The sequence below is a fragment of the Neoarius graeffei genome, chromosome 1, assembly GCF_027579695.1.
Source record: "Neoarius graeffei isolate fNeoGra1 chromosome 1, fNeoGra1.pri, whole genome shotgun sequence".
Classification (NCBI taxonomy): Eukaryota; Metazoa; Chordata; class Actinopteri; order Siluriformes; family Ariidae; genus Neoarius; species Neoarius graeffei.
In genome coordinates, this window is record NC_083569.1 from 10139914 (window position 1) to 10212002 (window position 72089).

The 72089-nt window shown below is 39.4% G+C and overlaps 3 protein-coding genes across 3 annotated transcripts in view; 1 reads left to right on the forward strand and 2 right to left on the reverse strand.

Annotated features, from left to right (window-relative positions):
* The first annotated feature begins 19518 nt into the window (after positions 1-19518).
* Positions 19519-24894, forward strand: ebi3 (Epstein-Barr virus induced 3). Its single transcript, XM_060917760.1, has 6 exons — positions 19519-19603; positions 20555-20758; positions 22561-22678; positions 22786-22952; positions 23454-23611; positions 24730-24894. The coding sequence occupies exons 1-6, from the start codon at positions 19519-19521 to the stop codon at positions 24892-24894; spliced, it is 897 nt and encodes a 298-aa protein (XP_060773743.1).
* Positions 24895-28492: 3598 nt separating this feature from the next.
* On the reverse strand, positions 28493-38901 carry odf3l2a (outer dense fiber of sperm tails 3-like 2a). The gene is made up of 4 exons (XM_060921659.1): positions 38850-38901; positions 30703-30813; positions 29334-29447; positions 28493-28980 (listed from the first exon to the last, which is right to left on the reverse strand). The coding sequence occupies exons 1-4, from the start codon at positions 38899-38901 to the stop codon at positions 28493-28495; spliced, it is 765 nt and encodes a 254-aa protein (XP_060777642.1).
* A 17801-nt stretch (positions 38902-56702) lies between these two features.
* crlf1a (cytokine receptor-like factor 1a) overlaps positions 56703-72089 on the reverse strand; it is a 23221-nt gene continuing 7834 nt past the window's right edge. Inside the window, exons 5-8 of the mRNA XM_060929447.1 lie at positions 69554-69711; positions 63962-64130; positions 61654-61835; positions 56703-58571 (exon numbers count right to left, since the gene is read on the reverse strand). Of these exons, the coding sequence (XP_060785430.1) occupies positions 58548-58571; positions 61654-61835; positions 63962-64130; positions 69554-69711 (533 nt within the window). The 3' untranslated portion in view covers positions 56703-58547. The remainder of the gene's footprint in view (positions 58572-61653; positions 61836-63961; positions 64131-69553; positions 69712-72089) is intronic.

Genomic DNA, 72089 nt, shown 5'->3' on the forward strand with positions numbered 1-72089 from the left:
GGAAAATATAACTGTTTATATACTGTTTTCTGTGAGGAAACCTTCATTTAACATTTTTTGGAAGGAGTCTCCAGTGTCAGCGCTTTGTAACACTCAGAGGTAAAGCTGTCACTTTAGGTTTTCCACCACAGGAAAGTCTTCAGGACAGAAGATTTGACATTTTGCAATTTTAAGGTAACAAGCTGCATGCTTACGTCTTATGAACTTCAAGAGAAAGTGAGGTTGTCATCCCCCTTGGTGTTTGTCCTGTTTTGTCACATTACAAGCTGAAATTAAAATGGATTTTTGGGGGGTTAGCACCATCTGATTTACACAACATGCTTACCACTTTAAAAATCAAAATTGTCGTTTTATGGTGACACCACAATAATTAAGATGAAAAAAAAAACCAGAAAGCTGGAGTATGCATAGGAGTATACACCCACCCAAAGTCAATACTTTGTAAATCCACGTTTTGCTGCAATTACAGCTCTTGGGGTATGTCTCTATTAGCTTAGCACATCTAGCCACTGGGATTTGTGCCCATTCCTCAAGGCAAAACTGCTCCAACTCCTTCAAGTTAGATGGGTTGCGTTGGTGTACAGCAATCTTCAAGTTATGCCACAGATTCTCAATTGGATTGAGGTCTAGGCTTTGATTAGGCCATTCCAAGACATTTAAATGCTTTCCATTAAACCACTCCAGTGTAGCTTTCGCAGTGTGTTTAGGGTCATTGTCCTGCTGGAATGTGAACCTTCTTCCCAGTCTCAAACCTCTGGCTGACCCAAACAGGTTTTCCTCCAGAACCTGGTCTGAGAACACCAGGTTCTCCATCTTTCACCAGTGTACACCAGGCCATCCATCTTTCCTTCAGTCCTGACCAGCTTTCCTGTCCCTGCAGATGAAAAATATCCCCACAGCATAATGCTGCCACCACCATGTTTCACTGTAGGAATGGTGTTCTCAGAGTGTTGAGTCTCATTTGACCAGAGAACCTTCTTTCATGTGTTTGGGGAGTCTGCCACATGCTGTTGGGCAAACTCCAAACGTGTTTTCTTCAGCAATGACTTTTTTCTGGCCACTCTTCCATCAAGCCCTGCTCTGTGGAGTGTACGGCTTAAAGTGGTCCGACAGAGAGAAACTCACATCTCCGCTGTAGATCTTTGCAGCTCCTTCAGTGTCATCTTTGGTGTCTTTGTTGTATCTCTGATTAATGCCCTCCTTGCCCGGTCTGTGAGTTTTGGTGGGCGGCCTTCTCTTGTCAGGTTTGTATTGGTGCCATATTCTTTCCGTTTTGCTGTAATGGATTGAATGATGCTCAATGGGATATTCAAAGTTTGGGATATTTTCTGTAACCCAACCCTGATCTATACTTCTCCACAACTTTGTCTCTGACCTGTTTGGAGGCTCCTTGGTTTTCATGTTGCTTGTTTAGTAGTGTTGCAGAGTCAGGATCCTTCCAGAACAGGTTGATTTATATAGACATCACGTGACAGATCATGTGACACTTTGATTGCACACAGGTGGAGCTTAATCATCGAATTACAACCCCGATTCCAAAAAAGTTGGGACAAAGTACAAATTATAAATAAAAATGGAATGCAATAATTTACAAATCTCAAAAACTGATATTGTATTCACAATAGAACGTAGACAACATATCAAATGTCGAAAGTGAGACATTTTGAAATTTCATGCCAAATATTGGCTCATTTGAAATTTCATGACAGCAACACATCTCAAAAAAGTTGGGACAGGGGCAATAAGAGGCTGGAAAAGTTAAAGGTACAAAAAAGGAACAGCTGGAGGACCAAACTGCAACTCATTAGGTCAGTTGGCAATATTGGTCATTAACATGACTGGGTATAAAAAGAGCATCTTGGAGTGGCAGCGGCTCTCAGAAGTAAAGATGGGAAGAGGATCACCAATCCCCCTAATTCTGCGCCGACAAATAGAGGAGCAATATCAGAAAGGAGTTCGACAGTGTAAAATTGCAAAGAGTTTGAACATATCATCATCTACAGTGCATAATATCATCAAAAGATTCAGAGAATCTGGAAGAATCTCTGTGCGTAAGGGTCAAGGCCGGAAAACCATACTGGGTGCCCGTGATCTTTGGGCCCTTAGACGGCACTGCATCACATACAGGCATGCTTCTGTATTGGAAATCACACAATGGGCTCAGGAATATTTCTAGAGAAAATTATCTGTGAACACAATTCACCGTGCCATCCGCCGTTGCCAGCTAAAACTCTATAGTTCAAAGAAGAAGCCGTATCTAAACATGATCCAGAAGCACAGACGTCTTCTCTGGGCCAAGGCTCATTTAAAATGGACTGTGGCAAAGTGGAAAACTGTTCTGTGGTCAGACGAATCAAAATGTGAAGTTCTTTATGGAAATCAGGGACGCCGTGTCATTCGGACTAGAGAGGAGAAGGACGACCCGAGTTGTTATCAGCGCTCAGTTCAGAAGCCTGCATCTCTGATGGTATGGGGTTGCATTAGTGCGTGTGGCATGGGCAGCTTACACATCTGGAAAGACACCATCAATGCTGAAAGGTATATCCAGGTTCTAGAGCAACATATGCTCCCATCCAGACGACGTCTCTTTCAGGGAAGACCTTGCATTTTCCAACATGACAATGCCAAACCACATACTGCATCAATTACAGCATCATGGCTGCGTAGAAGAAGGGTCCAGGTACTGAACTGGCCAGCCTGCAGTCCAGATCTTTCACCCGTAGAAAACATTTGGCGCATCATAAAACGGAAGATACGACAAAAAAGACCTAAGACAGTTGAGCAACTAGAATCCTACATTAGACAAGAATGGGTTAACATTCCTATCCCTAAACTTGAGCAACTTGTCTCCTCAGTCCCCAGACGTTTACAGACTGTTGTAAAGAGAAAAGGGGATGTCTCACAGTGGGAAACATGGCCTTGTCCCAACTTTTTTGAGATGTGGTGTTGTCATGAAATTTAAAATCACCTAATTTTTCTCTTTAAATGATGCATTTTCTCAGTTTAAACATTTGATATGTCATCTATGTTCTATTCTGAATAAAATATGGAATTTTGAAACTTCCACATCATTGCATTCCATTTTTCTTTACAATTTGTACTTTGTCCCAACTTTTTTGGAATCGGGGTTGTATGTAACTTGTGAAGTGAATTGGTTGAACCACCTCTTATTTAGGGGTTTCATAGGAAAGGGGGTGAAAACCTACGCACATTCAAGATTTCTGGGTTTTCATTTTAATTATCGTTTCTGTCACAATAAAATAATTTGCACCTTTAAAGTTGGAGGCATGTTGTGTAAATTAAATGGTGCTATCCCTCCAAAAATCCAGCTTGCAATGCGACAAAACAGGACAAACACCAAGGGGGATGAATACTTTTGCAAGACACTGTAGCTATAAATGGATAAAAATAAAAAAAAGTATGATGTGTCAGTGTTTATAAAAAAAAAAATTCGTAATCATTGGCAAGTTGCTTTGGTACAAGAGGAACAAAACACTTCAAGACATTTTTTACCACAACCTTGATGTGGTAACAGTAACCCTGTTTTATGACATGACTGTTAATCATTATATTCATATCTTATTTGAGAAAATATTCATACCCCTGCTTTTATGTTTGTTAGGCACAGTGTATTCAATCTTGTCCAGCCTCTCCAAGCAAAACTGGACCACCTCTTCTAGACCAATCAGGCATGCAAACTCTTTGTTCCATGATGGAATGATGCTGAAGTCATTGGTTGGATGTTGCTGTCAAAAAAGAACAAGACACATCCAAACCTTGAGCTATAGATCCACGTCCAACAAGTTCTCCCCCGTATTCCACTTACGATAATCAGCCATCACATTAAAACCACTGACAGGTGAAGGAGTGAATAACATTGATTATCTCATTACAATGGCACCTGTCAAGGGGTGGGATATATTAGGCAGCAAGAAAGAGAACAGTCAGTTCTTGAAGCTGATGTGTTGGAAGCAGGAAAAATGGGCAAACGTAAGTGAGCAACTTGGACAAGGGCCAGATTGTGATGGCTAGATGACTGGGTCTGACTGAGCATCTCCAAAATGGCACAACTTGTAGGGTGTTCCCGGTATGCAGTGGTTAGTACCGACAAAAACAAGTGGTCCAAGGATCCAAAGGACAACCGGTGAACCGGCGACAGGGTCATGGGTGTCAAAGGCTCATTGATTCGCATGGGGCACGAAGGCTAGCCCAGATGGTCCAATCCAGAAGAACAGAAGAGCTACTATAGTACAAAGTTAAAGCTGGCTAAAACAGAAAGGGGGACGGCACGGTGGTGTAGTGGTTAGTGCTGTCGCCTCACAGCAAGAAGGTCCGGGTTCGAGCCCCGTGGCCGGTGAGGGCCTTTCTGTGTGGAGTTTGCATGTTCTCCCCGTGTCCACGTGGGTTTCCTCCGGGTGCTCCGGTTTCCCCCACAGTCCAAAGACATGCAGGTTAGGTTAACTGGTGACTCTAAATTGACCGTAGGTGCGAATGTGAGTGTGAATGGTTGTCTGTGTGTCAGCCCTGTGATGACCTGGCGACTTGTCCAGGGTGTACCCCGCCTTTCGCCCGTAGTCAGCTGGGATAGGCTCCAGCTTGCCTGCGACCCTGTAGAAGGATAAAGCGGCTAGAGATAATGAGATGAGATGAAAACAGAAAGGTGTCAGCATTACCTTTTTTTAAAGCAGTTTGCCCATTTTTCCTGCTTCCAACACATCAACTTCAAGAACTGACTGTTCTCTTATGTATCCCACCCTTTGACAGGTGCCACTGTAATGAGATATTCAATGTTTTTCACTTCACCTCTCAGTGGTTTTAAAGTTATAGCTGATTGGTGTAGCTACGTAATATAAACATGGCCACAGACGACACTCCTGCACTCTTTGGATAGATGATGAAACACCAAAATATGTAGGATGGTGCTATGCTCATATCTATCTATCTATTGCATATTTATAAATAGTCAAGTGTTCATGTAGGGGAGAGGGGGGTAAATTGAGCCAGTGGGTAAGTTGACCCACCCCCTGTATTAAGGCACTGGTACACCTTTAGAGTCATGTGATCAGAAATTCTACAATCACCATTCATTTGCTGTTCCATGTGAAGGAGAGATGTCCATGCTTGCGTGGTAAGTATGTTTTTTTCACAAAAATACATTTTTTGTTTGTCAAAGTAAATTTTTTACACATCAGATATAAAGGGTATTTTGCTAAAAGCAAATTTATCAAGCTCTAAAAACATATATCATACATGTTGATGGTTAGCTAGTGTATCAAATCATGGTGATAATTTAGCTAAAGATTAGCCTGATTAGCCAGAACAGGATGTTTTTTCCAAAATGGTGACTGTGGGGTAAAGTGAGCCAGTTGCCTTGGGTCAAATTGAGCCACTGGTTCAACTTACCCCACCTTGAGCCACTAGTTATTTTAATCCTAAAAAGTCTGAAAATGGCATTTGTACAATTTCTATGACTTTAAATGACCTTTATATTGTAAACATTATAGCCATCATGCCAAGAACATACAAAAGGAAGACAAACTGGGCCTCAACACCTCTTGAAGAGATGGAGCGAGCTGCTGCTGAGGTCAAGTCTGGAGGGTCCATAAGAGCATATAACAGAGACATCTTTCCTGATGCAGAGTTTGAGCCCTCAATGGTGTCAGACAGGCCAAACCCTACAGCAGATGATACACCCACTGCCTCAACCTCCATGTCTGCAGACCTGGCTCCATCAACCTCTACCCCAGCATGTGCATCACCAGATGATACAGATATGAGTCCAAGTCACCCTGCGCATGTGTCTCCAGACGAAATCCTGCCCTTACCCAGAAATCCACATCCCAGGGCAAAGACAAAGCGAAAGCGCGTAAAGACAAGAGTCCTCACCGACACACCTGAGAAGCAGGCAATCGAAAGGGCTTATGAAGAAAGAAAAAATAAACTGCAGGGCAGAAGCAAAAAGCTCAAGAAGAAACAAACAAAAAAGAAAATCATGGTGAGCAGCGGCTCTGAGGAAAGTGATGTTCCCATCCCATTTGATGACATGTCCGATTATGAGAGCTCTGAGGATGAGACAAGCGAACCAAGCACCAGAGATCTGTTAGTTGGCGACTTTGTTATTGTTAAGTTTGAAGCCAAAAGCAGAAGCTACAATTACATTGGCATGGTGGAAAAACTAGAGAATGATGGAGTGACTGCAAGGTTTCTGAGAAGAATCTGGGGAAGCACTGCCAATGAGAAACCCACTTTTGCTTTCAAGGAAAATGATGTGGCACTTTTTCCACAAAGTGATGTGCTGAAGAAGTTACCTCAACCTCAAAAGGCAGGAGGAACTGCACGGAGGCAACAGCACTTCATATTTCCTTGTAGCGTTGAAGGTTGGAATGTGGAATAATTAGTTGTTGAGTAAGAAAAACAAAGCCTTGTTCAATAAAGAATGTTAGGTCAAGTTAAAGAATTTAAAAAAGTTAAAGAAGTTAGAAAAGGTTTTGCATACACTGTTATTTTGTGTCTGCACTGTATTAAAATATTTAGAACAATACCCTTGCATTATCTATTTATTTATTATTTTAAGTAAAGCTCGAGTTTTACACAAGAAAAGCTGCATTGGTCACTTTACCCCCAGGTGGCTCAATTTACCCACTTAGATGGCTCAACTTACCCTTAAGGTGGGGGAAGTTGAGCCATCACACCACTTTTTTTTGATAAGTCATTTTTTCATTATCGTTTGTCATAGATACATACTTGTCATTTCTATTTACAGCACACATCCTGGACTATATGTGGGTGGTTTTGTTTTTGTGCTATAACATTTTTCCTTGCTGAGAAGACAGCATTAGTAAGAAATGGCTCAATTTACCCCACTCTCCCCTACTGATGCAGTAATACAATCCAAGAACCAATCACAGCAAAGGAAATATTTAATTACTGATATGGCAAAGCGTTCTGTTCATTTATGGAAGGAGTCTCCAGTTTAAGTAATGGTCAGTACATTTGCTGAGAAGGGAAAGTCTTCAAGACAGGTTTCTCAGTAACTTGACAGTGGGTTTTTTTGTCTTTCTTGTCTTACTGAGTGTAACTAGAGCGGCGGCTACAATTATCAACACCTTAATGATCTTTTGGCCATTGCAAAAGTAGAAGAGACTTCCAATACGTAAATTGTGCATGAATAGTTACTCAAACTTCTACTGGGAAAAAAAATGAGTTGATTCCCGATTACTTAGCGTATCAGATCATGTGACACCGTTCCACAATTATCGACACCTTTGTCAACGGTTATCGACACCGGTCCACAATTATCAACATCCAGATGATTATTTTTTTTTAAAGTCATCGGTATGTGGTATTAAGTTAACAAAACATAGTTTTTATTGAAAATTTGTTTTATATAAACTTGTATTTAGTCCAAAATATTTTATATAAATATACTGATGTCAGTGCTTAAGGAAATGAGGAAGTAATTCTAATATTTGCAAACAAATCAACTGATAACGTTGAACCTGTGTCAGAAAATCTTTGTTCCACTTTCTAAGTATTTTCATAGATCACATTTTGTTAATCATTCGTCATTGTTTGTATTAATTTTCAATTTTGTAGTTTATCAATAATTCAAACAATGCTCCAATTTGTTGCAATGACAAGTGACAAGTAGATAAAGAGAACCAAGTTAAACAAATGAGACAAAAATATTATACTTGGTCATTTATTTATTGAGGAAAATGATCCAATATTACATATCTGTGAGTGGCAAAAGTATGTGAACCTCTAGGATTAGCAGTTAATTTGAAGGTGACATTAGAGTCAGGTGTGAGTGGGCACCCTGTTTTATTTAAAGAACATGGATCTATCAAAGTCTGATCTTCACAACACATGTTTGTGGAAGTGTATCATGGCATTTGAAGGTGAAATCAGAGTCAGGTGTTTTCAATCAATAGGATGACAATCAGGTGTGAGTGGGCACCCTGTTTTATTTAAACATAAATATATATGTCTATGTGTCAGCCCTGTGATGACCTGGCGACTTGTCCAGGGTGTACCCCGCCTTTCGCCCGTAGTCAGCTGGGATAGGCTCCAGCTTGCCTGCGACCCTGTAGAACAGGATAAAGCGGCTAGAGATGATGAGATATTCAAAAACAAATATATACGACTGTACTCTTTCAATTTACAGGACCAAATTATGATGTTATGGTTTATATACACATACAGCAGCATCCAAAAGTCTGTGACTCCACTGAACTTCTGGTAATTAGTTTTTGTTTTTTGTTTATTTTAAAAAAAATTAAGTTGAAGAATGTTTCAACAAAGAAAAAAAATTCAACAAGGAAAAGAAATTTGAAAATACTCACGATCATGAAAATATGCATGAATATATCATGAGTATTCAACATTTCTCACTAGGTCTAGGTCACTATTTATATTTCAGCAATTTTCTTCTGTTGAAATTTCAGCAACTCTACCTTTGTGTGCAAAAAGATCCAATTTCTTCAAGATTTTTCCTTATCCCGACCATCAAATATCAAGTTTAGACGATACAGTGGTGCTTGAAAGTTTGTGAAACCTTTAGAATTTTTTATATTTCTGCATAAATATGGCTTAAAACATCATCAGATTTTCACACAAGTCCTAAAAGTAGATAAAGAGAACCCAGTTAAACAAATGAGACAAAAATATTATACTTGGTCATTTATTTATTGAGGAAAATGATCCAATATTACATATCTGTGAGTGGCAAAAGTATGTGAACCTCTAGGATTAGCAGTTAATTTGAAGGTGAAATTAGAGTCAGGTGTTTCAATCAATGGGATGACAATCAGGTGTGAGAGGGCACCCTGTTTTATTTAAAGAACAGGGATCTATCAAAGCCTGATCTTCACAACACATGTTTGTGGAAGTGTATCATGGCACGAACAAAGGAGATTTCTGAGGACCTCAGAAAAAGCGTTGTTGATGCTCATCAGACTGGAAAAGGTTACAAAACCATCTCTAAAGAGTTTGGACTCCACCAATCCACAGTCAGACAGATTGTGTACAAATGGAGGAAATTCAAGACCATTGTTACCCTCCTCAGGAGTGGCCGACCAACGAAGATCACTCCAAGAGCAAGGCGTGTAATAGTCGGCAAGGTCACAAAGGACCCCTGGGTAACTTCTAAGCAACTGAAGGCCTCACTCACATTGGCTGATGTTAATGTTCATGAGTCCACCATCAGGAGAACACTGAACAACAATGGTGTGCCTGGCAGGGTTGCAAGGAGAAAGCCACTGCTCTCCAAAAAGAACATTGCTGTTCATCTGCAGTTTGCTAAAGATCACGTGGACAAACCAGAAGGCTATTGGAAAAATGTTTTGTGGACGGATGAGACCAAAATAGAACTTTTTGGTTTAAATGAGAAGCGTTATGTTTCGAGAAAGGAAAACACTGCATTCCAGCATAAAAACCTTATCCCATCTGTGAAACATGGTGGTGGTAGTATCATGATTTGGGCCTGTTTTGCCGCATCTGGGCCAGGACGGCTTGCCATCATTGATGGAACAATGAATTCTGAATTATACCAGCGAATTCTAAAGGAAAATGTCAGGACATCTGTCCATGAACTAAATTTCAAGAGAAGGTGGGTCATGCAGCAAGACAACGACCCTAAGCACACAAGTCGTTCTACCAAAGAATGGTTAAAGAAGAATAAAGTTAATGTTTTGGAATGGCCAAGTCAAATCCTGACCTTAATCCAATCGAAATGTTGTGGAAGGACCTGAAGCGAGCAGTTCATGTGAGAAAACCCACCAACATCCCAGAGTTGAAGCTGTTCTGTACGGAGGAATGGGCTAAAATTCCTCCAAGCCGGTGTGCAGGACTGATCAACAGTTACCGCAAACGTTGAGTTGCAGTTATTGCTGCACAAGGGGGTCACACCAGATACTGAACGCAAAGGTTCACATACTTTTGCCACTCACAGATATGTAATATTGGATCATTTTCCTCAATAAATAAATGACCAAGTATAATATTTTTGTCTCATTTGTTTAACTGGGTTCTCTTCATCTACTTTTAGGACTTGTGTGAAAATCTGATGATGTTTGAGGTCATATTTATGCAGAAATATAGAAAATTCTAAAGGGTTCACAAACTTTCAAGCACCACTGTAAAAACATAAAATGTCTACTGATATTGTAATATATGGTCGATATTTACAACAAACTGAAAAAAAAAATTCTGAATGGCATAGAAAAATCTGAATATTTCAAGCATGTAATTTTTTATATGCTAGGAATTTAATTCTGGTCTAATTTTATTTATTGCAATCGGATTTCAAATACTCTATAAACATTCCATTCTGTAATAAAAAAAAAATGATTATAAATAACAGCACTTTTTTTTTTTTAAAGTACTTCATCTACTTCAACAATGTTACACAAAGATCGATCCATAACAGTTGTAAGTGTCACTTAATTCCACAGGGTGTCGATAATGGTGGACACCGGTGAATGTGATCACTATTATCGACACCTCACGTGACTAAGTTCTCAAACGCGCGTTTAGATACAAAATGGCGTCTGTCAAATGAAAGACTAAGAAACAAAGTAGGTTTCGACAAGGAGATCATGAAATATCGGTGAAAAATATATGTCCATGATATTTCCACCATGCTTACCTGCAATGATAACGTCTGGGTTTTCCAAAAAATTGCTGATCGTGCGAAAAAAAATTCCATCTCAGGTAACGAGTTGTCATCAGACGACAAGATCAAAGGGCAAGGCGGGTCTTCCGGTTGATTAATTAACCAATCATAATAACTGTTGGAACTGAAACTCAGCTTTGTAAAATTGTTTTTTATTGGAAAATCTGAAAAGGTGTCGATAATTATGGGCTGTCGATAATTGTAGCCGCCGCTCTATAAAGATATATTTTTTTAAAAAGTATGCTGTGATTGTTAATTAATCAATTCAAACTGCTTTAACTTCCACAAGTATGGAATCCATTTTGTGCCAAAATGTTCATACAATACTTTTGAAATATCAAACAAAAACGACAAATTAAAATACAAAAAAAGTCAATTTTTTTAGACTGGCAAACAAATTATTCGTGTAATCGTGCAAAATATCAGTCTATTACTCTTCAGAAACCTTTTATTTTTGTTCCGCGTCTTTCTCAGTTTTGTTTGACGTAATTTATTTTGGTTGTGATTCCAGCTTTCTCATTTGCGCCCCCTAACTATCTTAGGTCTTTCTTGTCGTATTTTCCGTTTTATGATGCGCCAAATGTTTTCTATGGGTGAAAGATGTGGACTGCAGGCTGGCCAGTTCAGTACCCGGACCCTTCTTCTACGCAGCTTTGATGCTGTAATTGATGCAGTATGTGGTTTGGCATTGTCATGTTGGAAAATGCAAGGTCTTCCCTGAAAGAGACGTCGTCTGGATGGGAGCATATGTTGCTCTAGAACCTGGATATACCTTTCAGCATTGATGGTGTCTTTCCAGATGTGTAAGCTGCCCATGCCTCACGCACTAATGCAACCCCATACCATCAGAGATACAGGCTTCTGAACTGAGCGCTGATAACAACTTGGGTCGTCCTTCTCCTCTTTAGTCCGAATGACACGGCATCCCTGATTTCCATAAAGAACTTCAAATTTTGATTCGTCTGACCACAGAACAGTTTTCCACTTTGCCACAGTCCATTTTAAATGAGCCTTGGCCCAGAGAAGACGTCTGCGCTTCTGGATCATGTTTAGATACGGCTTCTTCTTTGAACTATAGAGTTTTAGCTGGCAACGGCGGATGGCACGGTGAATTGTGTTCACAGATAATGTTCTCTGGAAATATTCCTGAGCCCATTTTGTGATTTCCAATACAGAAGCATGCCTGTATGTGATGCAGTGCCGTCTAAGGGCCCGAAGATCACGGGCACCAGGTATGGTTTTCCGGCCTTGACCCTTACGCACAGAGATTCTTCCAGATTATTTGTCGGCGCAGAATTAGGCTTAGCCGTTTCCTACTCGGATTCTGGCGGACTGTTTGACGAGTGACCGATCCATTGACGGTAAACAAGGATCGAGTGGACTTCAGTGGCGACTGTGATATTGAATTAATTCAACAAAGTGTAAGTACGGGACAAATGTGTTGTCTGTGTTATCATAGTCGCCACTGAAGTCCACTCGATCCTTGTTTACCGTCAATGGATCGGTCACTCGTCAAACAGTCCGCCAGAATCCGAGCAGGAAATGGCCGCAACAGCCTCCGGGGGAATCGCTGAGCGTAGCTGTCAGTCAAACACAAGTTAGCCAATGGGAATGCATATTTCCTGGACAGCCCACCCACACGTGAAGTTTGTGCCAAAACTGCAAGCAAAAAGTCAGGGAGCGCAAACAAGAAAGCTGGAATCACAACCAAAATAAATTACGTCAAACAAAACTGAGAAAGATGCGGAACAAAAATAAAAGGTTTCTGAAGAGTAATAGACTGATATTTTGCACGATTACACGAATAATTCGTTTGCCAGTCTAAAAAAATTGACTTTTTTTTTGTATTTTGATTTGTCGTTTTTGTTTGATATTTCAAAAGTATTGTATGAACATTTTGGCACAAAACTGATTCCATACAGAAGTGCCTTTTTTGGAAAAGAATCAACTTCAGCAGCCGGTTTCACTAAGTTAGACTATGACTTTAACTTAGACAGCGGGTATAGTCGGGCTTAGCATAGACGTCTAACAAATACTGTTGCACAAAGCAGTTAAGACTCTGACTATCTTAAGTCGTACTATGCTGCAAAGGACTGTGGGTATTTTAAGACTCTTTTCAAAACAAAAAAAATGGCGGACAGTGGTCGTTCAGTGCCGTTTAGCCACTCGGAAAATTTGGCTATATTAGAGGAATTTAATTCCTACAGAGACGTTTTATTAGGCAAATTCAGCGAAGAATGTAGCAATAAGAAAAAACATGAAGTGTGGGAAAAAATAACGTCATCTGTGAATAGCGTTAATCCATCTGCGAGAAGAGATGTTGCTGCCGTGCGTAAAAACACCCCCACTGGAGGAGGGGGTTTGAAGAAACTAAAAGTAACCACTGAAATGGTCATCAACATTTATGGCGACGAGTCGCCCTTATTCTGGGGAGTGAAAGGAGGAAAGGAGAGCGGAGTAACCGGCTTCGCCAGACCCAGCAGCAACTCCCTTAGCAACGTTGAAGCTGAGGCTCCTTCACCCTCGGAGTTGTCATCACCCAGTACCTGCGCGGATGTGACACTACACGAAGAGCCTACCAAAAGGAAAGACTGCAACTTAAATTGAAGAGACTCGCGCAGATGGAGGAGTGATGTAGTAATGTGTGTGTGTGTGAGTGTATGAGAGAGAGAGAGAGAGATAAGTGATGAGTGGTGATGTAATTATATGCATAAATGAATTGATATATTCATATTATTTATATATATTTATAAGTAATAAAATGAATAAGCTGGCATTACACTGTTTTTTCTTTATTGAATACTTTATAGTTAGCTTATAATAGCCTAAATTTGTGTATTACATACTTGCAATGTACTTCACTGCCTTAACATTTCAAGCTTTCTTGTAGTTATTGACATTGATGGCACTTATGGCTTGACTGTTTTTTTTTTTTTTATTAAATTTTATAGCCCTTAGACCCGGGGCGGCACGGTGGTGTAGTGGTTAGCGCTGTCGCCTCACAGCAAGAAGGTCCTGGGTTCGAGCCCCGGGGCCGGCGAGGGCCTTTCTGTGCGGAGTTTGCATGTTCTCCCCGTGTCCGCGTGGGTTTCCTCCGGGTGCTCCGGTTTCCCCCACAGTCCAAAGACATGCAGGTTAGGTTAACTGGTGACTCTAAATTGACCGTAGGTGTGAATGTGAGTGTGAATGGTTGTCTGTGTCTATGTGTCAGCCCTGTGATGACCTGGCGACTTGTCCAGGGTGTACCCCGCCTTTCGCCCATAGTCAGCTGGGATAGGCTCCAGCTTGCCTGCGACCCTGTAGAAGGATAAAGCGGCTACAGATAATGAGATGAGATGAGATGAGCCCTTAGACCCATATTAGACTGGGGGGAGGGTGTCTTACTTTTTAAGCCTAAAATTAGACTTAAAAAATTAGTCTTAACTTTTGTGAAACTGTCTTACTTGCATTAGACTGGTCTATAAAGAAACTTAAGACCAATCTTAACCCATAGACCAGTCTAAACTACTTTAGTGAAACCGGACCCAGGATGTGTCGTTGATCATTTTCCAATTCCAGCACACACTCCAAGTGTTTTCTTGCATACCTTTTTTTACCATACCTGAAGATCACCGTTCCAAATCACCATGTGGAAAACTACTTGCACCCTACTTAGTGCACTAGAACTCCAACAAGAAGTCATTTGGAAATGAGCCACATTGAAATAAAGTGAAATTTGTTTCTTATAATGTTCCTTACAGCAGGCTGAACCCTGCTGATTTTGTCAAGAGAAAGAAATTTGAGGCAAATTTGTGCAGAAACCTTGGCCCTAATGGGTTTTTTTAATTATTTTTTTTTTTATTTATTTATTTATTTTTTTTTTTTGCTAGCTGCAACTAGCTAGTCAGGTGCTATCAAGTCTAATATGCTAACAGCCTCATTTTGCTGAGTCATATTCCAGTCAGAAATATTCAACCAGACAGCTGTACTATTCAATTTTTCTTTTAAAAAAATAATTTCAAAACAAAAAAAAGTACCTTTACCAACTCTTTCTTTTCAATTTTGAGTCGAAAATAGTCTTTTATGCTCCTGTTAAACTGGTTTCCCACCATGGTGACTCCTCTTCCATTATGAAGTTAATTGTCTGGGTTGCCAGATTGTTAGAATTCACTTCACAGTGGGGCAAAACAACAAAAAGCTATGTACAACCCCGATTCCAAAAAAGTTGGGACAAAGTACAAATTGTAAATAAAAACAGAATGCAATAATTTACAAATCTCAAAAACTGATATTGTATTCACAATAGAACATAGACAACATATCAAATGTCGAAAGTGAGACATTTTGAAATTTCATGACAACTTGGGACAGGGGCAATAAGAGGCTGGAAAAGTTAAAGGTGCAAAAAAGGAACAGCTGGAGGACCAAATTGCAACTCATTAGGTCAATTGGCAATAGGTCATTAACATGACTGGGTATAAAAAGAGCATCTTGGAGTGGCAGCGGCTCTCAGAAGTAAAGATGGGAAGAGGATCACCAATCCCCCTAATTCTGCGCCGACAAATAGTGGAGCAATATCAGAAAGGAGTTTGACAGTGTAAAATTGCAAAGAGTTTGAACATATCATCATCTACAGTGCATAATATCATCAAAAGATTCAGAGAATCTGGAAGAATCTCTGTGCGTAAGGGTCAAGGCCGGAAAACCATACTGGGTGCCCGTGATCTTCGGGCCCTTAGACGGCACTGCATCACATACAGGCATGCTTCTGTATTGGAAATCACAAAATGGGCTCAGGAATATTTCCAGAGAACATTGTCTGTGAACACAATTCACCGTGCCATCCGTCGTTGCCAGCTAAAACTCAATAGTTCAAAGAAGAAGCCGTATCTAAACATGATCCAGAAGCGCAGACGTCTTCTCTGGGCCAAGGCTCATTTAAAATGGACTGTGGCAAAGTGGAAAACTGTTCTGTGGTCAGACGAATCAAAATTTGAAGTTCTTTATGGAAATCAGGGACGCCGTGTCATTCGGACTAAAGAGGAGAAGGACGACCCAAGTTGTTATCAGCGCTCAGTTCAGAAGCCTGCATCTCTGATGGTATGGGGTTGCATTAGTGTGTGTAACATGGGCAGCTTACACATCTGGAAAGACACCATCAATGCTGAAAGGTATATCCAGGTTCTAGAGCAACATATGCTCCCATCCAGACGACGTCTCTTTCAGGGAAGACCTTGCATTTTCCAACATGACAATGCCAAACCACATACTGCATCAATTACAGCATCATGGCTGCGTAGAAGAAGGGTCCGGGTACTGAACTGGCCAGCCTGCAGTCCAGATCTTTCACCCATAGAAAACATTTGGCGCATCATAAAATGGAAGATATGACAAAAAAGACCTAAAACAGTTGAGCAACTAGAATCCTACATTAGACAAGAATGTTAACATTCCTATCCCTAAACTTGAGCAACTTGTCTCCTCAGTCCCCAGACGTTTACAGACTGTTGTAAAGAGAAAAGGGGATGTCTCACAGTGGTAAACATGGCCTTGTCCCAACTTTTTTGAAATCTGTTGTTGTCATGAAATTTAAAATCACCTAATTTTTCTCTTTAAATGATACATTTTCTCAGCTTAAACATTTGATATGTCATCTATGTTCTATTCTGAATAAAATATGGAATTTTGAAACTTCCACATCATTGCATTCTGTTTTTATTTACAATTTGTACTTTGTCCCAACTTTTTTGGAATCGGGGTTGTACATGTAGAATCTTTTGGTGCAAAATGGTGCATAGTGTAAGGATGACTTAGTAAATATAAATATACAGTGTGCACAGAATGACGGTATGAGTGTGCAGATATTTCACAGTTGATGTTACTGATATTTGAGTCCGGTTTTAGCTGTTCATCACAGAAACCGCCTGAGGGAAAAAACTGTTCTTGTGTCTGGTTGTTTTTGCGTACAGCATTCTGTAGCGTCTCCCAGAGGGGAGAAGTTTAAACAATTTGTGACCAGGGTGTGATGGGTCTGCAGAGATGTTACCTGCCCGTTTCCTGACTCTGGACAGGTACAGGTCTTGGATGGAGGGCAGGCTGACACCAATAATTTTCTCTGCAGACCTTATTGTCCGTTGCAGTCTGTTCTTGTCCTGCTTGGTGACCGATCCAAACCAAACAGTGATGGAAGAAGAGCAGAGAACAGACTGAATGATGGCAGAGTAGAATTGTCAGCAGCTCCTTAGACAGGTTGAGCTTCCTGAGCTGGCGCAGAAAGTACAACCTCTGCTGGGCCTTTTTGATGATGGTGACTGTGTTGGTCTCCTACTTCAGGTCCCGGGAGATTGTGAAGCCCAGAAACCTGAAGGTTTCAACAGCAGTCACAGTGTTGTTGGTGATGGTGATGGGAGGCAGGGTGGGGGGGCTCCTCCTAAAGTCCACTGTCATCTCCACAGTTTTGAGCGTGTTCAGCTCCAGATTGTTCTGACCGCACCAACAGACCAGCCGTTCAACCTCCCGTCTGTATGCAGACTCGTCACCGTCTCGGATGAGGCCGATGACCGTTGTGTCATCTGCAAATTTCAAGAGTTTAACAGATGGGTCTCTTGAGGTGCAGTCGTTGGTGTAAAGGGAGAATAGCAGTGGGGAGAGCACACACCCCTGGGGGGCACCAGTGCTGATAATCTGGGTGCTGGATGTGATGCTCCCCAGCCTCACCTGCTGCTTCCTGTCAGTCAGGAAGTTTATAATCCACTAACAGGTGGAGGAGGGCACAGTGAGCTTGGTGTGGAGGATGTCTGGAACGATGGTGTTGAACGCCGAACTGAAGTCTACGAACAGGATCCTGGCGTACGTCCCTGCAGAGTCAAGGTGTTGCAGGATGTAGTGCAGTCCCATATTGATTGCATCATCCGCTGACCTGTTTGCCCGGTAGGCAAACTTCAGGGGGTCCAGCAGGGGGTCTGTGATGTCCTTCAGGTGTGACAACACCAGTCTCTTGAAGGACTTCATGACTACACATGTTCTTCTTCAGGTTCCTCTAGGTTATCATGGGTACAGACTCAGTCAAACTGGAAAAGGTGAAGACTGGAAAAAACCTGGTGATTTTTCACTGTCCGTGAACCATGATCCTGAGCCAATCTCCAGTGAGCCTGTATCTTTAGACTCCTGTTTTTGGCTGATAGGAGAGAAACTTCTGCTGTCGTCGCTCATCCACCTCAAGGCTGATGTTTTGTGCATGCTGAGATGCTTTTCTGCTCAACACAGCTGTAAAGAGTGTTTTTTTTGAGTTACGATATCCATGACCTGAAGCTTTTGACCTGTATCTGCATGATGTTTGCACTGTGCATGAATATACAGGTGTACAGATGTTACTTTTTTAACTGTATCACTGAATCCAGCTGGTTTTGCTTTAGTATATTTATATTTCCAAATACAGAAGAGTAATAGCTGACTTGGAGCTAATATTGGACTTTACAGGTCACCCAGAGTTCAAGCACATGATCTGTGCAAACACAAAGTGTATTCCGCCATCTTGTGGCCATTACAGGCATGACACAAAGTATCCACATGCACAAATAAAATACACTCAGTAGGCCTGATTTAAAAAATAAATAAATAAAAATAAATAAATTAATATATAAACAGCATAGATATGTATTTAACACGTGAGACGTTCAACAACATTTCTGATTTGGAATATGACCCATCAGACATGTAAAAGTATCCCAGGACTGATTTAAAATGCCCCCAAGAATCCTGTCTTTTTATTTCCAGTCCTCTGGGAATACAGTTCTGCCTATTCTTATTTCTGCTGTTGCCATAGGAATAGTTTTAATTTTGTCCCCATGTCTGTGGAAAAACCCTGGAGTAGCTACTGCTGTGTCAATTTGTGTCCAGTCCTAGCTCTGTGTTAGACAGGAAATCAGAAGAAAATTAATTGAGGAATAAAAAAAAACCACCTCAAGACATAATTTCCCCCCAAAAAGGGTGGAAATAATCAACTTTGGAGTGGAACCAGAGCTCTGCTTTGCATTAGTTGATTATTTTCCTAAAGCGGCAAGTCCTGAACTGTGGAATCTATTGCACATACAATGTTGGAGAAAAAATTCTGGATCAGCTTCATGGGAAACAGTCGATAAGTCCATCATTATTAAAGGACTTCTCCTTGAAATACTCTTTCCATAAAAGTTTGAATACGTGTGTGTGTGTGTGTGTGTGTGTGTGTGTGTGTGTGTGTGTGTGTGTGAGGGGGGTCTATACCGTCATTTGTGAGCAATGCCATTATTTACGAAGCAATTCAAACTTGAGCGCTCATAGTATCATTGACATCTGTTATCACACCAAACTGCACCTTTAAAGAATTATCTCTGCTCCACAATCTGACATTTTTTGGGTTTTTTTTTCCTTCTTCTTCTTTGCATTGCAATGTGGTTGTTTTTATGTTATGTCATTTGGTCGTTATGCACCGAGGTTTGGACATGCAGACGCATCACAAGTTCTTGACATCGAAAGCGAAAATTTGCAATTCCAATGAGGAACATGTGCGAAGAAGGATTATCTTTCAAAGGATCCCATCATGGAGCTGAAGGAGAAGGGAAATTTAGTTTGAATCTAATTTTCACCAGCAATAATCTATTTCAGCTTTGATTTCTGCAAAATTGCTTTCACTCTTTGAGTGCCTGTCTGAGTGTGTGTCATGAATTAATGATTAACAAGAAAAAGAAACAACAAAAACACACACACACACACACACACACACACACACACACACACACACACACATGATCTGTATGAACTGTATGAACTCTTCTGCTGACCCTGAAAGTTGACTTTGAAATCGTTTATCTTCACCTGAATTAACAATGCGCCCGAAATATTCTTTATATGCCCTCTCCCTTTTTGCTTTCTTTCATCAAATCTCGAGTCAAAACACGTCTCAACCAAAAGGTAAGGAGAAAAGGAGAAGATCACCAGTTATTTCTTGTTATTTCGTTTTGTAGGGTTTCAAGGTGTTCTTTACCACCCCAATTCCATAAAATTTGGGACACTGTGTAAAAAGTAAATTAAAAAAAAAAAAACAGAATATGATGATTTGTAAATCATGGAAACCTAAAAATTTTATTGAAAATAGTACAAAGACAACATGTCAAATGTTGAAACTGAGAAATGTTATTGTGTTTTTTTTAAATTAATTTATTAATTAATTAATTTATTTATTTTAAATATATGCTCATTCTGGATTTGATGTCAGTAACATGTTTCAGAAAAGTTGGGACAGGGGCATGTTTACCACTGTGTTGCATCACCTCTACTTTTATCAACACTCTGTAAACGTTTGGGAACTGAGAAGACCAGTTACTGTAGTTTTGAAAGAGAAATGTTGTCCCATTCTTGCCTGATATACAATTTCAGTTGCTCAACAGTTCAGGGTTTCCTTTGTCATGTTTTGCGCTTCATAATGCGCCGAATGTTTTAAACTGGAGACAGGTCTGGACTGCAGGTAGGCCAGTTTAGCACCTGAACTCTTTTACTACAGAGCCACACAGTTTTAATATGTGCAGAAAGCAGTTTGGCATTGTCTTGCTGAAAGAAGGAAGGCCTTCCCTGAAAAAGATTTGAAGCTTTTGAAATGATCAGGCTTGGTCTCTCTCTCTTCTTTTTTTTTAATGAATCAATGTAAATGTTTTATACCAAAATATTCCCAAAATTATAACATTTGATGTACATTAAAGGTACTCATAAATGCCCCAAAGTACAACATTTCATTCATTATAATCATTGGCCAATTGCTATGGTATAAGAGGAATAAAACCCTTCAGGATGTGAGGGGGGAAAAATCAATATCTTTATCAGATTGAACCTTATTTATCCAGCGTCTTGATTTATTTTCACTGTCAGATCTTTACGTGGCTCTGGGATCATCTGTGGAGTTGCCCTGTGTGGACGGAAGGACTGATGGATCAGAATGGAGGTTAAACGGATCGTTCCTGGTCTCAAGCCCTGTTTTTCGCTTGCACAACTCCAGCATTGACGATCAGGGCTTCTACACATGCCACGACTCAAATGGAGAAATCGTTGAATCAGTACGGTTGCAGCTAGGCTGTGAGTAGAGTAACTTTGGAATTGGGTGGGGGTTGTTATGAAACCTAGAACTGGAGACTCCTTCCGTGAATGCTAAATAAACTCCCTACGCCATACACGGTGCTGTAAATTAGCCGTTACGATAGAAACGATAACGTAGAGCAAGCACCATTTCAATTGCAGCTGGAACATCTGTCAGAGCTGCCGTTGTAGAAAACGAATCAACACCTTCTGACCAATCAGATTTGAGAATTCAATAGCACTGTGGTACAATTTGTGGCTTTGGACATACAGGTATATTCCGTTCTGTCGTCCCAGCCATGTCAGCTTCGGCGCATGCTGTATATTTCTATTTATATTCACATACATAGCAGAAAAATTGGTTCGTTCCCAACAAAAATATGCATGAAAATAGTGCCCTTGGGCATGTACTGTACCTACAAAGCAGATTTTTTTTTTTTTACAAGGTAGACTCATTACACATTATTATTCATTACTCATGACTAAGCTAGACTAGAGCTTACTTGTTTAGTGCAAAATAGAGACTGGGATCACATGGTGCCCAGGAAAATGTTGAATTGTCACAGGACAATGAAACATCAAGTTGATTAACATGAGTGTGTATTACACATTGCATAAGGGACATTCCACCGAATGGGTGCCATTTGCTTGTTGTACCACTCCCAAATTAAACTTAATTTGTTATATCTTTTCAACACTGATTATAATAACACACATATTTAACTATTCAAAATGTGTATTGGTCAACCTCAGGCTACGTTATTTATTTTTTTTTTACAAGGTCTGGAAGTCAAAGATGGCTGCATACTCTTTATATGAGTAACAGGACTAAAAGTAACAGGACTGAGTTTTTAGCCTAGGATTAGACATGGAATTAAGCCACATGGCGTCATCGCTAATAGCATGACCAAACTTAGCACATTCTAGTGATTTACCAAAAATCTGCATTTTTAAAATAAATATCATCTAAGAAATAATTTAAGTAACAGGACAGTATGTTGACATTGACCTTATCAGTCAAAGTTTAAAAAAATCATCAAATATACAGAAAAGTAAATGAGAGAACTAACTTTTGGTCTTCCCATGGCCTTCAGAAGACACAACTGATGTAACTTCCTGTTGAGCATGTGATTTATGGAATGTTCCAAATTTGTCAGATGGGGTAATATGTTGGGGTAACAGGACTGAGTGAAAACCCAGGGACACGACTAAAATGTGTATTTTAACTAAGATATTGTGGATTTCTAATGAAAAAAATATATTTAAACCATGGATAGGATATGGAGTCACACAACAGTGCAAAAGAAATACTGTTTCTGAAGGATTTTAATCATAATATTTCATAGTTAAGTATAAAGTTAGAGTGCGGGGACAGGTAACACATGCTATTTTTCAGTGTTTTAGGTAGTTTTTATTAAGCCTTACAATTATATATCTTAAATTTGAAATCAGATCAATGTGCAGGACATTCTGCGTAATAAGGAAATGTATTTTAAAGTACATTTTTATGTGCATTTATACAGAGAATTTTCTCGGGATGGAAATGGCACCGATTCGGTGGAATGGCTCATAATGTGTTTTCCATGTCTTTAATTTTTAGTAAGTGTTCAATTCTGGTCAGGGGTACTGCGCATGAGCAAATGACTTATTTTTTGCAAAGTACTGCAAACAAGAATAAGAGGTGCAGGGTTACTACTGATTGAATCTTTTCAATACTTTCATTCATAATTAGAGCAAATCCTGTTTGAATTTGGTGCTTGAATGATTGGGGTTTATTAAATAGCCCTCTATGGTGTCTGCAGATCCTCCATCCATACCAGACGTCCAATGCTGGTCGCCAAGTTATCCCCTAAAAGCCTTGTGCTCATGGACTCTGCCGCAAGACCCGATACTGCCAACCTATTACATCTCAACCTACAGGTAGGGTACTTTCCATACTGTGTACTTCAGAAAGTGTTGGTCGATTCACCTATCTTTAAAGTTCTCACCAGTATTCACACTGTGGACTTGCTTGTGAATTTGGTCAGGTATCTTGAAGATATCTATTCCTGCCAGAGACAGAGCAAGTGGGACAGGCAATGTGTTCTCGAAGGACGGGATATCTTCTTGAAAGTGTCGTACCTGGTTAACATCACAGCTGTCAACGCTCTCGGGAGCGCAAGCCATGTCCTGCCTGTCATTTTTGAGGACATTAGTAAGATTCGTCTTAGTCTTAATCTGGTCCTCATCTCACAACACCCTGCATTTTTAATAAGTGGATTATTTTTTAAATATTTTTTTTTTCTGAAAAAGTTTACAATGATAAGAAAAAATGACCTGTTTTTATTATCAGGTGTGCAAATGGAGGACGAGTATATTCTGATATACACTTCAACCATTGACCATTTTATTAGGAACACTTGTACACCTGTTCAGTCGTGCCTTGTTGATAAGAGTGGCCAGATTGGTTCAAGCTGGAAAACAAGAAAGCTATGGTAACTTATATAGTCACTCTTTACAACCGTGGTGAGCAGAAAAGCATTTCAGAACACACAATATGTTGAACCTTCAGGCAGATGAGCTTGAACAGTAGGACATACAGGGTCTCTGAACCTTCACAAACATTATCTGGTGTACAGGTGGAAGCTGCTTAGAAATTTGCTGCTTTAGGTATGTTTTTACGTGGCCGATTGTCACTCTTGTGCTTGGTCCGCAGTCAAACCTGACCCCCCTGTCAACGTGAAGGTGACGGCTTTACCAGGCAAGAAGCTCCATGTGCAGTGGGCTCCTCCACCAACATGGCCAGACCCTGTGATCTTCCCCCTGAAATACAAAGTGCAGTTCCAGTGGGGATATGATAATATAGCAAGCGTTGTGAGTCCCAGTTCTCGAGCATTTTCACACACAAAAATAAAGCCTTGTGGGGTTGTATTAGGGCTTTTACTATCTTTTAGGACTGCTAGCATTCATGATAATGATCTCCTTTCTTCCTCATTTCTATTACCGGTACACTTCATCCAAAATGTTAACAATGTTAATAACATTTAGTATAATAGCTATCGGGGCGACACGGTGGTGTAGTGGTTAGCGCTGTCGCCTCACAGCAAGAAGGTCCGGGTTCAGGCCTCGTGACCGGCGAGGGCCTTTCTGTGCGGAGTTTGCATGTTCTCCCCGTGTCCGTGTGGGTTTCCTCCGGGTGCTCCGGTTTCCCCCACAGTCCAAAGACATGCAGGTTAGGTTAACTGGTGACTCTAAATTGACCGTAGGTGTGAATGTGAGTGTGAATGGTTGTCTGTGTCTACCGTATGTGTCAGCCCTGTGATGACCTGGTGACTTGTCCAGGGTGTACCCCGCCTTTCGCCCGTAGTCAGCTGGGATAGGCTCCAGCTTGCCTGCGACCCTGTAGAACAGGATAAAGCGGCTAGAGATAATGAGATGAGATGAGATAATAGCTATCGTGCTCATGAGTCCATATCCATAATACTACAGTATTTTGACTCCTTTCAGATAATACTAATATTCCTGTCAGCGTTTTGAGTCGATGATATGTTTAGAGCATTTTTTTTTCATGCTAATTGACTGATGCTGATGATTTATGCGCAAAATGACCAGACATCAGCCAACAAGGTAAACAAATGACAGTTTTGATTTCAGACTGTCTTTATTTATTAGCACTGTTAGCATTTTTTTTTTTTTGGATGAGGCGTAGGGTTTTTTTTTTCTCTATTTTTAGTATTAAGCATTTTTAGCTTAATGCTAAAAATGCTACTGAAGGCTAGTTACCATTACAGATACACTCTCAGAAATAAACTGTAATTTTCCCAATGATGGTGTCACTCCAGGAACAAGGAAAAGTACAATTTGGTGTCTTTATTGCTGAAATTGTGTGCATTTGTAAATATGGACTAGCATTACTATAAACTAGCATTGCTCACATATTTGGAAGAGGTATACTTTCATAAACATGATAACACTGATGTGTTTTGTTCCAGATGGGTCCCGTTGAGTCGGAAAGCTTGGTTCGGAGTGGAGTCCTGCCCGGACGGATGTATCATATCCGTGTATCTGTTATGGACTTCCTAGGTTATGGTCAGAGCAGCGACTGGAGCGATGCTGTGAACATCACTTTGCCCAGGAGCCTACCCAAACCCACTTAGAGACAGAACACATCAACTAAAGGTGTTTTTACACCAGAAGTTTGAATTAACTGGTCACGCCCAGTCTGTGGATGCAAACCTGAAAAACAATTTAAAACTCGACAGCACCAAGATGTTTTTTCAGATTGGCAAATTTAAAAATAAATAAAGTTAAATTGGGAAAAAAAGGTTTTGCAAAACTTGTTCATTAGCTAGTCGAGTTATAAAATAAAACTGCAAGCTATACATTCAGCTTGAAAATTATAAGCACCCTTCAAAAGAAATGGTTGTATGCATGACCCATTGTATGCAATTCAATTTTCACTCAAGAAACTGTGAGAAAAAAAGAACATGATTTTTTTCAAATTAATATTAATTAAAACTAAAAAGGTTTATCTGGATATTATTTTAATTATTTATTTACATCCAGCAACTTTGTCGCCTTCTTTTGTTTGTTCATTGGTCTGATCCCAACATAACTCAAAAAGTACTGAACGGATTTGGATGAAATTTGGTGGAAAGGTGGATCTTGCGCCAAGGAAGAACTGATTAGATTTCGATGCAAATCCGGATATGTATTTGGAGCTAGCATCCAGATATGTATGTGGATACAGATTTTTTTTTTAACTTTTCCCAATGTCACTCAAAAAGTACTGAACGGATTTGCATAAACTTTGGTGGAAAGGTGGACTTTGGGCCAAGGAACAGTTGATTTAGATGCAAATCCAGATATGTATGTGGATCCAGCATCCAGATATATATGTGGATACTGTTTTTTGTTTTTTTTTTACTTTTCCCAACATCTCTCATCTCATTATCTCTAGCCGCTTTATCCTGTCCTACAGGGTCGCAGGCAAGCTGGAGCCCATCCCAGCTGACTACGGGCGAAAGGTGGGGTACACCCTGGACAAGTCACCAGGTCATCACAGGGCTGACACATAGACACAGACAACCATTCACACTCACATTCACACCTATGGTCAATTTAGAGTCACCAGTTAACCTAACCTGCATGTCTTTGGACTGTGGGGGAAACCGGAGCACCCGGAGGAAACCCACGCGAACACGGGGAGAACATGCAAACTCCGCACAGAAAGGCCCTCGCCGGCCACGGGGCTCGAACCCGGACCTTCTTGCTGTGAGGCGACAGCGCTAACCACTACACCACCGTACCACCCCTTTTCCCCAACATAACTCAAAAAATACTGAATGGAGTTGGATGATCTTTGGTGGAAAGGTGGATCTTGGGTGATGGAACAATTCATTAGATTTTGATGCAAATCCGGATATGTATGTGGATCCAGCATCCACATATATATGTGGATACAATTTTTTTCCCCCAACATAACTCAAAAAATACTGAACAGTTTTGGATGATATTTGGTGGAAAGGTGGATCTTGGGCCATGGAATAATTGATTAGAATTTGATGCAAATCCGGATATGTATGTGGAGCCAGAATCCAGATATGTATGTGGATACAGGTTTTTTTTTTTTTTTTTTTTTTTACTTTTCCCAACATAACTCAAAAAATACTGAATGGATTTGGATTATCTTTGGTGAAAAGGTGGATCTCAGGCCACAGAACAATTGATTAGATTTTGATGCAAATCTGGATATGTATGTGGATCCAGCATCCAGATATGTACACTACCGTTCAAAAGTTTGGGGTCACTTTGAAATTTCCTTATTTTTGAAAGAAAAGCACTGTTCTTTTCAGTGAAGATCACTTTAAACTAATCAGAAATACACTCTATACATTGCTAATGTGGTAAATGACTATTCTAGCTGCAAATGTCTGGTTTTTGGTGCAATATCTCCATAGGTGTATAGAGGCCCATTTCCAGCAACTATCACTCCAGTGTTCTAATGGTACAATGTGTTTGCTCATTGCCTCAGAAGGCTAATGGATGATTAGAAAACCCTTGTACAGTCATGTTAGCACAGCTGAAAACAGTTTAGCTCTTTAGAGAAGCTATAAAACTGACCTTCCTTTGAGCAGATTGAGTTTCTGGAGCATCACATTTGTGGGGTCGATTAAATGCTCAGAATGGCCAGAAAAATGTCTTGACTATATTTTCTATTCATTTGACAACTTATGGTGGTAAATAAAAGTGTGACTTTTCATGGAAAACACAAAATTGTCTGGGTGACCCCAAACTTTTGAACGGTAGTGTATGTGGATGCTTTTTTTTTTTTTACTTTTCCCAATGTAACTCAAAAAGTAGTGAACTGATTTGGATGAAATGTGGTGGACAGACTTAGTATTATCCTAAGTTCAAGTGATTTTGATGTTCATAATATGTGGCTTGGTGGAGGTATGAACTCTACCAAGTTCCCTTCTAGTTACTTATACATTTCCTACTACTACTACTGCTACTACTACTATTACTGCTGCTACGACTACTACTGCTGCTAGTACTACTACTACTACTAATAATAATAATAATTTTTCTTTTAACATGTATGTGGCAAAATTATTGAAACACCGCAGTAACATCATTCTTGGAAAAAGAGCACTCAATGACCTGAAACATGCTACTTTTACCCACATTACAGCAAGAGGCTCAGTGCTGTTATTTTCCCCAGGAAAAGCCTTCTTATATGCTTTATAATATAGACACAAGTATTTTACTGGGAAATATGGCACTTGTATTTTTCATACAAACTACATCCAGGACACTGAGTAACATATTTTCCAAAATCCTGTAGCTATACATGAATTGTTTTGATTAACATGCGTAGTTTTTTGTTTGTGAATGTGTCTGTATATAATAAAATCACGTCAGCTTGAAGACAGGAAGTTTATCTTCTCGTCTTGTAAAATGAAATACATCGCGGATCTGAGTGACATATTTCCCAATATTTCACTCCGATAATTTCACTGCCAATGTTTCCCCACTGACCAGACATGCATTGTCAAAATGGCGAACCGGTTCAAAATTAAAATTCTTTTGATTAACTTGCATTGTTTATTTTTGTGTGTGTGTGGATGTGTCCATATAATAAAAAAAAGAATATTACACGGTGGTGCAAAGGTATGAAGTTTATCTTCTCATGTTGAAAAATATTTTGAAGATAAACTTCATATCTTCACGCAACCATGTAATATCCTCTATATACAGTGCCAATAATTCTGAAGTTGACAAAATCAGTAATAAGAATAAACTGTTTTCATCTCATCTCATTATCTCTAGCTGCTTTATCCTGTTCTACAGGGTCGCAGGCAAGCTGGAGCCTATCCCAGCTGACTACGGGCAAAAGGCAGGGTACACCCTGGACAAGTCGCCAGGTCATCACAGGGCTGACACATAGACACAGACAACCATTCACACCTACGGTCAATTTAGAGTCACCGGTTAACCTAACCTGCATGTCTTTGGACTGTGGGGGAAACCAGAGCACCCGGAGAACATGCAAACTCCACACAGAAAGGCCCTCGCCGGCCCCGGGGCTCGAACCCAGGACCTTCTTGCTGTGAGGCGACAGCGCTAACCACTACACCACCGTGCCGCCACTGTTGTACGTGAAAACACAAATAATGATGAAAATGTGCATCCTCATATCATGTTCCTCATCATAGATTCCAATAAGTTAGGGTTTGTTTGTTTTTGTTTTTTTCAGTTAGTTAAATCGATGACTAGAGGTGTGACAAACTCTGAATGCCGCACCCCCATGGTGAAAGACGGTGGCCTGGGTAGGTGCACTGTCACTTTCTCTGGGCAGTGCGTGCCCGGTCCAGGCTTGCATGTGGCATCGCTGGGGATGTTGTGGCGACTCTGGATGGAGAAAGATGGCTGCCTGTTCATGTAGACGCTTGGGTCTGTTCTAGTGTAGTGAGCTGGCCCGGGAGTTGTTGCCAGGTCCTCAGAGGGCGCACCAATTTTCATACGGCGGGACATGGAGTAGCTGGCGCTGGAGGGCTTGTTGGGAATCCGCGAACCTAATAGATTGGGTAGGGTGTAGCGGTTGGGGGCGGGCACAGTGTCTACACTCCTGTAGCGTGTACGGAACCCCATGGTGAAGGATGGTGGGCAGCGATGCCAGTTTAGTGGAGGTGCCTTCTCTGGACTGTAGGCTCCTGGACCAGGAGTTTGGAATGTACCACCTGGGGAGAGAAAGGTAAGTGGCCTTGATGCTCAAGACAATTTCCCTGACGAGCACAATAAAATGAATAATGAATAAAATCAGCCATGATTTCATTTCTGAAGAAAATAAGTGTTTTGAAATATGACTACTTTTCAAAAATCTGAAAAAACAGTGTGTTTTTTTTTACTTTCTCATGTCATCATCATCACATCTGTTATTTACACCAACAATTTGCAACCAATTACAAAAAAAGAACAAGACATTGTACTTTTTATACAGTTAAAGTTACGATAAGTCTTACCCTTGACTTCCTGTCAGAAAGCAAATGAATAATGAGTTTAATTTCTCATCAAACCAGAGCATCATTCTCACCTCCGACCTTCTTTCTACCCAGCATCGAGTACGACGGAGTGCCATCTCTTCCGAAGCGCGTGATCTTGCTGTCCACGTAGTACCGAGGCCCAGGACTCGAGTCCTCAAACAGCACTACCCATAATGCATTGAGAGAATGTGTAATTAAAGAAAGAATGTTGATAATGAGTGGTTAGCGGTGTTATAGTTAAAATTACTTGAAGCTAATTGTTTTTAAACATACAGCACTTCCTTTTTCTTGGTGTTCCTTCAAAAGCCACACCCACAAACCTAGAGGCTAGAATGCCTGAATGCTAGTGCAAGAGGCGGTGCTTTCTGTAGACCCTCCTCCATGTTGTGATTGGTTGAATGCTGGTGGTTTACATCATTTGTTGTTGGGTTTGTTTGTTTGTTTGTTGTTCGGACCAGAATGCCACCATTTTAGCTCAGAGCAAATTCTTTTTTTGAAAAAGCCAGAATGTGAGAAGTTTAACCAAAAACTAAAAAAGTAATGACTTAAAAATCTCCAACTACACCTTTAATTCAAAATAAAATTCAAGCTTTTTTTTTTAAACTGATAAACGGTAAAATTCTAATATTTAAATTAAAAATAAACAAAACAGAGCTGTTGCTTCTATTATATTCTAAATTTAAAAAAAAAAACTTCTAGGAGTGTGAAATACTAAAGATCAGACGCAAATAAAAAGCTGTTAAAGTCCCAGTCCCTAGAACTAAAATAAATCAAAGTAAATCCATAAAAAATAACGTCTTTTTAAAATTAAAAAATTACTATTAAACATATTAATATATTAAAACTAAACTGACTCTCAGATGAAAGCTGAAAATATTCACATCAATATTAAATTGCACTAATTATAAAAAAAAAAAAGCAACACTAACACTGGCAGTTAGTATCATTCAGAAAAGTCAGTGTTAACAAGTCCGAGCTAGCTTTATTTCATAATTCCGGGCAATGCAACAGGAATATGTTGAAAGTATTTTACAACTGAATATTTTTATGTCTAAAAGTCCTAAAAAAGAACGACAGAGTTACACAGTTTCACGGTTGTAAAATTTTCTTTCCTGTTTCGGCGCCTCGTTGCAAGCTGATATTACAATCGCCGTCATTGTGTGATTATTGTATTACACCATACAACATAAGCATATCAGTATGATGTGCACTGTTTAATTTGCAACCCCCCTCTATTATAAGCAAGGTTGTAACGACAGTTTAGATATCGGATGCCACAACGGTGTAGTAATCCATCTCCATAGTTTACGCAGGGGAAGTCCAAGCATGCCCGGCGGTTATGATGAGCAGGACGCTCTGAGCTCAGCCTCATATAAATAGCAGTGTGATGGCAATGATGTGAGGTCTGATTCCACTTACTTTTGCTGCTCATGCGGCGGTGGAAGGAGTACGCCGGACTGCTGGGCTTGGTGTAGTCATGGTTTATGTAGCCAGTGGTAGGCGGGAGAGCATAGTGCCCCGGTCCGGGCCCTGAGTCATAATATAATAATAAGAATAATAATATACACTCACCAGCCACTTTATTAGGAACACCCATCCATCCATCCATCCATCCATCCATCCATCCATCCACCTGCTGTTTTATGCAGTTCTCTAATCAGCCAATCCCTTGACAATGACTACAATCACGCAAAATCAAGACCTTCAGTTAATGTTCAAACATCAGAATAGGAAAAAATGTCATCTCAAAGTGTGACTTTCTTTCTTTCACTGTGGCATGGGTGTTGGTTTGAGCCAGATGAGTATTTTTGGTTTGAGTATTTCAGAAACTGATGATCTCCTGGGGTTTTCACACACAACAGTCTCTAGAGTTTGTCTGTGAAGGTTCGCAGTCATCCAAGTCATAGTAAACCATAGGTGTTACGGTAGAAAAGGCAACCGGACTTGCTTGAAATTCTTGAAGACGTTTCACCTCTCATCCGAAAGGCTTCTTCAGTTCTGTCTGACTAGCGGTGAGTTCCAGGTATTTATCCTCGAGTGGACCAAAAGCAACCCTAAGGAGAGTCGTTGAGTCATCCTGTAGGTTGTTAGGGCCACTGGAAGCCGGTGTGAATGGTGTAAGTAGCCAAGAGGGTCGTTAGGGTGATCTGTGGGTCGTTGGCTCTCTCTGCCATAACGTGAGTCATTGAAGTCAGCTGAGTCTTGGGCCAAGTTTACATTAGACCGTATCTGTCTCGTTTTCTTCACGGATGCACTGTCCGTTTACATTAAAACACCGGGAAATGGGAATCCGCCAGCGTCCACGTATTCAATCCAGATCGTGTCTGATCCGGTGCTGTGTAAACATTGAGAATACGCGGATACGTGGATACGCTGTGCTGAGCTCTAGCTGGCGTCGTCATTGGACAACGTCACTGTGACATCCACCTTCCTGATTCGCTGGCGTTGGTCATGTGACGCGACTGCTGAAAAACATCGCGGACTTCCGCCTTGTATCACCTTTCATTAAAGAGTATAAAAGTATGAAAATACTGCAAATACTGATGCAAATACTGCCCATTGTGTAGTTATGATTGTCTTTAGGCTTGCCATCCTTCCACTTGCAAGTGGTAAGTGATATGCGCTGGGATCACACACACACAGCGGCTCAGTCCCGAATCACAGCTCGTGCGCGCCACTCGCGCGCTCTGTGAGCTGCGCAGGGCCGGAGTGCGCACCCTCCAGAGGGCACTTGCTGTTCAGGGCGGAGTGATTTGGAGTGCAGGATGCCTGCGGAGCCGAGCGTATCTGTGTATTGGCGTTGCTGTGTGCACGCGAATCGTGTATTGGTGTTGCTGTGTGCACACTAATCATTTTAAAAACGTTAATCTGATGATCCGCTGATACGGTCTAATGTAAACCCCACCTTGGTGTGGATGTGTACTCAGTTTTCTGGAAAGTGTGCCAAGGACTGCATTATACAGTAGGTGGCTGATAAGTGGTGTCTCAGACCACCTCCTCTGTTCAGTGATGGTCATTCCAGGTTGATGAAGATGGCTCCTTTTACTCCTCTTTCAAACCACCGGTCCTCTCTGGCTAAAAACCAGTGACCAACACCTACAGGATGACTCAACGACCCATGTGACCTCAACGAGTCTCCTTAGATACTCTAGCTTTTGATCCACTAGAGGATAAATACCTGGAACTCCCCACTAGTCAGACAGAACTGAAGAAGCCTTTCGGATTAGATGTGAAACGTCTACAAGAAAGGGCGGCATGGTGGTGTAGTGGTTAGCGCTGTCGCCTCACAGCAAGAAGGTCCGGGTTCGAGCCCCGTGGCCGGCGAGGGCCTTTCTGTGCGGAGTTTGCAGGTTGTCCGCGTGGGTTTCCTCCGGGTGCTCTGGTTTCCCCCACAGTCCAAAGACATGCAGGTTAGGTTAACTGGTGACTCTAAATTGACCGTAGGTGTGAATGTGAGTGTGAATGGTTGTCTGTGTCTATGTGTCAGCCCTGTAATGACCTGGCGACTTGTCCAGGGTGTACCCCGCCTTTCGCCCTTAGTCAGCTGGGATAGGCTCCAGCTTGCCTGCGACCCTGTAGAACAGGATAAAGCGGCTAGAGATGAGAATGAGATCACACACATCACATTATCTCTAGCCGCTTTATCCTTCTACAGGGTCGCAGGCAAGCTGGAGCCTATCCCAGCTGACTATGGGCGAAAGGCGGGGTACACCCTGGACAAGTCGCCAGGTCATCACAGGGCTGACACATAGACACAGACAACCATTCACACCTACGGTCAATTTAGAGTCACCAGTTAACCTAACCTGCATGTCTTTGGACTGTGGGGGAAACCGGAGCACCCGGAGGAAACCCACGCGGACACGGGGAGAACATGCAAACTCCGCACAGAAAGGCCCTCGCCGGCCCCGGGGCTCGAACCCAGGACCTTCTTGCTGTGAGGCGACAGCGCTAACCACTACACCACCGTGCCGCCATGAGAATGAGATGTCTTCAAGAATTTCAAGCAAGTCCAGTTGCCTTTTTTAACACCTACGGTCTCTAGAGTTTACACAGAAGGGCTGAAAAACAAAAAACATCGAGCGAGCAAGTGAGTGATAGTTCTGTGTGTGGAAACAAATGCCTTGTTGATAAGAGAGGTCAGAGGAAAATGGCTAGATTGGTTCGAGCTTTTTTTGCCAGGAAGGATATAGTAGCTCATAATCACTCTTTACAACCGTGGTGAGCAGAAAAGCATCTCAGCATGCAACAGAAGACAGAAGAACACATTGGGTTCCACTCCTGCAGCCAAGAACAGGGATCTTAGAATCAAGAATATGGTCCTATTAAAGTGGCTGGTGAGTGTACATTCTCATACAATCTGATAAAGGAAAAGTCCACGCCTCATACAGTATATTAACCTTCTGAAAATGAACATGTGATCTTTAATGGAGTTCAGGATCCATCTTTTCTTATTTTAAAATATCTTTCACTGCCGGTCTAATTTCATTTCAGTTATTTGTTGTTGTTGTTGTTTTTCTTTCACATTACATACCCCGGCACTTTAGTCCTTGACACTATCCAGCTCTCTGATATCCTCTTCATCTTTATCCTCGACTCAAACTTTTATGCTAACTGCGCTCGCAACAGCACTGTCCCGAATGTGACATTAACGCAGCACACAACCTCTAATTTCCCACAGGAGTAATGAAAACTAGCACCATGAATTACTAAAGACTGAAGAAGAAGAAATAGTGTAGTCTGAGGTGAATTTGAATGATGCTAATCTGCTAACTGAATGCTTTCCTGCCTTGTTAGCTCCATTAACTTAGCAACTTTAGGCATTTTCAGGTAACAGGGACGTATCTATTACTTTAATTTGTGGCAGTGCCTTGTAAAATAATACCCCATGAATTCAACAACACACTGTATCCTCACCGGACTCGCAAAAACCATCAGAAGTGATTGTTTCTATCCTTCTAATTCAAGGAAACATGAATAAAAGAAAATGTATTTTTAGCCTAAAATTCAGCCACATGTGCAGAACACATTGCTCGAGTCCTGAAGCACAGCTGTAAAAAGCCTTGTTGAAATTCTCGGAGAGCGAGCAGGCCGTGAAATTTCATACTGCTCGAAAGAAACAAAGGCAGCCTAAGGGACAGGCAGGTGTCCCAGTGGACTCGTTTTAACGCAGCTTCGGTTTCCTTTTCTTAGATTCTCAAATTGCGAACATCGTAGCACTTTTTTTTTTGTTGTTAAACAAATCTACACACAATCTGCCAGTATTATTTTTTTCTGGAGGATAAGGGACACGCTCTTTAACGATCTTTAGTATAAATACGGAGGCGATTATAGAAAATCGCGCACTGATTGGTCGAGAACTTCGGACTATTTCTCGATAATCACCTCAAGTGACTCGGCAAAACGGCGGCCAATCATTTTGTCACGGAGGAAGAATTAGAAATTATGAAGGAAAATTCTGCTCCTAAAACACTAAAGACACTCAAGTTTGGTCTAAAACTATTCAAAGGTAAGGTGGAATTGTGATTTATTTTATCGATTTCAAAACAAACTAGACTGCACAGAGAAAATGCAAAGTGTGCTTGCTGAGCTGTGGCAGAACAGCTATCATACTAGCATGCTAAAAGATAGCATGCCAACATGCTAATGCCAACAACTAGCATGCTAACAGTTAGCATACTGACATGCTAACAGCATACTAACATGCTAATGATTAACATGCTATTTGTTAAAATTCTAACACTTTAAAGCTAATATGCTGACAACTATCATGCTAACAGCTAACAGGCTAACATGCTAATGGTTAGTATGTTAAGTTTTAGCATGCTAACATGCTGAGGGTGACATGCTAACAGCTAACATGCTAACAGTTAGCATGCTAACATGCTCAGGCGAACTCGCTAACAGCAAACATGCGAACTCTGCATGCTACCATGCTAATCCTAACATGTAAACAGCTCTCATGATAACATGCTAATGGTGAACATGCTAACAACTCGCGTGCTAACAGCAGGCATGATATCGTAATGGATAACACGCTAACAGCTAGCATGGTAACACGTGAATGCTTTAATGCTAATTGCTATCGTGTGTGCGTGTAAGTATTCCTAATAAAGTGACCATTGAGTTGAAGTTGATTTGCTGTCAAAGTCTCAAATGAGCAGATCCTTGCCAAATGCATCATCACCTATCGGGGAAGGGAGGAATGACTCAGTCAAGCTTCCATTGATTAGCGGCAAAATGGAGAAAAAATGGACGGATGAAAGGCAAGACAAAGACGAGCGCGGGTCAGAACCGATATCATGTGTGTGATGGTGATTTGGCCTGAGGTGCCGTATGAAGTTTGGTGGATGTGTGGTGAAGTGTTACTGAGCAAAACTCCATTCATTTGAATGGGGCCAAAAATCAATGGAAGCCTATGGAGGAAAAAGGGGATGTGTGAAAACCAAGGAAAAGACGAGTGCAGGTCTCAGATGAGGGGATGGATCTGTGCGGGGACTTGGCCTGAGGCATCAAGTGAAGTTTCTTGAAGTTTGGTCACTTGGTTAAAAAAATTGATGGAGAGTGAAAGTTTTTCTCCTGAAACACCATTCATTTTCAATGGGGCCAAAAATCAATGCAAGCCTATGAAGGAAAAAGGGATGAGCAAAAAGAAAGGAAAAATATGAGTGTGGGTCAGAACCGATTGCATGTATGTGTCGGGGGGAGTTGGCCTGAAGTATCACATGAGGTTTGGTGCATCTGCGATGGAGTGTGTCCGAGTAGGACGATTCAATTCATGAGCCCTATTCATTCTCTATGGGAAAAAAACAAAAGAAAAATGACAAGAACGAGAACAGGCATGTTGATCCAAAAGCTGTATAGAAGCACACTACACCACTTCAGGCCAGATGTCTCAGAGTTGGAACGGTGTCTCTATCTTGAACGCCCTAGGAGGAGTAGTGGATCCAAAAAACGTGTCGGAATAAGGCAGAATAAGTAAACTTAAGAACAACAATAGTGTTCACTAATTATTTTATGTGACTCGGCGTACTTAAGTGGTACAAGTCTGTGCCGTGCCTTTAGTATTTATACTAAAACAATTATCCACATCAGGCTCAGTGAATATCGGTGAATAATAACCTCAACTTCATCTCGGTTATTATTCACCTCGCCTTTGGCAAATAGTTGTTAAATATCTAGAAAGTGCTGCAATGTACTATATGTTGTTGTTTTGTTGTGTTGTATTGACATATTTGTAACATTTTTATTCGCATGATTAGCATAATCATAGCTGCAGCAAACATCTGAACTGAATTACTGTACTTCTAAAAATGTACAGCTAAGAACTTTGGGAACTTCTTACACCAAAGCACTTTTGAGTTCTCGAGTTCTGATTGGTCAGAAGATTTTGATTAAATTTTGTACATTATTGTTTCTATAGTCACGCAGAGACCTGTCTGGTGTACGGACTTGTATGGCCGTGCCACATCAATTTAATTGTGACATATATAATTGTTGGCATAGTGAGGGTTTCTGTCAGGAAATGTTTATTACCTCGCCCGGGATGGAGTCCACCAGGGGCCACCATATTGTTTTCGGTGGGGTTTCTTTGTTTGTTTCTTTTTTGTTTGCAACATTACGGGAAAACGGCTAGACCAATCTTCATGAAACTTTCAGGATAGATGGACATTGGTCTCAAATAGAACCGCCAATATTTTGAGGGTCACCAAAAAGGTCAAAATCTTTTTTTTTTGCGATATCTTCCTTCATATTCATCATATTTACTTCAAACTAATTCCAAAATGTTCATCTTTCAATTCTGCTTCCATTGATATGCTACATGCTGCGGTATCTCCTCATAATTTTCTTAGCGGTTGGGGGTCAAATGTCAGGGGGGTCAAGGTCATTGCTAAAATTTGCATATTTTCCATTATAATTCAAACGGTTAGAGACAGAGAGATGTTTATCATTATCAACATATAGGAAGTCATATACGGCCTTTCATTTGGCACTATGACCTTTGATGTTTGTTTGTTTGTTTGTTTGTTTGTTTGTTTGTTTGTTTGTTTGTCTGTGTGTCTGTCTGTCTGTTAACAATCTAGCATCTTGACGGTTGCACCGATTGACTTCAAATTTTCAGGGTAGGTGGGCAATGGTCCATAGATTACCTGAATAAATTTTAGGGGTAATCGGGTGAAAGTCAAGGTCACTGGAAAGGTCAACCTTTCAGTCAAAATAACATATTTTCCATTATAACTCAAAAACGGTTGCCGATAGACAAATGCTTACTATTATGAGCATATAGGAACTCCCATATGGCCTTTCATTTGGCACCATGACCTTTGACCTTGAGTCACCTTGAAAGGTCAAATTCAAGGTCACGGATTTTCAGAGGGCTGTATCTTGAAAACGGTTGATGGTAGACAGATATTTACCAATATCAACTTATAGGAAGTGCCATATGGGCTTTCATTTGGCACCATGACCTTTGACCTTGAATGACTTTGAAATGTCAAACTCAAGGTCATGGATTTCCATAGGACTATAACCTGACAGCTGATGATTGAGAAATATTACCATTATCAACATACAGGTATAAAATAAGTGCTGCCGGGCGAGGTTTGTTTTGCCTGGCAACACTTGTTATAGCTTGTTGTAACAATCAAAGGCCAAGCTGTAAAGTTTCCCAGCATGGAAATAGACGGTTTTTGAAGATTGGCGAATGAACGGCTGTTAACAGCTGTTTCGCAGAACATTATGTGCAATTATAAATGGATGAGAAGTTCATTCTTTAATCCATTAAAACATGGTCAGCGCTGGCAAATTGCTGTAGTGTACAAAAAATAAAACCCTTCAGGACGTTAATTTATTGGTGTGTTAACAGTAACTTAACTAACCTTGTCACTGATTATTATAACCCTATATACAGGATTTTTTTTAGATAGCAAAGATGATCAGAAAGCAATATGGCTTTGAGCTTTACTGACTGATGCGCAACACATGCAGTAACAATGATAAAACAAGCATTGTCTAGCCCAAAGTGGGAAGAAGAAGAAGAAAAAGATAATATCGCAAGTATTTATTTTTAGGCATTTTTCAGAGCTCCAACTGCTCGACATTTAATACCTTAATAGCAATGAAGTTAGATGGTGTTTATTTGAAAGCGGATATTGAGGCTCACCACAGCTTGAAGTGTCCAGACCACCAAACTTGGGTGGTTTCTTCATAAACGGCGGAGGTCCGGACAGCAGGGTGCTCGTAACACGACCCTTCTTTATTATTGTCATTTATATCCAATGTGGGCTCAGGATTAAACCCTGATGCACCCTGAAGTCCATGACCTCGAGCCTTTGATTATCGTTCCTCCAACTGAACTCAGGTTTCACTCTAAATCTAACAGAAAACTTTGCCTCGATAAAAATCCCTTATACATGAACATGGCTTATGCAACAAGGGGTGTAGTATATATATTAAGTTTATTTTCACAAAGACGACCGAAACTAATAGTCTGGACCAATTTATTGTCTGGAAAGCAGCAATAAAAAACAGAGATGGAAATTTTCCAGGAGATTCCAAGAACTCACCCTTCTCCCGGCCAGCAATGAGAGGACGCTGTCTCGTCGCTTCTTCTGCCATGGAATGTTCGGTCTCACCTCACAAGGACTGTCCTCGTGTCCAGAGTGGTCAGGTCCTGCAAAGGTTGAGGATTCAGTCACGCACATACGGTACACACACATACAGGAGGACCAACTGCGACCTGAATTATAGATGATCGTTACAAGGATTAGAAACCTTATCCTCTCCGTATCCGAGCGATACACAAATATAATGTTAAAAATGGAGGAAATTTTCACAAGTATGAAGTGAAATTTGCAGAATGCATCAACAACAAGGTATGAAAAGAAAGTTAGCTCACATTCAAGAAATTCTAATTGTTTTTTTTCAAGATCAAATTCCTAAAGAGTATTCAAGTATCTTTAAAAAAAAAATTTTTTTTGTCAATTATTAATCTCGATATTTATAGATCCAATTCATCTACCCATTCTTATGATATTAAAGTTTAACAAAGGTTATCGATAAAAATACTGAGTATTATTATATTAAAATAATCTTACCTCTTACATTATTAACCAATTTTTTTTTAAGTATCCTTCTGGTATTTTCTTGGGGTCTTCCCTCCAGCGGCTGCGTGGACACACACTTTGTCACTGTGGATTCGGATCGCAGCTCGTGAGTATCTCTCGGCTCGCGTTTCACTTAGAGAAGTACTTTGTTCCTGGCTCTGGGTTACTTGATTGGATTAAAAACATGCATTTCATTTAGCAACAGTGGTGTATTGAAGGGGGAAAAAACAAATGCCTCCGACAAAATAAAATACAAACTAGAAAAATTGAGAAAAGAGATGATTATTGAAATGATCAATCATATTCAGTGAAGTCGCATTCACTTTTAATACGTTGAGTCATTTTTTCCCCCTACAATCACAACTCACTATTAGCAATGTTATTATGCCCATGAATAACACAGTAACTTAAATATACTGACAATTTTGATTTTTAAAAAAAGAAAGAAATGAATAAGAATTTTAAAATAAACAAGCAACCGAAAGATTAAATTTAAGCACATTTAATGTCCCTGATTTTTAAAAATAGTTTGATAAATACACTACCGTTCAAAAGTTTGGGGCCACTTTGAAATGTCCTTATTTTTGAAAGAAAAGCACTGTTCTTTTCAATGAAGATCACTTTAAACTAATCAGAAATACACTCTATACATTGCTAATGTGGTAAATGACTATTCTAGCTAAATTCTACTAAGGCTACATCCACACGACAACGGCAATGAGATTTTATTAAAAAAAATATCGCGTCCACATGGGCAACAGATCAGTAAAATATCAGGTACATATGGCAACGCAACGCTTGCTGAAAACGATGCAATACACATGCCACACCTCTACGTGCGCTGTAAGACGGTCCCATCAGAAACACCAGAACAATAGAAGAAGTAGGACGGATGCGCATAAACCCCTTCTTCTACCCGGCGTGAAGCACTCTCAGGAACAAGCACACAACAACAAGAAGAAGATGGCTGTGACTACGCGAGGAAATCGTGCCTTCTGTGTGTACAAATTAGTTTTATTAGTGTGCATAGTTTTATATAACTTAATTTTCTTATTGTGTGTGAACATTTTGAAAAGCAGTCTTATCCAATAAAAAAAGAAATTCAAGAAATGGTTCAGTTACTTGTTTATTTAAAAGAAAAGCTGTATACAAAAGTGAGTGCAATGCAGTGGTTCATACAAAACAGCGAGAGTGCTGCTTGTTCTAGTCATGTGGTTGTGATGTCATCGTAAACAAATCCGTTCTACTCATCCAGACGACTTCGCAACGGCGCCGTTGCCAGATTTTTCCACTCTGGAACCCGTTCTCAAAAAATATCGTTTTGGGGCATCCAAAACACCGGTGCCATATGGACGCCAGGCCGAAATGATAAACAATTTTATCAGATTCACCTGAATCCGTTGCCATGTAGACAGCCTCTAAATGTCTGGTTTTTGGTGCAATATCTACGTAGGTGTATAGAGGCCCATTTCCAGCAACTATCACTCCAGTGTTCTAATGGTACAATGTGTTTGCTCATTGCCTCAGAAGGCTAATGGATGATTAGAAAACCCTTGTACAATCATGTTAGCACAGCTGAAAACAGTTGAGCTCTTTAGAGAAGCTATAAAACTGACCTTCCTTTGAGCAGATTGAGTTTCTGGAGCATCACATTTGTGGGGTCGATTAAATGCTCAAAATGGCCAGAAAAATGTCTTGACTATATTTTCTATTCATTTGACAACTTATGGTGGTAAATAAAAGTGTGACTTTTCATGGAAAACACAAAATTGTCTGGGTGACCCCAAACTTTTGAATGGTAGTGTAAGTCTGTAGTAATGAATAGACTATTTATCTCATCTCATCTCATTATCTCTAGCCGCTTTATCCTTCTACAGGGTCGCAGGCAAGCTGGAGCCTATCCCAGCTGACTACGGGCGAAAGGCGGGGTACACCCTGGACAAGTCGCCAGGTCATCACAGGGCTGACACATAGACACAGACAACCATTCACACTCACATTCACACGTACGCTCAATTTAGAGTCACCAGTTAACCTAACCTGCATGTCTTTGGACTGTGGGGGAAACTGGAGCACCCGGAGGAAACCCACGCGGACACGGGGAGAACATGCAAACTCCGCACAGAAAGGCCCTCGCCGACCACGGGGCTCGAACCCGGACCTTCTTGCTGTGAGGCGACAGCGCTAACCACTACACCACCGTGCCGCCCCTAGACTATTTATTTATTTATTTATTTGCTCTTGATTCTAAGACTCCTGTTCTTGGCTGCAGGAGTGGAACCCAATGTGTTCTTCTGCTGTTGCATATTGAGATGCTTTTCTGCTCACCACGGTTGTAAAGAGTGATTACATGAGTTACTATATCCTTCCTGGCAAAAAAAAAGCTCGAACCATTTTCCTCTGACCTCTCATCAACAAAGCGTTTGTTTCCACCCACAGAACTGTCGCTGACTCAACTCAGTGTTTTTTGTTTTCTGCACCATTCTGTCTGTGTAAACTCTAGAGACTGTTGAAGCAGAATGAATATGAATAACGAACAATAAATAAACAAAATGAACTGGACAAGATTCACAGTTTGAGCTTCACATGAATTTGACACATTTTTTAACATGATCACAGAATCAAGTCTGATCAAAAATGTCAATATGTGTTGTTTTGACTGTTGGTATATTTAACAGTTAATAAAATGTTGAACACTTTCTATAAGGCCCATAAACATAAATCATTATAATTGCATTTCTCATTCTAATGATTCCTTGTAAATATTTCATAAACTCTAATAATGTCTCATAGATCTCTTTTGCTTTTGTAACATTATATTAAATTTTATTAACAACTGTAAACGTTGAAAACATCGCATATTCATCAAGTGAATATGTGAACACGTGAATATATTATTTCTCATTATCAGTATTCCTCATTAAAGCTTTCAAGTTACATGCTGGATTTAAAAGTCTTTAAAATCACTCATGAACATTTCAGTTTCTTTAGAATGATTTGTAGGTTATGGTACAGCTTGTGCAAGATATAGACATGGACATGAACAGCCACATGGCACTACATATGATTATAATCTATCAAGAAATTATTTGTGCCATTTATATCACTGAAGTGGCATGCCTTCGATGCTTGGTGCCCTAATGATTTATGAATATAGGCTTCATAGAAAGCGTTATTCAATATTGCATGGTATGTAATTTCAGAGACGAGGCACTGGGGTGGTAGAGCAGGGTGTGTATAGTGATAGTGGAAGAACAAGATGGACCCCAGCAGCGCATTAAACATTAAAAGCCACTCCAAAGTGAGACTCGTTCCATTGAAATGATGGGATGCTTTACACAAAATGGAACCAGTGATGATGTACAAGATAAAAGCACTCCCACATAGTGGATGAGCGATGGCACCGTGCTGGTCCATGTGAATTATTGCTTACATCTGGCCAGCATACTGCCATGGAATGATAGAGGAACTCATGGCGATGGTGGGACCCTGATGAAACCACATCTCAAGCATGACACAGACGAAAGCTTAATGGTTTCATCGCAATATGTTTGAAGTCACTATAACGACTGCGCTTAATTTGCATAAACTTAACCAGATTTGGTCCAAAAACTGGCTGTTTTCTGCACTGGAATTGAACTATATTTTTGATTAAAAAGTTAGTTAAAATATTTGGCTAAAACAGAAAGATGTCAGCTTTAAATTTGTGCGACAGGAGCTCTTCTGTAGGATTGGACCATATGGGCTAGCCTTTGTGCCCCATGCGAATCAATGACTCTTCAACACCCATGACCCTGTCGCCAGTTCACCGGTTGTCCTTTGGATCCTTGGACCACTTTTGGTAGGTATGAACCACTGTATACCAGGAACACCACACAAGATGTGCCATTGTGGAGATGCTCAGTCAGACTCAGTCATCTAGCCATCACAATTTGGCCCTTGTAAAAAAAAAAAAAGTCGCTCACTTACGCTTACCCATTTTTCCTGCTTCCAACACATCAACTTCTTCAAGAACTAATTGTTCTCTTTCTTGCTGCTTAATATATCCCACCCCTTAACAGGTGCCACTGTAATGAAGTCATCAATTACTTTGAACTAAAATATCCAAAAATGTTTTATTCTTAGTTTCATAGTTGTGCAACGAGGTTCAAATTTCATTGTACGTCTATGACTGAGAGTGATGTCACAATGAATTAAATCCCATTATATTCCAAACCCCACCAAAACTCGAACCATGTTCGAGTTACATGAGCTGATTCGTGTCCTACAAAAATGTTATTTTTGATATACTGAACATTAAATTCATAATTAGTTTGTGAAACCAGCTCACTAGTTCAGGTTTGTAAAATAGTAAGTAAATTTAAAAAAATTGTTTCTTAAATTATCTAGCTAGTTTAGTTTTGTAATTTACTTTGTTACATTATTTTGTTAAATTAGCTCGCTACACTGGAAAATTGTTTTAGCAATTTATTTATTTAATTTATTTTGCAAGTAAAAATATATTGAATAATATAAGCAACTTCAACTACAATTTCACTTACTCAAGTTTTTTTTTTGCCAAAAAAGGATTTTTAAAAATATTTTCTCAAATAAAGCTTAAAATTGTATTATTCTATTGCCAGATCAGTTTTGATTATTTTAAATATTTATTTCTAAAAAGAAGTAACATTATCTACCAAGAGAATTCAGCTTGAAATTAGTAAATGTCTAGAAATATGTTTAAAAATATTTTCTTTGTTATGTAATAGCCTTAGAAATATTAGATACATTTTCCTTTGACATATCTTTACTTTACTTTACTTTTTTACTTTCAGTGTCATTATGGTTTTAAATGTATGTTAAATTAAGAGTTAAGTTGTGTAATTTACTGTTAAATTAGCTAGCTACTACATTTTTCTAATTTGTCTTGTTGAATTAGCTACGTAAGTTGTGTAATTTACTTTGTTAAATTAGCAAGCTACTACATTTTCCTAATTTGTCTTGTTAAATTAGCTGCTTGAGTTGTGTTATTTACTTTGTTAAATTAGCTAGCACGTACATTTTCCTAATTTGTCTTGTTGAATTAACTACTTAAGTTGTGTAATTTATTTTGTTAAATTAGCTAGCTAGTACATTTTCCTAATTTGTTTTGTTGAATTCGCTACTTAAGTTGTGTAATTTATTTTGGTAAGTTAGCTAGCGAGTAATTCTTCTTAATTTGGCTTGTTAAATTAGCTACTTAAATTGTGTAATTTACTTTGTTAAATTAGCTAGTTAGTACATTTTCCTAATTTGGTTTGTTGAATTAGCTACTTAAGTTGTGTAATTTACTTTGTTAAATTAACTAGCTAGTTCATTTTCCGAATTTGGTTTGTTGAATTAGCTACTTAAGTTGTATAATTTACTTTGTTAAATTAACTAGCTAGTACATTTTCCTAATTTGGCTTGTCAAAATTAAAGTTTTTTTTGTTATTGTTGTTGTTGCTAATGTGCCAGTCTTGGTCATCAACTTCACAAACAAATCAGCACAAATGAATGTGAGTTGTTTTACTTATTATATTATATTTGGGGCTCACACCAAAGTGGCGCCATTACTTTTCTAAATGTTATCAATAATTTACACTCTAAGTAATGTTACTATACCGAACTAAACAATGCGTGTGTGTAATGCTCTGAAATCGAATGGCATCCCATCCAGGGTGTATTCCCGCCTAGTATTCACAGGACAGGCTCTGCATCCAACAGAAGTCTGACCAGGATAAAGCGTTTACTGAAGATCTGAACAAATTTAATCCAAAGGGGACAGAAAACGGAGCTTTAGGTTTTGGTTTTTGGGGGCTTTTTGGTGAAAAGGCTTCCCCTTACAATCCAGCCTCAAATCAAAGCGTACATTACACCAGTGTGTGTGTGTGTGTGTGTGTGTGTGTGTAAACCAGACTCTTTCCATTTGTGTTTGTGTGCTAGAGGAATGAGTTAGACAACTTCAGATTGTTTCACAACCTTAAAGAAAGTCTCAGCTCTTCTGACCATCGATGCAGAAGGACCATCATGCTGTCTGTTACCGATACCTGCATTTCGCTGTTGGTGCTCTTTCCATCATTCGTCTTGGACATCTCGGCGAATTTGTGTTTGTCGCTTTCTCTTTTCTTCCACCATCTATCTCTCATTTGTTTCTCAACTCCATCTTGCAGGACTTTAGCGAACATCTCGATGCTTGGACTGGATTCACCTGTAAGTGAATTATGAACTATAAATGTGAATTAGATTTAATGCTTTGTACTTTCATACATATATATTTAGCATATTAATAAATGCTCTGTTTCTCCAAGTCGAACTAACCAATTAACTGAATAATGTACTTGCGCTATGACTGCAGTAGAACGTACAAAATCTATAAGATCTGATGCACAACCCTTAGTAATTCTGAGATCATTTATCATTTTATTATGAGTAATGATGCACTAAACCTGCTTTTTAGTCCCAGTAATAGCTATATCAGGTGTTTCTTTTTTTTTTTTGAAAAGTACTTTTTTCCCCAATTTACAATGAAAAAAATGTATTTAATTTGAAATTACATACCTACTAAATGCACAGCGATGTTCAGGATGAATTATCTAACTATAACATGTAGTGAAAATTAAAACTTAAAAAAAATTTTATACAAAAAAGATATGAAAATCCAAAAACTATTGTGTCGATAGTTGGTTATGTGAAATATTGTGAGATTTATGACGATAGTGATATTATAAACACACCAAAGGACCATCATTTCTGTGTATCTTGTTGAATCTAATTATTGCAATTCTGTGCAATAATGAGATTTTTTACTATAATATAATAATAAATTTTACTCTTCATATCTTGAATTTCATTTGTAAATATAGTAGTGCGCAAAAGTCTTCGGCGCATGTCAAAAAAAACACTGTGGACCAAAAAATGGCTTAAAAAATAATGAAATTAAATCTTTCAACATTAAAAATATACTAAACATACGACAATTATTGACACCTTAACAATCTTTTGGCCGTTGCAAAAGTAGAAAAGACTTTCAATACGTAAATTGTGCATGAATAATTACTCAAACTTCCACTGGGAAAAAACTGATTTGATTCCCGATCACTTAGCGTATCAGATCACGTGACGCCGTTCCACAATTATCAACACCTTTGTCCACAGTTTTTGACACCGTTCCACAATTATCGACATCCAGATGATTATTTATTTAAAAAAAAAAAATCGGTATGTGGTATTAAGTTAACAAAACGTAGTTTTTATTTAAAATTTGTTTTACATAGACTTATATTGAGTACAAAATATCTTTTATATAAATATATCGATGTCGGTGCTTACGTAAATGAGGAAGTAATTCGAATGTTTGGAAACAAATGAACTGATAATGTTTAACCTGTTTCAGAAAATCTTTCTGTTCCACTTTCTACCCGCTTTCTAAGTATTTTCGTAGATCACATTTTGTTCGTCCTTCATTGGCATTTGTATTAATTTCTAGTTTTGTAGTTTACCCATAAATGTCAACAGGCAATTGACATTGTAACCGCATGAAACTCCAGGTCAAAGGTCGCATGTCATTCCTCGAACCAAAATATAAAATGTCTACTGATATTGTAATATGTGGTAGATATTTACAACAAACTGCAAAAAAAAAAATTCTGAATGAAATCAAAAAATCTGAATATTTCAAGCATGTAATTTTTTTATATGCTAGGAATTTAATTCTGGTCTAATTCTATTTATTGCAATCGGATTCCAAATACTCTATAAACATTCCATTCTGTTATGAATCAGAAAAAAATATATAAATCACAGCACTTTTATTGTTTTAAAGTACTTCATCTACTTCAACAATGTTACACAAAGATAGATCCATAACAGTTGTAAATATCCCTTAATTCCACAGGGTGTCGATAATGGTGGACACCGGTGAAAGCGATCACTATTATCGACACCTCACGTGACTTCATTCTCAAACGCGCGTTTAGATACAAAATGGCGACTGTCAAATGAAAGAGTAAGAAACAAAGTAGGTTTCGACAAGAAGATCATGAAATATTGATGAATTTGATCAGTAAAAACATGTCCATGATCTTTCTATGATGCTTACTTGCGATGATAACGTCTGGGTTTTCCGAAAAATTGCTGATCGTGCTAAAAAAATTCCATCTCAGGTAACGAGCTGTGTCATCAGATGACGAGATCAAAGGGCGAGGGGGGCGGGTCTTCCGGTTGATTAATTAACCAATAATAACTGTTGTAACTGAAACTCACCTTTTGTAAAATTAGTTTTTATTGGTAAATCTGAAAAGGTGTCGATAATTATGGACTGTCGATAATTGTAGCCGCCGCTCTATATATAGCAATGTAAGCCATAAGAAATGAAACAAAGTCAATATTTGGTGTGAGATGACCCTTTGCTTTAAAAAAAATAGTCTCAGGTACAGTGAGTGCAGTTTTATGCGGAAATGAGCTGTAGGTTTTACTGAGCATCTTACAGAACCAGTTCTTCTGGACACTTTGACTGTCGCACTCACTTCTTAATTTTGCATCAAAACCCAGTAGCCTTCATTATGTTTTCTTTTTTATACTGAAAAGTGCTCTCTTATGGAATATGCTACTCATATGCAAACATTTTTTTCCTGTAACATTTAATTTTGTGTTGGAAAAAAACGAATGTTTGGAACTCTAAAATGTTTTTGTAATGTTTTAACTCGATAATGTAGAAGTCATAAAATAGAAATCTACAACAAAGTTTGTCTGAAAAAAAAAAATAGGGTGCCGAAGACTTTCGGACAATAGTGTAGATCTAAATAAAATAATCATAGCCTCAGATCTGAATGGTATGTTTATTTATAATGATATTTATATTTTTTCGACATATTTTCAATATTTCATCTTTCGAGCAACTTATAAATTATAGCTTCAGAAGCACTTTGCTTACACTACTGAGATTTTTTTGTCCTGTGCTTCATTTTTCTACATCTACTATATACAGTTGTGTCTAAATGTCTGCATGCACTTGTGAAAAAGCTTGGATTTTGCATTCTTTTCAAATTTAATACCACTTTTTTCATTAGAAATGATATTAATCAGCAATAACCAGAGTGGAATGTACAATCTTAGAACATGAATTTCAGTGACACTTGGAATAGTAATTGTCTCATCTCATCTCATCTCATCTCATTATCTCTAGCCGCTTTATCCTGTTCTACAGGGTCGCAGGCAAGCTGGAGCCTATCCCAGCTGACTACGGGCGAAAGGCGGGGTACACCCTGGACAAGTCACCAGGTCATCACAGGGCTGACACATAGACACAGACAACCATTCACACTCACATTCACACCTACGGTCAATTTAGAGTCACCAGTTAACCTAACCTGCATGTCTTTGGACTGTGGGGGAAACCGGAGCACCCGGAGGAAACCCACGCGGACACGGGGAGAACATGCAAACTCCGCACAGAAAGGCCCTCGCCGGCCCTGGGGCTCGAACCCGGACCTTCTTGCTGTGAGGCGACAGCGCTAACCACTACACCACCGTGCCGCCCCGGAATAGTAATTGTATGTTGTAGTAATTGTATAACTGCTTCTTTATTTTGTTAGTCCAACATAAAACTCCTATCCCACTTTACTTTTTGTTGTTGGTTTTTTATGGTAATGGGCAATTCCAGCGTTATGGACGTGACACTTGAACTCAAAATGGCAACAAATGACCCAGTGCATGTTTTATTGTCTCCCAGTATTTAAACAGGTGTTGCATATTTTAAGGCTGTACCATACTGGAGAAGTGATAGAACAAGAACAATTCCCATAGTACATCTAGGGCATGCCAGAAAATGCCAATAAAAGATGCGTTATGGATGTGACAGAAAAAGTATCACTTTTCTTGGGTGACTGTACATTTTTATCAAACTCTGTGAAATCGTAAACCTAATGTCGAAATGGAGATATCCGTTTGATAGAGGGGTCCAAGGTGAATATTAAAAAATCTTTGTTTAAAATATTTTGTATTTCATGCAGAGTTTCGGAAGGAAAAGTCAGCGTTATGGATGTGACGAAATTCCGTTATGGATGTGACGAGTCTGAAATAGACATGGCATATGTTTAGAAAATCAGCAATTTAACCACCATAACCCTTTGAAAAACTCTCTAAATATCAGCTAAAACTATCAAAGTTCTTAAATAATATTTAGGATGGCTATTGTTTTGCTGTTTTGTGGATTTTAGCATACATTTCTGTGGCTTGTGGGAATAATATAGAATTGTACATGATCAAAGTTGATTTTAGCTTGGGTTTTACATTATAAGAAAGAAAGACTGACAGTGACATATTAGGTTGGTTACAAATTGGTTCAGCTTGTTCACATCTGTAAAATACAGGCCTAGGTGATATCTCTGGGAGTGGTTTTGATGTATTACATGTTGCTTTATTTTTGCATGGTGAGGTTGACATTTACATGGAATTGCCCTAATGAGTTTGCATACTTTTTTGAAGTAAAGTTAACTCATTAGAATTTATTGCATACAGTGGTGCTTGAAAGTTTGTGAACCCTTTAGAATTTTCTATATTTCTGCATGAATATGACCTCATCAGATTTTCGCACAAGTCCTAAAAGTAGATAAAGAGAACCCAGTTAAACAAACAAGACAAAAATATTATACTTGGTCATTTATTTATTGAGGAAAATGATCTAATATTACATATCTGTGAGTGGTAAAAGAATGTGAACTTTTGCTTTCAGTATCTGGTGCGACCCCCTTGTGCAGCAATAACTGCAACTAAATGTTTCCGGTAACTGTTGATCAGTCCTGCACACTGGCTTGGAGGAATTTTAGCCCATTCCTCCGTACAGAACAGCTTCAACTCTGGGATGTTGGTGGGTTTCCTCACATGAACTGCTCGCTTCAGGTCCTTCCACAACATTTCGATTGGATTAAGGTCAGGACTTTGACTTGGCCATTCCAAAACATTAACTTTATTCTTCTTTAACCATTCTTTGGTAGAATGAATTGTGTGCTTAGGGTCATTGTCTTGCTGCATGACCCACCTTCTCTTGAGATTCAGTTCATGGACAGATGTCCTGACATTTTCCTTTAGAATTTGCTGGTATAATTCAGAATTCATTGTTCCATCAATGATGGCAAGCCGTCCTGGCCCAGATGCAGCAAAACGGGCCCAAACCGTGATACTACCACCACCATGTTTCACAGATGAGATAAGGTTCTTATGCTGGAATGCAGTGTTTTCCTTTCTCCAAACATAACACTTCTCATTTAAACCAAAAAGTTCTATTTTGGTCTCATCCGTCCACAAGACATTTTTCCAATAGCCTTCTGGCTTGTCCACGTGCTCTTTAGCAAACTGCAGACGAGCAGCAATGTTCTTTTTGGAGAGCAGTGGCTTTCTCCTTGCAACCTTGCCATGCACACCATTGTTGTTGAGTGTTCTCCTGATGGTGGACTCATGAACATTAACATTAGCCAATGTGAGAGAGGCCTTCAGTTGCTTAGAAGTTACCCTGGGGTCCTTTGTGACCTCGCCGACTATTACACACCTTGCTCTTGGAGTGATCTTTGTTGGTTGACCACTCCTGGGGAGGGTAACAATGGTCTTGAATTTCCTCCATTTGTACACAATCTCTCTGACTGTGGATTGGTGGAGTCCAAACTCTTTAGAGATGGTTTTGTAACCTTTTCCAGCATGATGAGCATCAACAACACTTTTTCTGAGGTCCTCAGAAATCTCCTTTGTTCGTACTATGATACATTTCCACAAACATGTGTTGTGAAGATCAGACTTTGATAGATCCCTGTTCTTTAAATAAAACAGGGTGCCCACTCACACCTGATTGTCATCCCATTGATTGAAAACACCTGACTCTGATTTCACCTTCAAATTAACTGCTAATCCTAGAGGTTCACATACTTTCGCCACTCACAGATATGTAATATTGGATCATTTTCCTCAATAAATAAATGACCAAGTATAATATTTTTGTCTCATTTGTTTAACTTGGTTCTCTTTATCTACTTTTAGGACTTGTGTGAAAATCTGATGATGTTTTAGGTCATATTTATGCAGAAATATAAAAAATTCTAAAGGTTTCACAAACTTTCAAGCACCACTGTATGGTCTAAACATGATATTTGATGGTCGGGATAAGGAAAAATCTCGAAGAAATTGGATCTTTTTGCACACAAAGGTAGAGTTGCTGAAATTTCAACAGAAGAAAATTGCTGAAATATAAATAGTGACCTAGACCTAGTGAGAAATGTTGAATACTCATGATATATTCATGCATATTTTCATGATCGTGAGTATTTTCAAATTTCTTTTCCTTGTTGAATTTTTTTTCTTTGTTGAAACATTCTTCAAAAAACAAAAACTAAAAACAAAAAACAAAAACTAATTACCAGAAGTTCAGTGTAGTCACAGACTTTTGGATGCCGCTGTATGTGTATATAAACCATAACATCATAATTTGGTCCTGTAAATTAGTAAATTGAAAGAGTACAGTGGTATATATTTGTTTTTGAATATCTCATCATCTCTAGCCGCTTTATCCTGTTCTACAGGGTCGCAGGCAAGCTGGAGCCTATCCCAGCTGACTACGGGCGAAAGGCGGGGTACATCCTGGACAAGTTGCCAGGTCATCACAGGGCTGACACATAGACACAGACAACCATTCACACTCACGTTCACACCTACGGCCAATTTAGAGTCACCAGTTAACCTAACCTGCATGTCTTTGGACTGTGGGGGATACCGGAGCACCCGGAGGAAACCCACGCGGACATGGGGAGAACATGCAAACTCCACACAGAAAGGCCCTCGCCAGCCCCGGGGCTCGAACCCGGATCTTCTTGCTGTGAGGCGACAGCGCTAACCATTACACCACCGTGCTGCCCCTCTTTCGTAAACATGAGAATTTTAATTTCCCTCAGCAGTTGCTTTCTCATTCATTTTGAACTTTTTTTTTGTAATTGCAGATTTCTTGCAGCTTCAATATCTCTGTGTGGAAATCGTCCTGAGAAGCTGTACATAAGTAGAAGTATGGGTACTGTGTCAAACTTGTACACAATGTTACTCACAAAAAAGAGCTGATCAGAAGTTCATGATGTTTAATCCTGCATGAGTCGGTTGTTCACGAAGCAATCAGTCACAAGGAAAATATCCTGCAAACTCAGATACTCGCAGAATTTGTATTACTGGCTGGATAATCTTCAATAAGCTTTTGAATGAATGCAAAGGCTTGTTAACATTAACTAGCTACTTTAACAAGCTAATTTACAAAATAAATTATGAAACTTAACTACACTGCAAAAAATATCTTGAATAAAGGAAATGTTTATCTATCTATCTATCTATCTATCTATCTATCTATCTATCTATCTATCTATCTATCTATCTATCTATCTATCTATCTTTATGAGATTACTATAGAGTAAATATATTTTCATTTTAAGCATCGAGTGGCAAATTATTTTGCTTATTTCTAGAAATGCTTGAAAATGACCATGAAATGAATAAACATCGAGAAATTGGACTAATAATCTTATATTTGTTGAGAAACTATGTAAGAAAGAAAAATATTAGCTAAACAAGCTAAAGAGCAAAATTTAACTCGCTAGCAAATTAAACTAATCCACAAAATTTTACTAGCTACCTCATTTAACAACTAGTATACAAACCTTGACTAATGAGAAATTTTTAGTACAATATGTAACTAGCTAGATAATTTAACTAGCTAAAGTACAAATTTCTAATATATTGCCTTATATTTGATTTATTTTAGAAATAAATGCTTGAAAATGAAATGAAATAAGCAAACATCTAGAAATAGGTTTAATAATCTTAGTTTCTCAACAAGTATGTCTAAGAAAGAGAAATATTAGTTTAACAAACTAAAGTACAAAACTTAACTAGCTAGTAAATTAAACAAATCCACAAAATTTAACTCGCCAGCTCACATGACAACTAATACATAAACCTTAACTAATGAGAGAGTTTTAACAAAGTAAATGTACAATATGTAACTAGCTAGCTAATTTAACTAGCTAAAGTACAAATTTCAAACATATTACCATTTGATTTATTTTAGAAATTAGATTTACTTTAGAAATAAATGCCTGAAAATAATAAAGAAATGAGTAAAACTCTAGAAATAGGTTTAATAATGTTTAGTTTCTTAACAAATATGTGTAAGAAGGAGAAATATTAGTTTAACAAGCTAAAGTACAAAACTTAATTAACTAGTAAATTAAACAAATCCATAAAATTTAACAAGCTAGCTCACATAACAACTAATATACATACCTTAACTAACTAGAACATTTTAACAAAGTAATATACAATATGTAACTAGCTAGCTCATTTAACTAGCTAAAGTATGAATTTCAAATATATTACCTTATATTTTATTTATTTTAGAAATAAATTTGATTTACTTTAGAAATAAATGCTTTAAAATGATAATGAAATGAGCAAACATCTAAAAATAGGTTTAATAATCTTAGTTTCTCAACAAAATGGCTAAGAAAGAGAAATATTCATTGAACAAGCTAAAGTACAAAATTTAACTAGCTAGTAAATTAAACAAATCCACAAAACTTAACTAGCTAGCTCACATAACTAATATACAAACCATAACTAACGAGAAAATTTTTAACAAAGTAATGTACAGTATATAACTAGCTAGATAATTTAACTAGCTAAAGTATGACTTTCAAACATATTACCTTATATTTGAATTATTTTAGAAATTAGATTTACTTTTGAAATAAATGCCTGAAAATTATAAAGAAATGAGTAAACCTCCAGAAATAGGTTTAATAATCTTAATTTCTCAACAAATATGTCTAAGAAAGAGAAATATTAGTTTAACAAGCTAAAGTATAAAACTTAACTAGCTAGTAAATTAAATCCACAAAACGTAACTAGCTAGCTCACATAACAACTAATGTACAAACCTTAACTAATGAAAATTTTTTTAACAAAGTACAATATATAACTAGCTAGCTAATTTAACTAGCTAAAGTACGAATTTCTAATATATTACCTTATATTTGATTTATTTTAGAAATTAGACTTACTTTAGAAATAATTGCCTGAAAATGATAAAGAAATGAGTAAACATCTAGAAATAGGTTTAATAATCTTAGCTTCTCAACAAATATGTCTAAGAAAGAGAAATATTAGTTTAACAAGCTAAAGTACAAAACTTAACTCGCTAGCTCATATAACAACTCATATACAAACCTTAACTAACTAGAACATTTTAGAAAAGTAATGTATAATATGGAACTAGCTAGCTAATAGAGTTGAGCCGGATACTCGGCTGAAACGAGTATCCGGTACGGATAAAGCACTTTTGCCGAGTAATACGAGTAAATATCTGTGCTCGGCCTGAATGAAAGTCCTCACACAGCGTCACAGCGCCCCTCCCCTACACACACTGCTCTGCTCACTCACACAGAAAACAGCTCTCTGTCTCTCCCTCAGTCACTCAGGTTCGCAGCTCTTTTCCGTTAACGTTTCGGGTTTCTTCAGCTTCAAGTTTGTTTTTATTTCCGTTTGTACTTACTTATAACCAGTAGAGTTCTGGTAAACGTCGGTTTGTTCAGACGTGGTGCTTGGTAGAAAGTGACTCACGTTGCGTCTCTGCCTGTCGGAGATTTTTTTCTTTTTTTAACTGTCGGTTAAAAACAGTTTTTTTTACTTCACGCATTGAGTGTCTGACACTTTCTTGCTGTAATTCATGTAAAAATAAAGGTAGTAGTGGTATAAGTATTACAAATTAAGCTACACACACACACACCTGGTGTGGAAATAAAAAAAAAATAAAAAAGAACCAAAAAAAAAATCACACTGATGATAAAAAAAATTAAAAGTTAAAAAAAGAAAGTTATGTTGAGTATGAAAACTCTTGTTCATTACATTTATTTCATAATTGCAACCGCATGTGTTGTATTCATTGTTGCAAAACTTGTTCTGTAAATAGTTCGTTTGCTATCGTGATCAAAACCATTGATCTGAAGCTCAATGCTGATGCTGTCCTGTAAATAGTTTTCTAATCAGCAATAAATATAACAATTTTTGATCAACCCATATCAATTGCATGCTTAAAATAACATACTGGTTAAAGCCCCACCCGTTTCAAGACAACCAGACCCACTTCTGGGTTAGGCCCCACCCACTCCGAGTACGGATACGGATACAGATAATTCATATGGTTAACAGATACAGATAATGCTGTACTCGCTCATCCCTACTAGCTAATTTAACTAGCTAAAGTATGAAAAAATATTACCTTATATTTGATTTACTTTAGAAATAAATACTTTAAAATGATAAAGAAATAAGTAAACATCTGGAAATAGGTTTAATAATCTTAGTTTCTCAATAAATACATCTAAGAAAGAGAAATATTAGTTTAACAAGCTAAAGTACAAAACTTAACTCGCTAGCTCATATAACAACACATATACAAACCTTAACTAACTAGAACATTTTAGAAACGTAATGTATAATATGGAACTAGCTAGCTAATTTAACTAGCTAAAGTACAAATTTCAAGCATAATACTTTAGATTTGATGGCGAATTTTAAAGGCTGAGATTGAACTTTCATATACGAGCCATGATTCATCCTGTATGAATCAGTAACGTCAGCAAAAGAAAACATCTTACTAAGAAAAAAAATAGGAAAATATATACAGTACTGTGCAAAAGTCTTAGGCACCCTATATATTTTTTTTCATACAAACTTTGTTATAGATTTCTATTTTATGACTTCTACATTATCGAGTCAAAACATTACAAAAACATTTTAGAATTCCAAATGTTCTTTTTCCAGCACAAAATTAAATGCTATAGGAAAAAAAATGTCTCACACCAAATATTGACTTTGTCTCATTTATTATGGCTTACTGCTTACTGTTTATAGAATTTTTTTTAATGTTGAAACATTTCATTTCATTATTTTTAAGCCATTTTTGGTCTACAGCATTTCTGACTTTTGTACAGTACTGTGTATATATAAATTAAAAGAAAAACAAATCAAGAGATTTGTTTTAAGTACTTAGGAGGTCAAAATGAAATTTTAAGGACTAAAAAGTACGTTTTTCCTTGTAAACTTACTTGAGTAAGAGTACAAATGCTCCAAAAATAGTACTTAGTAATTACATACTATGTAGTAACGAAATCCAACTATGTATTTTTACACCACAGGTTCTTCCAGAACAGAACATAAAAGATGTGTTTATTAATAACGTTTATAAGTTAGAAAACAACGTTCATGGGATGATGTTCAATATTACAGTTTAATAATTCAGTCAGTCATATTACAAACTACCTACTTATAACTTAAGAGCCAGAAACTTTACACTTTTTTTTAAATACGCTGATACAATTCAGTACAAAAATAAAAAGCAGTACAATTGTACAAACATACATACAATTATTTACTAACAGTCTCGATGCCGCAGAGTTCGATTGCAAGGTTTTCTTTTTTTTTTTTTTTTTTTTGGTTTTGTGTTTTTTTTTATTTTTTATTTTTGGAATTCCAGCCACAAAGGCGAAAAGAGTGAGAGGATTAATCCACTGCTGAATAAACAGAATGGTGACCCAGTCAGTCCCGGCCTCGGCATCTTGCAATTGTAAACTTTGCAATGTTGCAATGTTTATCTTGAGTCCTGCTGCGACAGAAGTAGAAGTGTTTTAATGGTCTAATTATGACAAGAGAAATTTCTCTTATCTTTTAGTCCAGAATGGTGACAAAAGGTGGTTCGTGGTTGTGGGGAAAAACATCAGCACAAAGTATAAAATTCAAGACATAATATTCTCGGAAAAAAAAAAATAGTGGTTGCTGTGAATGAAATGTTTTTTGCTTTGTTTTTTACATGTTTTTTGAGTTGGGTTGAACAATATGGACGAAATACTACATTTAGTTGAAATGAAAACTTTTTTTTTTTTACTTATTAAAACATGGATACATGAGGTCATCTACATATTGCAACCTGTGAGGTATTCCTGTCAAAATGCACAGAAACGGCTGAACAAACCTGGAACAGTCATTAATATTTGATCACAGGGCTGCGTGATATGAGAAGATACATCATTTACTAGAATAACGTCAGTAGTTACATAGTAACAAGTAGCTGACGATGTTGAAATGTAATTGTTGTACCAATTTTTTTTTGGAAACGTGGATAAAGTGTACCTTTAAAAAAAAAGGTGCAAGAGTTGGAATGGTACGTTTTAAAGTTTAGTGTAAAAATATCTTTAAATTTCATGATCTCATCTCATCTCATTATCTGTAGCCGCTTTATCCTGTTCTACAGGGTTGCAGGCAAGCTGGAGCCTATCCCAGCTGACTACGGGCGAAAGGCGGGGTACACCCTGGACAAGTCGCCAGGTCATCACAGGGCTGACACATAGACACAGACAACCATTCACACTCACATTCACATCTATGGTCAATTTAGAGTCACCAGTTAACCTAACCTGCATGTCTTTGGACTGTGGGGGAAACCGGAGCACCCGGAGGAAACCCACGCGGACACGGGGAGAACATGCAAACTCCACACAGAAAGGCCCTCGCAGGCCACGGGGCTCGAACCCGGACCTTCTTGCTGTGAGGCGACAGCGCTGACCACTACACCACCATGCCGCCCTAAATTTCATGATATACAGTAATATTCGTGCTATATCACCGACACTTAGTTTACAGGTATCTTTGGTAAGCGTGGCTCATCATAAAACTTTAAGGCACTGGAAGTGAGAGGGGCTCATTTGCATATCGCAGTCTTCTGTGATGTCATAATATCACAGAAACAAAACGTACGGTACAGTCGTGTGACGTCATCCTCAGAAAAAAATAAAATGTGCAAATCTCAGTCCAAGATATCCTCCATATTTGTCATGGGTATCAATCGAACATTTTTTAACAAGGCTGGTTTCCTGTATGGATGAAGAAAGGCACTTTTTTGTGAAGCGTCCAGTAGATTTGAAATCTCAGGTTGTTCCTTCTCAAGTCTTTCTGCAGCAGGACTAACAGCTAGCCTGGCAAGAAAAAGAAAACTAGTTGTCCTCCCATCCAACCCCCAACCCCCCCAACCTCCATATCCCCCATCTTGTCCAATGTTCCAGCAGCCAGGGGGTGACGTTGCTATGATTTATCTCCTTGAAGAACCTGAAAAGATCAGAGCAAAATCACTGATTAGTCAATTGTGCGTAGTCGGACACAACAGCATGCATGCATTCACGCCCAACTGATTAAGGAAAAAAAAAAAGAATGTGCTGATCAAAATACTTTAGGGGTCAAGCTGGATTTTTAATCACAAGGCTGCTTTTAAAGGCTTTGCATTTGGGTGGTATAATTGCTCAAAGGTTCTGGAAAACTTCATGCTGCGCTGGAAGATTAGAGGCAGTCATCCCAGTTCAAAAGTTCCTCGGTCGCACAGACAAACGTTTAGCATGTGTCATTGCACAGAGTACAGAGACCACAGCGCACATGGGGGGCGGAGGTTTGGGGGCGGAGGGGGGTAGGAAAAGTGGCTAATGATCTGTCGGTCATGTTCTTTGCGTGCACTTGAGCTCAGACCCGCTGCGAGACAACCCTTGCCATTACTAAACAAAGAATTACCACAGAATCGTAAAAGAGACAAACGTAATGCAGAATGCAGATGGGCTCGTCTTCAGAAGTGAGTGAAACAGAGCGCCTTTATTTTGCGTAAAATCCAAATAGCTGACGCTTCTGTAAACAATTTGGTCATAAAAATGTAAAAGCAGGAATTCTGACCCCACCCCACCCCACCACCTCTCTTTAATCTGTCTGGACGTTTATTTCCCTTGCGGATCAAATTACTACAACTCCTACGATATGAATACGAACAATAATAATGTGTTCACTAATCTATAATGACACAAAGTTGACACATCATTGACGTGTCACTGACGTTTCATATCAAACATTTAACTCTTCAGTTAAATCATAGAAAGTTATTTATTTGAATATAAATTGTAATTATAGCTATAAAAATGCTGCAGTATTTCTCAGAAAAGTGTACTGTGGCATAATTTAGAACCATATCATCATCATCATCATCATATTGCCCAGGCCTACTGTCAACTTCAAAAATATTGTTTATACTGTTTACTTAGCAAAAAAAAAAATATATAATATCCATTTAAAAAAAACTGGAGCCATGCCAAGGTTTTTCATACAACCCACACTGTATTGGAGCTGGAACCAATTATTGAAAGCTCAAAAAAAAAAAAAAAGCCAAGGCGGAGGTTAAATCCTCAGCAGTCGGACATTCCTCAGTTTGAGCTAAGCCGAAGTGGCTGGACTTAATCAGTTATCAGTCTTCAGGACGATTTTAAACTGAGCCCAATTTTCTAGCTGTAAGTGTGTAACACTGGACTGCACGTCTCCGGCCCTGCAGAGTTTAGTTAACACACACCTGGATCTAATATCCAGAAGCTACTGTCCATTGTTTTTTATTCTGTTTTTATTTTGCCTGTACTTATTTTGCCTCAACATTTTGTCTAGACTTTTTTTTATTTTGTCTGGACTTCTTGCTTGTAATCTATCCATTATTAAAAAAAAAAAGCCTAGACAGCAGGAATGTCTGCATTCTTACTCAAATGGTTTGTAATTATGTATTTTTCGATGGGTTTGTGTGTTTTTATTGTTTTGTCTGAGCATTTTGTCTCGCCTGGTTGGTTTTTCTTATCCTGTCTTTCTTTTTGTTTTTATTTTGCCTGTATTTATTTTGTCTCAATGTTTTGCCTCAACATTTTGTCTAGACTTTTTTTTTATTTTGTCTGAACTTCTTGCTTTGTCCGAGTGTTTTGTCCAGACTTCTTGCTTTGTCTGATTATTTTGTCCGGACTTCTTGCTTTGTCCAAATTTTCTGTCCAGACTTCTTGCTTTGTCCGAGTGTTTTGTCCGGACTTCTTGCTTTGTCCGAGTGTTTTGTCTGGACTTCTTGCTTTGTCTGATTATTTTATCGGGACTTCTTGCTTTGTCCAAATGTTCTGTCCAGACTGCTTGCTTTGTCCGAGTGTTTTGTCCGGACTTCTTACTTTATCCAAGTGTTTTGTCCGGACTTCTTGCTTTGCCCAAGTGTTTTGTTCGGACTTCTTGCTTTGTCCGAGTGTTTTGTCTGGACTTCTTGCTTTGTCTGGTTATTTTGTCCGGACTTCTTGCTTTGTCCAAATGTTCTGTCCAGACTTCTTGCTTTGTCCGAGTGTTTTGTCCAGACTTCTTGCTTTGCCCAAGTGTTTTGTCCGGACTTCTTGCTTTGTCTGATTATTTTGTCCGGACTTCTTGCTTTGTCCGAGTGTTTTGTCCGGACTTCTTGCTTTGTCTGAGTGTTTTGTCCAGACTTCTTGCTTTGTCCAGACTTCTTGCTTTGTCCGAGTGCTTTGTCCAGACTTCTTGCTTTGTCTGAGTGTTTTGGCTGGACTTCTTGCTTTGTCCGAGTGTTTTGCCCAGACTTCTTGCTTTGTCTGAGTGTTTTGCCCGGACTTCTTGCTTTGTCCGAGTGTTTTGCCCGGACTTTTTGCTTTGTCCGAGTCTTTTGCCCGAACTTCTTGCTTTGTCCAAGTGTTTTGCCCGGACTTCTTGCTTTGCCCGAGTGGTTTGTCCGGACCTCTTGCTTCGTCCAAGTGGTTTGTCCGGACTTCTTGCTTCGCCCGAGTGGTTTGTCCGGACCTCTTGCTTCGTCCAAGTGGTTTGTCCGGACTTCTTGCTTCGCCCGAGTGGTTTGTCTGGACCTCTTGCTTCGTCCAAGTGGTTTGTCCGGACTTCTTGCTTCGCCTGAGTGGTTTGTCCGGACTTCTTGCTTTGCCCGAGTGGTTTGTCCGGACTTCTTGCTTCACCCGAGTGCTCTGTCTGGACTTCTTGCTTTGCCCGAGTGGTTTGTCCAGAGTTTTTGCTTTGCCCAAGTGTTTTGCCCAGACTTCTTGTTTTGTCTGAGCATTTTGTCTCTGCTGATTGGTTTGTTTTCTTATCCTGTCTTTCTTTTGGTTTTTATTTTGCCTGTACTTATTTTATCTCAATATTTTGCCTGAACATTTTGTCTGGGCTTTTTTTATTTTGTCTATATTTACTCTTTTCTCTGAGTATTTTTTGAGTATCTGAGTCTGAATATTCTTTTTGTGCTTACTATTTAAAACATACATGTTATTACGGTAATTTCACCACTAGGACTTGGGTGTAAATGTGTTCAGGATGAAGCTAATGTAAGGAACTGAGCCACACGTACCTGGTTTCGGGTCTTGTGAGACTTTTGCAGCCAGACACGCCACTGGTCGTATTGTTTGATGCTCATGGCACTGCAGTCAGAAACACGCTTGCGTACCCAGCTGAAGAACTGCTTCAGCTCCTGGCGCAGCGTCGAGTTCTGACGGGCTGCTTTGGAGTCACACGAACCTGCCAGTGAGCGCTCTGAACAACAGAAAAGAACACAAAAAAGTTAATGAGGATTTATTTATTTACAATGACCAACTCTGATTTGATTCAGATTCATTTATAAAAATCAGATGAGTTCCAAATTAAGCAAGAGTACCGAGTGAATCTTTCAACACCAAGAACCTGATTCCACTTCCTCAGAGGTCTGCATGGTTAAAGGTTTGAGTTCGCAAAAGGGATCTAACTTGATCTAACTATTTTATTGCAGGGTTCTGACGGACAAACCAAAGAATCCGTTTAAAAAAAAAAAGTCACAGAGCAACAGATGAGTAATGAAGCTGTCACGGCAAAACTCAAAAACTTTATCCTCAGCATTACACATGATGATGGGTTTTAGTGCTGGAAAAAGTAGGTGGTGCAAAGTCTATTGATGGACAAAGTGCGCTCTTCTATAAACAGTTATCATTAAAGTGTGTCTACTTCCTTTTGTTTCCCAGCCTGCCATGTGGTTTCTGTTTGTCCATCTGTCCATTACTGAGTAAAGTCTATAAAGCCTATAAAAAGCCCATGTTTCATGCATCGCTTCGTTTTGTTTTTTTTTGCTAACTTTTGTTATTGTTCAATCTGCACCATAAAAGGATTGCGCATAATTCCAGTTTTTCACTCTTCTCGCCATATCCGACTGCCATAAACAGATGTGTAGCACGTTGTTTGTGTCAGAGTGTAGCAACGTGCGCAAGACTAGCTAATTTCATTGTGTTCTCATCTCTAAAAATTCTTAACTTGACGTGAATTGTTGAACTTTCCCAGCAGGACAGCGAGCTGTTTGCTCTGCCAGGCCCTGATGGGAGCTGGATGATGGACAATGATTGTTTGGGGCCAGAATAATTTCAAACTTTGCCCCAGTTGCAGCAAAAATCCAAAAAATGACGCGTTTCAGAGGTTATGGAAATACTGCTGAATGGTCGCAGCAGGGAGTGAAGTAAACCTGGCTTTTAATGAGATAATGGCTGTAACTGGAGGCGGTGAGGACGGAAAACTTACAGTCAACACGAACCTGAGCATGAGGAAACATAGCTGTGGAGTAGATTATTGGAATTGTTAAAGAAGTTGGCTGATTCAAACACCTCAGGAGGCATCTCTCTAAAATACACACTGGACATTTTGATGCAACAGGCTAACTTTTGCCACCACTAAAGTTCTCGAGTCTGTTCATTGACTCAAGATTGATTTGTCCGGTTATACAGTTTACCCCAAAAATACCACAACTACCGCGCACACCATAACACAATCCCATTTCCCGACCATCCACGTGCCTGGCTTATCTTTGGAGTCATCCTAAACACAAATAAGCAACCATCATTGGACTTTTACACCAGCTTTGCGGTCTAAATCCCAGAGGATGAGTGCTCATTGTGTCCCGAATTCCCTGTCTTTCAGTTTTACGCCGCATAACGAAACACGGGACGGCACAAAAAAATAAATTCAGCTCTACTTTAAATAAATAGTGACTTTAGTCGCTCCAGATGCGGCGTGCGAGTTACAGGAAGCGGCGGAACGTGGTGGGAAGCTAATCTGTTAATCTTCAGAAAACAGTCTTTCGAAACAAATGTATCAAATGCTCCCTGTGGCCACTTTTTGGCGAGCCGCAAAGTGGGAAGAGATGTGTGGGATGTGTAATCTGTTTCATGTGCTGCGATGGTTTTTTAGCTGCTGGATTTCGCACTGTCTCGAATGTGTATCCCATTAAGCAACGGACTGCAGGACACGTACAGTATGTGGCGACGTGATGAAGGACGGATGGTGTCTCAATCCTGCCGGGGATTTTTTTTTTTTTTGCTGTTTTCCTCTGTAGAGATCATAGTGTCTGCTAGCCATCCTTTTTTCCAACTCATTATGTCATTTTTTATGTCTTTTTTTTTTTGTAGTGGTTGATTACCAACATGTGCAAATATTCCTTGTCATCCACTACAAGTTTCTTGTCATGACGATTGGAATCCACAGCACAGTTCTTCTCCCCAATTCAGAGAGTTGTATCTTCATGCACAACACCTGATTTTGGGTCTCAATTATCAAGTTGTTTCCTAAAGTTGGGTGTCAAAGTTTTCAGAAACCGAACTAAAAATTCCTGGCAGATTTATGAACGTCTCATGATCTCTTACCACTGTGTGGCGTTGACGCTGCTGTTGGATGACTCCAGTCACTCCAGATGCCCGCCTTCCTCGATCCCAGGATGCCCACTGGATTACAGCGCACCTGCACGAAGTAAACGGTCCCCGGCCTGAGACCTGCCAACCTGCAGGACGTCTGGTTCCCCATGTCATCCACCACCTATAGCGAGAGAGAAACCCAAACAAAAAATGTCACATCAAAGACCTAGACACACTCAAACACACACTCAAACACACTTGACTGATAGGGCCTGTTTACGTTCCTGAAAACCAGACCATTCATGCTCGAATCCACAAAGCAAGCTGGCACAGGCTCGAGTGTTAAGCAGGAGACAATATTCTCTCAGAGAAGCCAACACACACACAGACAGTAAACGATATAGTCAAGCACACGCGTCATGCTGTTCTTCATCGTGCACGCCTACTTCGCCCCGAGAGGAAATCTGTTATCTATTACTTATTACAGACTGAGTAATTGGAAGGGTGAAGACGGCACCAACAGCTTACAAGCGGCGGCCGAAACCCAAGCCAAGCCAAGCTCCTTCATTCTCCTCTAATTTTCTTTCTAAATGCTGCCTATTTGAGAGGAGGGACGAGTTTCAAATGCAGGAATGTCCTATGCCTCTAAGCAGGATAATAAGCACCGGGGCCCCATGTAATTATTTACAACCGCGACCGGCATGATTCGGCCCATGTCCGCCGTCTCCCTTTCCTTTACAAAAGCAACAAACATTCAAGAATGCCGCAACCAACATGATCAAACGGATCGCTCCATGCTCCAATTCGTCACGGGGCCATCATTACAACTGAATACTTGAACGGTAACAGACTCCGTAGGTTGCAGCGTAGCCGGCAGGATGACAGGACAATGTGCTGAGAAGAAAAGTGAAGTATTTAAAAGGAAATAAACGCTTAAAAAGCTTACAGTGGCTCATCATATTTTGGGAGCAATCATATCTCCTCCTGGTCCAGCGACAGCCTTAAATAAATAAATAAATAAATCCATGGTATGTTGGTGTTATGTGTAACCCGACCTCTCTGACCTGCTCCAGAGAGAACCTGCCTGCTGATTGAAACCATATGAAGAACACAAAGAACGGTGAAAGCTTATTTCAAGGCTGCGTATATCATGTCGACACGAGGGCTGGAAACCACGTGGCCTCCTGTTCCTGCTGTTGTCCGAAAGGAAGTTTACAACCAGCCATAGAACCAAGCTCCATGGTGCCATGGAAAAATCCTCAGAAGCATTTCTACAGAGTTTAGGATCATGGACCTGAATTGTTGCACCAGTTAATGATTAAGGTCTTCAGGAGCTGAGTCAGGTGTTCTGGAGAAGGAAAATGAATTAATGTGTGCAGTGATGTGGGTCTCCAGAGCTGGCTATTTTACAGCTATCTTTCACAGATATTTAATAAAGAACTATCCAAAGGCGAGTTTATCAAGGGAATTTTTTTTTAAACGCAAATAATAAAAAAAAAAAAATCACAATTAACCCCTTTCACATCCAATTATAGGTACACAGTCCCCTCCAAAAGTATCGGAACAGCAAGGCCAATTCGTTTTCTTTTTTCCTGTAAAATGAAGATATTTGGTTTGCGATTAAAAGATGACTCACACGATGGCTCAAAATGCCCGCTTTCATTTCCTGATATTTACATCTAGAACATTATTTACATCAATTTAGAACATGGCACCTTTAGTGGCAGACCAGCGAAATCAATTTCCTCTTTTCTCAGCTTCAAAATGGCTTGCTTTTCTCCCATGGGCTTCTCTATGGTCTTCATGTTGGTTTATCCTTTTTAACAACAAATGCAATCTTCACAGGCAAAACCCAGCGCTCGAAACAAGAGTAGATATCCAGAGCCATTAATTGTTTAAACAATCAATCGAGTAGGGCACACCTGGGCAACAAGAAACACCTTTTCACACTTTTGATCACATGAAAAATGGATGGGTTCAAGCAAAAGGTGCCATGTTCTAAGTTGTTTCACACACCTCTATGTAAATGTGCCTCTGTTGAGTGTGTGTAGCTAGTACAGTTAGCTTGCTGCAACATGCAACATGTAATCAAACAACAACAAGCAAGAAGAATAGCAGTCTCGACACGCCCACAAGAAAAACTACAAGCACAAGCAGCTTTTCACTTCAACGTACAGTATAAACCTCCAGGTAAATAAACGGCAAGCTAACTTAGCTACTGTTGATGGTAACCTTTTGATTCAGATATTATGGAAATTGTCCTAGATTAGCGAATGTTAGTCATGGAAGGCTGTTTGGGATACAAGAATACAAGAGAATGCTTCCAGATTCAAGTATATTTAGAAGTTATTTAACAGTTATTCCACAAAATCGAGTCATACATGAGGTGATAGCAGCTATAAGCCATGTACGATGAGATTGAGTGGAATAACTGTTTTATTGTCTCTGCATTCACTGGATTTGGAGAAACAGAGCATTTTTATTTTTTGCAAATTCAATCAATAAAACCCTGATGGAAAACGTCCAACAAAATCATTTCTGCTTAGAATGTAAACAAACCGGCGAAATAACAGGAGCAAGTTGTGAAAAATGCTATAATAATAATAATAACAACAATTCTTGAAAAATAAAAAAAGATATGTTCTTACCATCAAATACTTTTATTCCATATTGTGTTGCTTTTTTGTATTTTTGGGGGTTTTGTGTTTTTTGAGTAGTTTTTATTTCGCCCTCGGTTGTTTTCAGCAACACGCGCCGCCATTTTGTTTTTCTCTACTCGCGGTATATGAGCTGATATCCTACTAGTAGAGTAGCCAATCAGAGCACGTGATTGCATCATTACATTTATTCATTGAGTAGACATGTACAGTGGTGCTTGAAAGTTTGTGAACCCTTTAGAATTTTCTATATTTCTGCATAAATATGACCTAAAACATTATCAGATTTTCACACAAGTCCTAAAAGTAGATAAAGAGAACCCAGTTAAACAAATGAGACAAAAATATTATACTTGGTCATTTATTTATTGAGGAAAATGATCCAGTATTACATATCTGTGAGTGGCAAAAGTATGTGAACCTTTGCTTTCAGTATCTGGTGTGACCCCCTTGTTCAGCAATAACTGCAACTAAACGTTTGCGGTAACTGTTGATCAGTCCTGCGCACCGGCTTGGAGGAATTTTAGCCCATTCCTCCGTACAGAACAGCTTCAACTCTGGGACGTTGGTGGGTTTCCTCACATGAACTGCTCGCTTCAGGTCCTTCCACAACATTTCAACTGGATTAAGGTCAGGACTTTGACTTGGCCATTTCAAAACATTAACTTTATTCTTCTTTAACCATTCTTTGGTAGAACAACGTGTGTGCTTAGGGTCGTTGTCTTGCTGCATGACCCACCTTCTCTTGAGAGTCAGTTCATGGACAGATGTCCTGGCATTTTCCTTTAGAATTCACTGGTATAATTCAGAATTCATTGTTCCATCAATGATGGCAAGCTTTCCTGGCCCAGATGCAGCAAAACAGGCCCAAACCATACTACCACCCCCATGTTTCACAGATGGGATAAGGTTCTTATGCTGGAATGCAGTGTTTTCCTTTCTCCAAACATAACGCTGCTCATTTAAACCAAAAAGTTCTATTTTGGTCTCATCCGTCCACAAAACATTTTTCCAATTGCCTTCTGGCTTGTCCACGTGATCTTTAGCAAACTGCAGATGAACAGCAATGTTCTTTTTGGAAAGCAGTGGTTTTCTCCTTGCAGCCCTGCCATGCACACCATTGTTGTTCAGTGTTCTCCTGATGGTGGACTCATGAACATTGACATTAGCCAATGTGAGAGAGGCCTTCAGTTGCTTAGAAGTTACCCTGGGGTCCTTTGTGACCTCGCCAACTATTACACGCCTTGCTCTTGGAGTGATCTTTGTTGGTGGACCTCTCCTGGGGAGGATAACAATGATCTTGAATTTCCTCTATTTGTATACAATCTGTCTGACTGTGGATTGGTGGAGTCCAAACTCTTGAGAGATGGTTTTGTAACCTTTTCCAGCATGATGAGCATCAACAACGCTTTTTCTGAGGTCCTCAGAAATCTCCTTTGTTCGTGCCATGATACACTTCCACAAACATGTGTTGTGAAGATCAGACTTTGATAGATCCCTGTTCTTTAAATAAAACAGGGTGCCCACTCACACCTGATTGTCATCCCATTGATTGAAAACACCTGACTCTAATTTCACCTTCAAATTAACTGCTAATCCTAGAGGTTCACATAATTTCGCCACTCACAGATATGTAATATTGGATCATTTTCCTCAATAAATAAATGACCAAGTATAATATTGTTGTCTCATTTGTTTAACTGGGTTCTCTTTATCTACTTTTAGGACTTGTGTGAAAATCTGATGATGTTTTAAGCCATATTTATGCAGAAATATAGAAAATTCTAAAGGGTTCACAAACTTTCAAGCACCACTGTATATCCAAAGCATAGCCGAGCGATCAAGGGGTTAAAGGTTTTGTTTAAAAGCCCCATAGTGGTTCTTTGGTAGGTATGAGGAATTCTTCTCACATAATTTGTTCCAGCAGCCCCCAATCCTGCTAACGAACGTTACCATTGCTTCTAATAACAATGAGCATAGAGCAAACAGGTCATACAATTGGGTTGATCACTTCTCAGCATCTTGGGTGAAGTGGACTCGAAACATCTTTCATGTCAACTAATGATGCCTTCCTTCCCCCCCCCTCTAATTCCGAACTTTTATGTGCTTATTTTCCACTTATATTCGATTCCTGGCATAAGCAATGACGTTTTTACAAGGTGCACAGCAATAAATCTTTCCTCATTTCCCTGGATAATGGAACCTTGGTAACTTTAACCGAGGATATTCCTACCACCCTTAGGGAAGGTTTCACATACCTAGGTGCCAGAATAAAATCATGATTCATTGTGAAGCAGATGGCAAGCATGTGTGTTTCATTCAGATGTGGGAGAAGAACGTTTAAAAAGAAACGCTTATTCAATTGAATCACACTTCCATCAGGTCGGTAAAACCTGGTGGTGGTAGTACAGTATCTCAGCAATTCTAGGATCCGAGCTGAAATGGTGCAAAACGCTAACTGTTCACGTTCATTAGGAAAGACGTGAATCCTAAGAGGAATGAGGTGGCCTGGCAGAGCCTAGTTTTCTGGATTACTAGACCTTTCATACGGAAGCTACACAAGTCAGGGGGAATGATGAATCTCTGACTCTGCCGGAGAAAAAAAAAGAAGAAGAAAGAAACACTAAAGCAGGATTAGTTAAACTGTTAAAGCTCCAGAATATCTGGTTTCTACCTAATAAATCTGATCTCGTCGTGAATCACTCTGCGAGGTGTCTGCTCAAGATCCTGTAAAAATACCCTTAAATCTTTTAACTCCCACATGGCAGAGTTCCTGCTAGTGCAAAAGCCAGAGGCGGCCGCCTCTAAAATAAACCTCGGCTGCGCTAATAAAAATACTGCCGTGAAAATCAATCAATCAATCAGCCATCAATCATCGAATGAACTCAGCAACTGGTTCAAGCTAGATGGCCGGACAAGGCGATTTAAAGGTTCAAAGGTAAACTACCTTCCAATCGGTGCTGTCTTCAAGCCTGTAGCGGATCTGGTACTTGGCCTGGAAGAGATAGTCTTTGAGAGCAGGTGGAGTTCCCCAACGTACGGTCAGCTGATCGTCCAGATCGCCCACGCGGCTCACGTGCACGTTGGCCGGAGGATCCGTCGTCACTGGACAGAAGATGAGAAGAACTCTGAAAGCTTGTTTTTAACCAAAGAACCATTCAGGGTATTTTTTTTTTTTTAATTTTTGAATCTGATTGGTCAGAAGGTGCTGGTTTACAGTGTCTTGCAAAAGTATTCATCCCCCTTGGTGTTTGTTCTGTTTTGTCGCAATACAAGCTGGAATTAAAATGGTTTTTGGAGGATTCGCACCATTTGATTTACGCAACATGCCTACCACTTTAAAGGTGAAAATTGTTGTTTTATTATGACACAAACAATAATTAAGATGAAAAAACAGAAATCTGGAGTGTGCATAGGGCGGCACGGTGGTGTAGTGGTTAGCGCTGTCGCCTCACAGCAAGAAGGTCCTGGGTTCGAGCCCCGGGGCCGGCGAGGGCCTTTCTGTGCGGAGTTTGCATGTTCTCCCCATGTCTGCGTGGGTTTCCTCCGGGTGCTCCGGTTTCCCCCACAGTCCAAAGACATGCAGGTTAGGTTAACTGGTGACTCTAAATTGACTGTAGGTGTGAATGTGAGTGTGAATGGTTGTGTGTGTCTATGTGTCAGCCCTGTGATGACCTGGCGACTTGTCCAGGGTGTACCCCGCCTTTCGCCCGTAGTCAGCTGGGATAGGCTCCAGCTTGCCTGCGACCCTGTAGAAGGATAAAGCGGCTAGAGATAATGAGATGAGATGGAGTGTGCATATGTATTCACCCCGTTTCGTATGAATAAGAGCTGGTCCAAACAATTCACTTCATAAGTCACATAATTTCATGAGCTGATTAAGATCCACCTGTGTGCAATCAAAGTGTCACATGATCTATCACATGATGTCTGTATAAATCAACCTGTTCTGGAAGGATTCCTGAATCTGCAACACGACTAAGCAAGCAACATGAAAACCAAGCAGCACTCCAAACAGGTCAGAGACAAAGTTGTGGAGAAGTATAGATCAGGGTTGGGTTATAAAAAATATCCCAAACTTTGAATATCCCAGGGAGCTCCATTAAATCCATTATAGCAAAATGGAAAAAATATGGCACCACTACAAGCCTGACGAGACTCACCAAAACTCACAGACTGGGCAAGGAGGGCATTAATCAAAGATACAACAAAGACACCAAAGATAACACTGAAGGAGTTGCAAAGATCCACAGCGGAGATGGGAATATCTGTCCACAGGACCACTTTAAGCCGTACACTCCACAGAGTGGGGCTTTATGGAAAAGTGGCCAGAAAAAAGTAATTGCTTAAGAAAACATGTTTGGAGTTTGCCCAACAGCATGTGGCAGACTCCCCAAACACATGGAAGAAGATTCTCTGGTCAAATGAGACTAAAATTGATCTTTTTGGCCATCATGGGAAACGCCATGTGTGGCGCAAACCCAACACCCTGAGAACACCATTCCTACAGTGAAGCATGGTGGTGGCAGCATCATGCTGTGGGGATATTTTTCATCTGCAGGGACAGGAAAGCTGGTCAGGACTGAAGGAAAGATGGATGGCACTAAATACAGGGCAATTCTGGAGGAAAACCTGTTTGAGCCAGCCAGAGGTTTGAGACTGGGATGAAGGTTCACGTTCCAGCAGGACAATGACCCTAAACATACTGCTAAAGCTACACTGGAGTGGTTTAAAGGGAAACATTTAAATGTCTTGGAATGGCCTAATCAAAGCCCAGACCTCAATCCAATTGAGAATCTGTGGCATAACTTGAAGATTGCTGTGCACCAACGCAACCCATCTAACTTGAAGGAGTTGCAACAGTTTTGCCTTGAGGAATGGGCAAAAATCCCAGCGGCTAGATGTGCTAAGCTAATAGAGACATACCCCAAGAGCTGTAATTGCAGCAAAAGGTGGCTCTACAAAGTATTGACTTTGGGTGGGTGTATACTCCTATGCATAGTCCAGCTTTCTGGGGGTTTTTTTTCATCTTAATTATTGCTTGTGTCACAATTTAAAAAAACAACAACAACAATTTGCACCTTTAAAGTGGTAGGCATGTTGTGTAAATCAAACGGTGCAAACCGTTCAAAAATCCATTTTAATTCCAGCTTGTAACACGAGAAAACAGGACAAACACCAAGGGGGATGAATATTTTTGCAAGACGCTGCATTTTCTCTAACAGCAGCTCGGTCAGTAGTACCGACCGTCATTCAAAGCTCATGTTTCGTTTCTCTAGTAACGAATCTCCAGTGTCGGTAAATCTTTACGCTTTGTGGTTTATAAGTAACATGACAGGGTGGTCATGAATGAATGAATGAATGAATTGCTGTAGTATAAGAGAAATAAAACATCTCGGCCCACCCTGTTGTGGTTTATTTTCCCGTAACCCCATGCCCTATCATGTTTTATTCCTTCCGTAATCAAGCCGAACATTCTACGA

Bases quoted from the DNA above. Each gene is read 5' to 3' on its own strand.
- odf3l2a (XM_060921659.1), bottom strand. From the start codon at position 38,901: ATGGCAGAAGAAGCGACGAGACAGCGTCCTCTCATTGCTGGCCGGGAG. The intron at 30,814-38,849 runs GTGAGTTCTTGG...ATTATGACTCAG, and splicing joins CATTGCTGGCCGGGAGAAGG to GGCCCGGACCGGGGCACTAT. The intron at 29,448-30,702 runs GTAAGTGGAATC...CATTATGGGTAG, and splicing joins CCGCCGCATGAGCAGCAAAA to TGCTGTTTGAGGACTCGAGT.
- ebi3 (XM_060917760.1), top strand. From the start codon at position 19,519: ATGCGCCCGAAATATTCTTTATATGCCCTCTCCCTTTTTGCTTTCTTT. The intron at 22,679-22,785 runs GTAGGGTACTTT...GAATTTGGTCAG, and splicing joins TATTACATCTCAACCTACAG to GTATCTTGAAGATATCTATT. The intron at 23,612-24,729 runs GTGAGTCCCAGT...GTTTTGTTCCAG, and splicing joins ATGATAATATAGCAAGCGTT to ATGGGTCCCGTTGAGTCGGA.